Source organism: Urocampus carinirostris, chromosome 12 (genome assembly GCF_059441175.1).
Source record: "Urocampus carinirostris isolate Australia breed hairy pipefish chromosome 12, RoL_Ucar_1.0, whole genome shotgun sequence".
Lineage (NCBI taxonomy): Eukaryota > Metazoa > Chordata > Actinopteri > Syngnathiformes > Syngnathidae > Urocampus > Urocampus carinirostris.
Genome location: NC_142360.1, coordinates 21,352,636 through 21,418,864, shown reverse-complemented (window position 1 = coordinate 21,418,864; position 66,229 = coordinate 21,352,636). Strand labels below are relative to the sequence as shown.

The following is a 66,229-nucleotide window of genomic DNA, read 5'->3' as shown; positions in this document are numbered from 1 at the left end:
TTTTAGTTGGAGTGTTTGTGCTTATTATTCCTATCAATATTATTGTTGTTTTTAGTAAACTGTTTTTTTTTTTTATGACAAAGATGCGCTAAATAAACCAAAATTGTTAAGAAAGCAGTTAAAAGGGAAGTCATGACGCACTGATTTCTTTTTTTCTTTGCAGTTCTGGCATCACGAGTTCCTTGTTTGGGATCCTGACAAGTGCGATGGAGTCTCCAGAATTTCTCTCCCTGTGAACAAACTCTGGTCTCCAGATATCATCATTTATGAATTGTAGGTCTACTTTCGAACCTACAGTGCAGTGTTTCTCAAACAGTGTGCCGTGGCATAATAGTTTGTAGTGAAACATTGTCATCTGTGCCGCGGGAAATTGGCAAAAACAGATGACTTGAAATTAACTAAAGGATTAGTTGGTCACATCAATGTTGCTTACTTTATCTTTTGCATTATCAGTTTGCAAAATTATTTGCAGAACATAAGATAAGCAGTGTTTGGCACGTTACTTTAAATAAGGAATTCATTCCAGTTATTCACTTTTTCCAAAAAGTAACTGAGTTAGTAATTGAGTTACTCTGTAGTTAAAGTAACTAGTCTCCAGGGAAGGTAACTATTTCCGTAACTTAAAAAGAAAAGTTGTTGTATGTCAATGAATTTTAAATTGTATGAGCAGTATTCGAGTGAAATGAAACGATCTGCATTTATATAGCGCTTTTCAAGTCAATGACTTCCCAAAGGGCTTTAAATGTGCTTCACATTTCCCAATAGCGGCCGTGATCTGTTCAGCCATGTAATGCGCTAACCTGCTTATTGGGGGTATTGGGGGTTCAGTGTCTTACCCAAGGACACTTCGATATGTAACACGGACAAGCCGGGATTCGAACTGGGATCCCTTAATCCTAAGACGATCGCTCTACCTCCTGAGCTACTGCCGCCCCAGTCAGATAAAGATAGGAGAACAGGCCGCTAATTGTGTTTTAGAATTTTGGAATATTCATTGAATCTCACTAGCTACAGATTTATCCTACGCTTGAAGTGCAATAAACATACACAGTAAACATTATAATGAAATAACAAATCGGCAGTAAAAAATAATAACTAAATCTAATTCGAATGGTCTATTGTGGAGATGGTAATTCCGACTATTATTAAAGAACCAGATTTTTTGGCTTGGCTCACTAAAGAGGTGTTAAACGTTAACACTGAAAAATACAGGAAATACAAATTCAAATATTTACAAGTCGACAAAGAAAAAGTTCAATTTCAAAACAACTTTAACCTTTTTATACTCAACAAATTCAAAGTCAACAGCAGAAAATCCCTGAAAATATGCGTTTTGATCACAAGACAAAAATAGCGTCTCAAAGGGAACCGGCTCTCCATTGGTGGGCACTCCCACTTCCTAGAGCAGTTTCATTGGTGAACGACACGGGTCGGTGGCTACCGCAATCACCAATTCGCCTTTTCTTTCAGCGCATTAGTCAATAATACTATATTTGTTATCGCTATCAAACTATATGGTAGTCACTATTTTGAATGGTAACATGATCCGAAAAGACGTAAACAGCTCAGAAGAGAGCAAAAAAACATTTTATTCAAAGTAACACACTGCTTTTGACCATCAGTAACGATAACGGCGGAAAATAATAATTGGTTAGATTACCTTGTAGTTAAAAAAAGATAATGACATTATGTAACAGCATCACTGCTAATAAGTAAATCATTTTAGTAATCAATTTAAAGATGAAGTTTAAGCTTATGCTGCAAGTAAATTATATATATATATATATATATATATATATATATATATATATATATATATGAGAGAGAGAGAGAGAGAGAGATATCTCATTTTTATGCTTGTTTAGGTTAACCCAAGGTGGAGATATGCTATTTTTGTTATTATTTTGAATCACTTTATATTTTCATACTTCCCTGTCTACATTGCAGTTCATACATTATGAAAATTAAGGAATTTTCTGTTTGTCAAGTAATAATGCACCTAAACCAATTTTGAAAATCTGCAGGAGTACTGAAGGTTGCGTGTTCAAATCACGTCAGGTACACCATTTGAAGGAGAATAGACTTTTTCTTCGTCTTTGGGCCAAATCAACATTCGGGTCACGAGACGAGAGGGGTAACAATGAGTGCTGAAAAAGCAGTTCTGTGGAGGTTTTCATTAGTCAAGTCAAGTAATGTTTTTGTACAGCCCTTAATCACAAGGAGTCTCAGAAGGCTGCACAGACTATTGCAAACTACAGACTACAATTACACTATCCCCGGATCTAAAACTAACATGAGGGCAAGGAAAAACTCAAAAACCTCAACATGAGGAAAATAAAGAACCTTGAGATTTTGGGCTTGTTTCATAAATGCGCTGACTAGATGGCTGACAATCATGTATATACCACAGGGGCGGTCTCTGATGTACCGGTAAACAAAACTTAAGTCAATGGAAAATCCCCAAAATCCCAGCTTTACACCAGTCCTTTAGATTTAGATTTCATTTATTGATCCCCTAAGGGAAATTTTCTTCCACAGACTGTACGGGGGAAAAACAACAGATATTACATAACATTACACACACAAACAGCAGAAAGACAAACATGCATGACAGTGGGACAATGAGGACAGACTGATTCAATGGGTCAGCAGGGTCTGTTGCCTAGAAAGGTGATGGTAGGGTTAAAGTGTTTTCTTGTCCACTCACTCACTGTCGCCCTCTAGTGTGGACGACGACGTCTCCCAAGCATGCCCGTTTGTCTACGTCAACCACACGGGTCACATCCGCTGGGACAGGATGTTGCGTTTGGTGTCCGCCTGCAACCTGAAGATCTTCAGCTTTCCTTTTGATGTGCAAAACTGCACGTTCACCTTTGGCTCCTACATGCACACCAGTAAAATTAAACCCAAAAAATAAAAACAACACCACAATGCAGTCATAGCACAGTAAATCCTTCATATTTGTTCTATTCTCAGTACGTGACGTGAGGGTGAACCCAGCACTGACCTTTAAAGAGATGTCCAGGAACTCCAAGCGATACTTGGAGGCGAGTGGAGAGTGGGAACTGGTGGACATTCTCGGAGAGACTTCCATTTTGCAGTTTGGCATTGACGAATGGGACATCATTACTTTTTGGGTGAGGCATATTCAGACCCCCCCTTTAAATGGATTCAAAACAGTGCTGCAACTAACGACAATTTTGATCGCCGACTATTGAAACAATTGGTTGAATAATCAGATAGTCATCCATTTTTTCTTAAATTTAGCACAAAGTCGATTCAATCTTGTGGCAAATTAGAAAAGAAAAAGAAAAACACATCTTTTCTCGAACATACCGTGGATTCATACAAAATTCAGATAAAAATGCTCTATCTGAAACCGATTAGGCACAGTGCTTGCTCAGTAGAGGCAAAAATCCATAAATTAAAACCAAATATACATTTTTTATGCCTGTAGTGCAGTGCTTAGCTTAACACGCGAAAGGTCTCTGGTTCGAGACCAGTTGGAAACATGTTGAACTGTAAAAGGATGTGCAGCACCGGGCTCTATTTGCCCAAGACACACCACAGGAAATGATGCCCCTAACACCCTTGTGGTTAGGGGATCCAACCAACCAACAAAACCAAGCAACCAAAACAAGAACAAGCAAATTAGCAGCAGTAGAAGAGTAGATAAATGAATATATTGTGAAGTACATTCAGTGGTCAACTGCAAAGTAATGAATGAACAGTTAGAAATCAAACGGTTTTAACAACTGACGTCGGTTCTTCGGACTACATGCATTTAATTTCAAATCATTTTTTTCTGGGACAGTCTTGCTTGACGTATAAAATGTGCAATGCTTGTCATCAAAACCGTATTGGCTTGAATTTTACTTGATTCTTGCCAAGTCGAGTCCGACTCTGTTTCGTTCAACTGTGCGACGTGCTCTTTAAATGTTCGTGCATCACCGAGCTACTGCCATGATACACAAGGTCTTCTTTGAAAACTTTGCAAGTAGTCTTATTAGCTGTATCCAGGCTAAAATGCTTCCCAACTTTACCATGCCTGTCAACCTCCAGGGCTCCATGCCCTTACAAACTGTCGTATTTTCCCTTACAAAATACAAAATAATCTTACACCAAATTTTTTTTCAAACGTGTATATTTATGTAATTTAACATGTTATATTGTACATGTGTTTTGTTATATCATATATATTGTTAATTAACATTTTGTTGTGAGATACTGACTTGCTCGACATGAATGAGGTTTATTATAAAAAAAAATAAAGTGGCTTGGACGTTCACTGTAAAAGGAAAAAATACATGCAAATATAATTAAGTAGAATAATACATTTTCGTATTCAAATTATTAATCTATTTTCTGCATTAAATTATTGTTGGTAATATACTGATTAAAGGGATAACCACAAACCTGTCTTTTTTCATTTTCTCTTTTTATACTTCCTTTTTCTCTTAACTTTTTTATACAACATAATAATTCGTAATATAATGCATCAAAGCAAGTGAGCCGTTTGACAACCGTCTCTCTTTAATGAGTTGAGCCGAAAAAGCCAGTTCTCTAAAAAGAGACAGACTTCCTTTCACTACACAACTTCCACAGAATGATGCACGATGGGAAATCTCCAGGCAGCAAACGCATGCGCACAGTAGCATCAAACTGTTTGCAACGAAAAAAACGATACCGAGATAGAGGCTACCGCGGCAAACTCGTTTGACTTGATTGATTTGCCGTTTCGTGATAGTCGGTGTATATCGGATGGTACCCATAATTGACAAATTTGCGTTTTTCCGTACAGATTTTCTCGTACGTCGTACACGTCTTAAAATGCATAATAAACGTACTTTGTACGGCAAAAACGTACAGGTTGACAGGTATGCCGTCTGTATATGACTGCAAGTGACAAAGATGGCAATGCAAAGGAGAGACTTTCAGCAGAGATTATATTCATGTAAGATGCGTCACTCTGTTAGACAATGGAATTCATTGTCAACTATTATTATCATCAATTTTTGTCTCCAACGTTGTTGCAGCCTTAATTCCAAATGACCATTTATGGCGTTACATATATCTTGCCTGCTTTTTTCTCACCCAGGTGGTGATAAAGCGACGGCCGGTCCTTTATGTGGTCAACCTGCTCATCCCCAGCTCCTTCCTCATGCTCATTGACATCCTTTCATTCTACCTGCCCCCCCACAGCGTAGACCGGGCCTCCTTCAAGATGACCCTCATCCTGGGCTACACCGTCTTCCTGCTCATTATGAATGACTTACTGCCTAGCACCGCCAACGGAACACCTATTATAGGTCGGTCAAAAGTCTGAATCATTTATGAGTGTAGTGCAGGTGTGTCAAGATCTGGCTGTAAATTTCTCAGTATGTAAAAACAGAAAGTGAGTCTCTAGCTCATTTTTATCAAAAGTTATGATTTATTTTCAATAAATACAAACCAAATGGGGGCAGCACGGCGGGGCAGTGGTTAGCGCGAGTGCGGCACAGTTCTGAGGTCATGAGATCGATCCTCCTGTGTGGAGTTTGCATGTTCTCCCTGTGCTTGCGTGGGTTTCCCCCGGGCACTCCCGTTCCCTCCCACATTCCAAAAACATGCATGGCTAGTCCAACTTGTCCCTAGGTGTGAATGAATGAGCGAATCGTCTGTTCCTGTGTGCCCTGTGACTGGCTGGCAACCAGCTCAGGGTGTCCCCTGCCCACTGCCTGAAGATAGCTGGGATGGGCTCCAGCACCCCCGCGATCCTACTGAGGATAAGCGGTGCAGATAATGGATGGATGGATGGATGGATGGATGGACAAACCAAATGCTACTTCCTGCAGCTAGAGGGCAGTAAAGGTGTAAAACAGCTGACGTCAAGTAAGGTTTTGTTACGAACTATATTCTGCAGCTTAGTTGTTTGATCTGATGTTATTGCCCATACATTGATACAATTATTTTTCTGAAACAGCTAAAGACTACTGTATCTTCCAGACAATAATGCCCACGCAAAAAAACTAAATATGCCATGGATTCAAAAGTGTGCTTTATAATCCAGTGCTCCGTTATAGAGCCAGAAATAGAGTAACTCAATGTATTAATTATAATTAAACGCTTCTACATACAGAAATCATTTATAATTGAATCATTTTAGTCTGAAACCAGATTCCCTGATGTTTTTGTCCATTTACAGGGGGCTCAGGGTGCACCCCTAGGGACAGCTGTGGGGCCTGCAGACCTGATCTGATAATAGCTCACCAATGCTTGGTCATTGTGGTTATTTTTTGGGGGTAAAATGATTATTTTTAGTGGATTTGAGTCTATTTAGCCCCACTTCCAAAATTAACATGGTAATAAGATAACATAATGTGTTATTTAGAAATGCATATCAAACTGGGTACTCATGTGTCTTATATGGAATGTATTTTACAAGGGGGTATTTTTAAAGGTGCTTCTTATAATCAGGTGCGCCTCGTAGTCCGAAAAATATGGTACTTTTCACTGTACAATATTTTGAAAACAAAATCAGTAAGGCAAATAAAGTCAAAACACAATTGTATTGAATTTTAAAGTTATAATATAGCGATAGATAAAATGAGAAGGCAGTATTGAGTTTAAGTTTAGTATCAATCCAATCTGAGTACTCGCTAGGTATGGATAATATTGATATTTGGATCAATCTACCCTTAGCATTTAGCAAATTAGCCACCACATGAAATCCAGACTATGTTCTCAGATGGGTCGGATTAGTCTTGGGAGCGCACGGGCTTGCCTTTGTTTCTTTGGAAGGCCGAGACTCCGTGGGGCCCAGAACTGAAAGCAGTAGGTCAGGGTTTTCTGGACCTTCTCAACAAACATTTTCAACAAGATACCTTTGGGTTCCTGTGAGGTAAACCAAGAACATATTTCACAACAGACTGTTTTGGTGCAGGGGTAACTAATATTTTGTTACTGAATAAAAATAATTCCTGATCATTTAAATTAGTTTATGGATCAATAATTTCATGATTGCTACCGAATTTAATTCCCCGTTCCCATTTTCTAAAACTGGTAAGGCTTGTGTCAACAATGTCCTTTTCTTTTTTTGTGTGTGATTCTATTCTCATTTGTCAAGTACATAAATGTAGTTTGTTAGTATCAAACACATGCATTATTTGTGTGTCTGCTATTTTTCTTCTGGACTGATCAATCAGTATCCATATCAATGAACAGAAAAAACAATAATCTAAAGCTAAAATTCAAATATGGTAGAATATTGCTTCTTTTATGATAAATGCTAGAGACAATTCAGGTGGGAAACGGTGAGCAATGCTGGCCGGATCAATAACCACCAAATTAGATTCTGAATTCTATTCAATTTACTCTAGAGTATGGATAATATTGATATTTTCGATTGATCTGCCAACCCTTGCTCGGGATACATTAAATCTGCAATATATGAACCACATATTAGTGTTTTTCAAATGTATTACATTATATTTTCTCGTGTATTTTCTCTCCGCAGGTATCTACTTCTCAGTGTGTCTGGCCCTAATGGTGATCAGTTTGCTGGAGACGGTTGTCATCACGAACGTTCTCCACAACAACTCCATGAAATACCAACAAGTCCCACGATGGGTGAAGGTGCTGGTCCTCAGACACATCGCCAATCTCATCTGTTACCGCTGGCAAGATGAGCCACCGCCTCAATTCGTCATTTCCGAAAAACAGCCGGAAGCGCCTCGTGTGCTCACCCAATCCGAAAGCAGGACGACAGCTGAAAATCCAATAGGCAATGAAGGTAACGATTCTTAACCAGTGAGATGCAGTCAGGTTAGGCAAGTGAGGCAGCGCCTCACCTGTCATCATGGAAATACAACATTAAAACATATTAAGTGGATACATTTATTTAGTTTTAAAGTTCATTCAACAAAAACAACTGAAAAGTAAGTGTGGCAAAAATATTGGCCTCCTGTTCTCTAAGGTCAGGCAACTGACATTAGAAGTTCCCTGACTTCTGAGTGATCCGACGTCAACCTAAATGCCAATGACGAACAGTGTCATTCGGTATCAGTTCAAATGCATGTGCTATGTGATGGGCTCAGATTTCTGCAAAAAGAGTCACTGGAGAACAGACAGTATTATGAAGACTGAACACACTAGGCAGATCCGGGATAAGATAAGATTTGAAGCAGGAATGGGATAAAAGAAGATTTTGCAGCATTTAAACATCTCCCAGACGACTGAAGGAGCAATAATGTCAAAATGGAGATGCCATAAAACCACTCCAGACCTACCTAGACTAATCAGAGAAGCAACCAAGAGGAGGATGATCACATTAGATATACTGCGGGTATGCGTAGTTGAGGTGGAACAATATGTGCACAAGACAACTATAAGTTGTACTCAGCATTTCATGGAAGAGGGGCAAAAAGTAAGCCTTTTCTTAAGGAATAGGATAAAAAAGACCATTAGTGTTTTGCAAGAAGCAATACTTTTGCAAAGCACTGTATTTGTAAATCCGATTCTGCCTCACCATACAGGAACTTCTCCACACGTCACTGTAACAGATGCTAAATCCTATTTGTCAGCCAAATATTGACTTTCCAGGTACTGCAGGGATGTCCGAGCTCCAGCAGATTTGTCAGCACCTGAGTGATGTGCGTGCCCACCTGAGTTCCATGCAGAAAGAAAACCAGTTGCAAGAGCAATGGTGCCATGTAGGATATGTTCTGGACTTCTTGCTTTTTCGCATTTATCTCCTGCTGATCTCCTGCTACGCCCTGGTTATCATCTCCATGTGGTGCATCTGGATCAGCCCAATTTAGACAAAAAGAGATGCACAGAGCTTATTTGATGTAGAGAATAGTCTTTCAAATTTATCTTTTTTTAAATGCTTCATGCACAATCTGAGTTTACTTCCTCTTCTACACTTGTAAACATGCAATAAATAACACTCATAAACAAATTTGAGAAGGGAAAAAAGTATGCTTATATAATATAAATTATATAAGGTTTAGAATAAAAAATTTGAAAAGAATAAGCCAGAATCTAAATAAAAAAGTTTTGCATTGCTTTGTCAGAAGTCATGGGGTAGGGTCTTGGAGAGAGTTCAGAGTCCTAACAGCCTTATGGAAGAAGCAGTCCTTGAGCCTGCTGGTTCTGGCTCTGAGACTCCACAGTCTTACCCCAAATTCATTGTCCTTACCAAATTTTTGAGGATTGAAATGTTGTCTACACGTACAGAACACAAAAAAAAATTGAAAATAATAATTTAGAATGTGCAAAGGGAATTTTTAGATTATTTTTTTCCCACATAGTAGCATTTAAGAGCAACAATTATAAGTCAAAGGGGGTTCTCAGTCAAAAAGAAACAACAACAAACCTTGTGTTGCTTCAAGTGTCCGGGAAACGGCACTAATGTACCATATGTAATCAAGGAAAAATCAACATTGGCAATACACAAATGAGCATTGCTTCTTCGCTTATCATTTCTGAGAAAATTTTTATTTCGTAAACTGGCATAGTAAACAGGTTAAAGTATTTGATAGCATTGGTAAACTATTGAGTTACCAAACACATGTTTCTTATGTTTTTCAGTCTTTGTTGTTGCTTGGTTTCCTGGTGTACTTTCTTTTAGAAAATGTATCCATATGTCTTTGTCTTCTTGTCCTATGATGGCAGTTTCCTCTGTACTTTCAGTTTATGTCAAGAATTTCTAAAAAGGGATGTTCACTACCACATATACCCTTAGGTACTTATTGATACTGATACCACCTCCCCATATTGTTAGTACTGACCCAGGGTGACATGAGATTCCCTTCCCTCTGAAAAAAAATGACCAATATTTCCAACACCTTTCAGTTCTAATATTTTCTTTTCAATATCATATAATAGCAATTTACCACTCCTTTATTTTTGTTTGTTTTTTTCCATAGTGAATTAGCCACTGAAAAACAGACAATATTTAAATTAACTACCATCATAAAATTAAAAAAGTATCTGCAACGATACCTGGTATATGTACTTGGCCATCCCTACGAATGGTTATCAATTAAGTATTTCTTGTCGTCGCCACGTTTATATCAGTGTGCAGTTCATTTGCACTGAGCTTTTGAATAAACAACAGCTTGTCTATTAAATGTACTTTTACTCCAAATATGACATCTGATCAATCATGCAAAATGTGTTTGAGTCCTAAATCAAGAGCCTTCAGCTGGGACAAAATGCTGCAGGGAGGCTTTTAACTAAGACAAGAAAGTTTGATCACATTACCCCGATTTTAGCTAACCTGCATTGACTCCCTGTTAGCTTAAGATGTGATTTTAAGGTTCTGTTGGTAGTATACAAACTCATGCATGGACTTGCTTCCTCATCTCTTTCAGATTTAATTTCCCCCGTGTTCCGGTCCGGAGCCTTAGTTCTGAAAATGCTGGTCTACTAGTGATCCCAAGAGCCAAGAAGAGATCCACAGGTTCGAGACCGTTCTCCATTCGGGCCCCGGTGGTGTGGAATGCTCTGCACCCCGAGATTCGATCTGCAACCTCAGTGGAAATGTTTAAATCTAAGCTTAAAACACACTTCTATTCTATAACATACGAATAACCTGTATTTTATGTTGACAATATCTGTTTATTATTTGTTATAGCAACATCCATTGCAGCCTGGTCATCCCGGAAGGGGGATTAGCTCATGTGCACTCCCTTCTCAAAGTTTCTTCAGTTTCCTCATGTTTGAGGTTTTTGAGTTTTTCCTTGCCCTCATGTAGGTTTTATATCAGCGGATGGTGAAATAATAGTCTGTGGTTTGCAATAATCTGTGGTCTAAGAAGCCCTTTGAGACACTGTGATTAAGGGCGTTACAAAGAAACACGACTTGACGTGAGTGCAGCATACAAATGACAACCAGTATAAACAGTCAAGCCATTCTTTTAATGCCAATACAATTTCATAACAGTGATATAACAATCTTTTTTTTTTAATTCACACTTCAATATTAGAAAATAACTTCATGTTTAGTATCCGTTTTTAATCACGCATTAGAAATGATGAGTGCAGAACCTTTAACGTCGGCATGGTAAGGTAGTCAAAGATTTTATTAGCGATGATAGAACTTTGGACTGATAAACAAGTTGGTAAAATACCATTTGACCAGTAAGATAAAAGATGACTAACATTTCTCCCCAATTGCTGTCACCATCTGGATTTATGAGAACAAATGTTGATTTTTGAAGAAATGAATGGGGGGAAAAAAGTTGGTCATTCATATAACATCAAAAATTAAGTCCAAAAAAGAAATATCTACTCCTCCCTCTAAAAAAAATCAGTGCAATAAACTGCAAATTCTCCAAAATCTGGAGAAAAATTAAGTGCTGATCAGTCTTCTACAAAACTTGGTGCGTAAAGTACAGCAACTAGACATACAATGCAGAATCATATCAATCTAATGACAGAATACCTCATAGAGAGTAGGTGGGGGGACATTTTCATCACTGTGAAATCTCACTGGACCAATGCAAGGTGATTAACTGCAACACTGTGCTCATTTTCATGCTAAGGTAGCATTTTGTTAAGGTCTGCCAATTGTTTATTACATAGTAGAAGAGGGGTGTCAAACTCATTTTAGCTTGGGGGCCATATAGTAGAGTAAGAAAGCAAGAAAGAAAGTGAGAAAGGGCCAGAACAAGAGAGAATGAAAGGTGGAAAGGGAGAAAGACAAAAAGAGAACAAGAAGGAAGTAACAACAGAGAAAGAGAATGAGGAAGGAATATATAAATGCAGACCTAGATTCAAGAATATAGGAAAAAAAGAGAGAAAAAGAAAAGAGAGAAAAGAGAAATGGACTAAAAGAAAGAGTAAGAAATAGGGGGTGAGAAAGAAAATGAAAGGCAGGGCTAAAGAAAAAAATAAAAAGAGATTTATGGTGCATAAAAAAGATAGTGACACAGAAAAAATAAAAAGAGAGAATGAGGAAGACGGAAGACAAAAAGAGAGGAAGAGAAGAGAGAGCAAAAGAAAGAAAAAGAGAGAAAGAGGACGAGTGAGGGGAAGAAGGGGGCGAGAAAAATACAGCATTGGGACTGGCGCCTGCCTCTGGCGACATCCAAAGGACACATTTCAAACTTTTCTCTTTTGCTTCTCTCAGTGTTTTCTTGCCGGCCTAATCCAGCCCATGGGCCGCATGTTTGACAAGACCTATCCTATAAGAAACCTTGAGATCACCTCATCTGTGCTTTTATAAATCGTTGCTAGCTTTAGCATCACTGCTAGCAATCATTGGGCTCATATTGCTATCACTAAAACATTGAAGTAGTAAATAACAGACGACATTTTCAAAACTATTTATAGAAAGGGGGCAAAATAAATTAAATTAAAAAAGAAATTATCTGACAACTGGACTTCAGAATTTTAATTTTAAACATACCTTCCATTTTAAAGGGCTTACTTAGGCAACCATGTGTGTTTTCTGTGTTGAGTATTGCACATTTCTGGGTTCGTACACCTTTTTTCATGTGCAAATTCAAGCGCTTTTTAAGGACTTTGAAAGTCTGTTCTCTAATTTCTCCACAGTATTTTGCAGAGTCACAAATAAATCTGCGATTTACATATGCTATTTTAAATCTTGCGTGTGCATTTATAAAGACATATGAATTTTGGATCATGAGTAAATCCCAAATTTTTGGTTTTGAGACATAATTTCTCCCCATATGGGTGTTGGGTAAAAAATACAGTCAAATGTAGCTTACATTTTCAGTTGCATGAGGTTCTTCCTGCTACAATTTACCACTTTTTAAGGACTTTGAAAGTCTGTTCTCTAATTTCTCCACAGTATTTTGCAGAGTCACAAATAAATCTGCGATTTACATATGCTATTTTAAATCTTGCGTGTGCATTTATAAAGACATATGAATTTTGGATCATGAGTAAATCCCAAATTTTTGGTTTTGAGACATAATTTCTCCCCATATGGGTGTTGGGTAAAAAATACAGTCAAATGTAGCTTACATTTTCAGTTGCATGAGGTTCTTCCTGCTACAATTTACCACTTGCATTTGCAGCAAGACTTTTAACTAAGATAACAAAGTTTGACCACATCACTCCAATATTAACTAGCAATATTAATATTACCTTAAATTGGTTCCCGGCACACTTAAGCGAGTTTAAGGTTCTCTTCCTAAAATACCAATTTTTGCATGGACTTGCCCCCTCTAATATATCCTGCTGATTTGATTTCCCTCTATGTTCCTGCACGGAGCTTCCGATCAGAATACCTGGTCTAATTGCGACTCTAAGAACCAAGAAGAAATCTGCAGGCTCGAGAGCGTTCTCTATCCGGAACCCAGTACTGTGGAATGCTCTGTTGCCGGAGATGAGATCTGCAACCTGAGTGAAGTTTTTTTTTTTTTTAATCTAGAATTAAAACACACTTCTATACCATAGCGCAGGGGTCGGGAACCTATAACTTGCGAGATAAAATGATACTTATACAAATCTCATCTGAAGCGTTCAAATTCTGATAAGCGCCGAGTCGAGTCTACTGTGCGCATAGCTGACATAGCGCTATTAAAGTAAAGGGTCTGGTCCAGTATATAAAGAACGTACCGTATCTTCCGCACTATAAGGCGCACATAAAATCTGATTTTTATTTTAAAACGCTGACTATGCGCCTTATAATCCGGTGCGCCTTATATATGGATCAATATTGAATTGCAAGGTCTCGCAACTAGGAGAAGCAGCCACCGACTCCATTTTTCGCGTAGAAGAAGAAGTGCGCTGTGCATACTGGGAAATATTAAACAACGATTCTCTTTTATTTGTGCATTTGTATAAAGAAATGGCTCCTATTAAGAGACACGCGAACAACGGAGAGTTTAAACTCAAGGCGATCAGTCACGCAGCACAACACGGAAAGAGTTCAACATGAATGAATCGATGGTAAGGAAGTGGAGGAAGGATGAGGATAAGCTGCGCCAAGTAAGGAAGACTCAACAAAGTTTCCGTGGCAATAAAGCGAGATGGCCACAGTTAGAGGACACACTTGAACAGTGGGTTGTTCAAGAAAGAGCAGCAAGTAGAAGTGTCAGTACGATAACTATTCGTATGAAGACAACAGCGCTAGCACGGAAACTTAATATTAGAGAATTCAGAGGTGGTCCTACTTGGTGCTTTCGGTTTATGAAAAGATGTAATCTCCCCATCCGTACAAGAACTACTGTTTCACAGCAACTGCCAGCTGACTTCGAGGAAAATCTGGCCACTTTCCGCACATACTGCAAAAACAAGATTACTGAAGAAAAGATCCGGCCAGAGCATATCATTAATATGGACGAGGTTCCACTCACCTTCGATATTCCTGTGAACCGCACAGTGGATAAAACGGGAGCACGTACAGTGAATGTACGCACCACAGGGAATGAGAAATCCTCCTTCACTGTAGTTCTCGCCTGCCAGGCTAATGGCCAGAAACTTCCACCCATGGTTATTTTCAAGAGGAAAACTTTGCCAAAAGAAAACTTTCCGGCCGGCATAGTCATCTAGGCTAACTCGAAGGGATGGATGGATGAAGAAAAGATGATTGAATGGTTGAGAGAAATTTATGCGAAGAGACCGGGTGGCTTTTTTCACACAGCTCCGTCCCTATTGATCTACGACTCCATGCGCTCACATATCACCGATAGTGTCAAAAAACAAGTGAAGCACACTAATTCAGTGCTAGCCGTCATTCCGGGTGGATTGACAAAAGAACTCCAGCGGCTAGATGTTGGTGTCAACAGAGCATTCAAAGCCAGACTGCGTACTGCGTGGGAGCAGTGGATGACAGAAGGCGAACACACGTTCACCAAGACGGGGAGACAGTGCCGGGCGACATACGCCACCATCTGTCAGTGGCTCCTAAATGCCTGGGCTTATATATCGGTCTCAACTGTGGTCCAAGCTTTCAAGAAGACGGGAATTGTCCCCGAACAGCCAGACAACAACAGCGACACTGACTCGATTAATGACGACCTTGATGAAACGGAGTCGGACGTGTTGGATGGCCCATTCACTGAGATGGTCAATTCGAACACTGCAGAAGAAGAATTCGAGGGATTCGCCGATGAGGAGCTTATAGTGATCTTTGTTTTTCTTTTGTGTGTTTACGTTTTACATTTTACAGTTATTATGTTATTGCTTTATTGTTGTTTTGTTTAGCGCGGCACCATCTAGAGGTTGCATAACGTAACTACATCCTCTACTGTAGCCAAGTCAAGTCACATTTATTTAAATAGACCTTAATCACAAAAATGTCTCGAAGGACTGCACAGGATTACAATTACAAAATTACACAATTACCTGATCTTAAACCAGCATGCACTTATAGCGCCTTATAATGCGGTGCGCCTTATGTATGGCAAAAGTTTTAAAATATATCATTCATTGAAGGTGCGCCTTATAACACGGTGTGCCTTATAGTGCGGAAAATACGGTACTCCCAACTACAGCTTATAGTTGAGGTGTCACACTAACGGACCACGTTTTGGCTGTACATCCCTAAGAATACCATTATATTGAAAAATATTAAACATCTTCACTGTTGAGCCAATGATAAAGAAACGCCACCCAAGCACCCAGAGCAATTTGATCGGGTGAGCGGTAGGGGTGGCCAAAGTTATGCACACAGGGCACTTTTTTATGCCCAGCGCCGTCTGCACCGGAGTTAAATACCTCAGTATCCTCGTTTGCAATATTTTGTGACATTTTTATCAAGGAACTCTGCTTTCAGCTTGTTTTGAAACCATTGAGGGGGAAAATGGAGGCAAAAACAAGCCTGAACTGTCTTAAGGGAGGGAGAAAGGTTTAAAGAGGACTATTTCTTGATATGGGACACAGGACCTGGCATTTTTCTTATTTCAAAAATGTCAACAAATCATCTGACTTCACACAGTGAAATAAAATGTGATTATGGCTCTTTGAGTCAAAAAGGTTCCCAACCCCTGCTATAGCTTATGATTGATGCCAACCTCATACTTTTCCTTTCCTGTTCTTTATCGGCTGCCTGGCTGGTGATGAAATTTGGGAGAAAGAAGTATTGGGATGAGTCATGTCAACATCTGCATCGACCATCTGGCTGAGATGGGAAGCCGCGTCATTGATGTCGGACTTTTTAGACAATTTTACATATTAACAATGCTTTTTTTTTTTAATTTATGTTGACTGTTTTGTGTATTGTTACCCAATGCAACATCAATTGCAGCCTGGTCATTCCGGAAAGGGGATTCTTATTTATTTTTAGGTTTTGAGTTTTTCCTTGCCCGCATGTCGGTTTCAGATCGGGGACCGGCGTAATTGGGGCCTGCTCAGTCCTTTGAGACATTTTGTGATTAACGGCTATACAAATAAATGTGTATTGACTTAATAAATGTCTATAATTGATACTCCTTGCCAAAATCCATTGAGGGCGACGACGCTTCAAAGGTGAATGGCGTACAAACTAATGGAAACTGTAGTTAATCCCCAGGGAAGAAATCCATGGGAAAGCAAAGCCACCAGAAACCAGTTTCGTGGCAAGAAACATGGAAATAGTTTCAAGCATTTACAAGCACTTCACGCAAATTCAAGCACTTTTCAATCCTTAAAAACACAACATTAAAAGTCAACCATTTTCAATGATTTCAAGAACCAGTACGAACCCTGTTACCAGCAAAATATGCTGGGGTTGGACCTTCCCAGCTAAAAGATGCAGTTAGCCTGGCAAGCAAACCAAATTTGTTTGGTCTCGAGGCACAAGTGTGTCTATGGCTTAAAAATAACACCAGAAAATGACATAAAAGACAACAACAGGAGGAATGTACATTATAATTCACCGGTTAGCCATTTTATGAACTTATTAAACAATATTAACTGAAAACCTCTTGGACTAAGATGAAAAAGAACCCTGGGTTATCAGTATGCATGTTTTACTGCAAAAAAAGTAAGAAAAAAACAATCAAGTGCCAATGACAACCGATATTTGGCTCTGTGCTGTAGTATTGCACCTTAGCTTGCGCTCGAATTGCAACGTTTCACCTGCAGGCATGAAAATCCCTCAACTTTAGGGCAAAATTCACCAGTGTGATGTCAAGAAGGATGACCTACATGAATTGTATAGATCTTTAAGGTGGGGGGTGCTGGATGTTGTGAGATTTCCCAGGGTGAATTAGGGTGGTGCGTTAGAATTAAAATCGGTGTAGCTCTTAGGGCAGGAGTACTGTATTTATTCATGTGCAACGCGCACTAGATTTATCTCGTTCTCACACTATTTTTAGTCATGGTACCAGAGACAAATGTTAGAGAATGGAGAAAACAGAAAGTCGACCAGAAAGAAAAAAATCAGGACAAGGGAAAAACTCTGGTGTATCTGATAAATCGGAATTTGAAGGACATCAAACAAATATATTGTAAATTTGATGTTGGTATTGTGTTCCTAGTTCACGTTGTCAATAAAGAATTTAAATCATGGCCGCACATATTCAACAACATTGTCACTTTACAATGCCTACTTTATATAATTTCCCTGCTTTTCTTTTTAAATGAGAAATCTTATCTGATGAGGATTTTACCCATGATAAGAATTATTGTTTTAGTAAAAAGAGAAATTGACTATAAAAGGTTTCCAGGGAAATAAACTGCCTAAAATAATGGAAAATCAGACAATATTTCTCGTATAAGAATTTGTTTTCTTATTTTGAAAATATAGTACAATAACACCACCTAAAATGAACAAAATTACTCGAGTTAGTCATGTATAATGCACTTCTTTTTTTTCTACATGAAAAAAGAACTGAATTTGGGTGCGAATTATCCACGAGGTTTTACGAAAGTATATTACTGTATTTGCGCAATGATTGATCAGTCACTAGCCACTATCACAAATCATTGGATGCAAAGGAAAACAAACCTGGGCCCCGGGGTCAGAGCGTCAAATCTAAATCGAAAATTGTTCTTGTTAACACACTATTTTTACTAACGGTACCAGAGACGAACGTTAGGGAATGGAGAAAACAAAGTCCTCTTAAAGGATACAAACTCAAAAAAAAGCACAACGGAGTAAAAAAAATCTTTGGTGTATCTGATGATAAATCGGACTTTGAAGGAAATGAAATGAACGCATTGTAAATTTTATGGTGTTATTGTGCTTATAGTGGTTAATGAATGATTTCAAACATGGCCGCATGTATTCAATAGCGTATGTCACTTTGAATATTTTATTTGAGCTAAGAAAATGTCAAACCAAATTTTATACCGATTTTTATTAGAGAATTTAAGAATGACAGGGGTGCGCGTTACACACAAAGAAATAAGGCGTTTCCCTCACACCATTCTCACGTTTTAAAGCCCTGACCCATTTTCATGCCTGCACATGCCCTGGCAGCACACCGCTCATAAAAGCTGCACAAAACTCTTTTTTTTACGATATCGGACGCAATCAAGTGCTAGAGTCAAAGGTGCTTGCGACAATAAACAGTTGAGCACGTGGCCCGATGGGACGGAAGCGTTACAATCACAGTTGCCGTGTGTGTTATCCTGCCGATTTATCACCCTCCACCTTCGTCTTGTTGCTCCATGTTCCTTCGCGCCATTCTCTCCCGGCGCTCTGCTAGCCTCAGACAACGGGGGCAGTCCTTGGTCGCCTTGAAGCAGGCCCGGTGGTAACAAGCATGACAATCTGTAGAAAAACAAACAAAAAAAAGGTCATAAAGAGTTAAAACACCTTTTTGATGGTCAAATTCAAGCACTTGTTAATTTTAAGACTCTTAGATGTTAGAAAAAAAAACTAAGATGAATACGCTAGGTTGCTATGAATTTTCCTTGCTTGGCGTTTTAATATCGAAAAGTACTCTTGCACTTATTATCCAGTTTGAAACAGTTAAGACTGGATAATGTCTCACGTAGGCACATTGAAGAGGCTGTGTCGCAACACCACCTCCCACCCCGGGTGGGCGGCCAAGACCGTATACGTTTAGGTACTATCTAAGAGAAGATAGACTACACAGCTGTGTATTTAACCTTTCTAGCATCCAGTAAATAGGTAGTTAAAGGAGAATATGCCGTCTCCTGGTTCTTATTATTTATATAGCGAGCACTTAAGGTAGGGTGAACCTTAAAGACCTTTAAAGGCAAATTTTCAATTCCTCCAGTACCATTAAACGAAAAATTTCAGTGTGGATCATGTATTTTGCACAGCCACAAATATTTCTGCGGTTTAAATATGTGATTTTTAATCTTGCGTGTGCATTTATCATGACATATTATTTTCAGTTCTTGAGTAAATCGTGAATATATTTGTTTTTGAGACAAATCTCTCCCCGTATTGGTGATAGATAAAAATGAGAGTAATATGTGGCTTATGTTTTCAGTTGCAGGAGGTTCTTCACATTACAATGTACCACTGGGAAACGCTACCTTCATTTTTTTCCATGGCCCATCATAAATTTCATTGATTGATACCTTGCACTAATACACATTTCAGAGTGCCCTGTTAAGATGTAGCATGCACCTGTCCTTTTGGGCGTGACCCATAGGGCGCAATGACACTTCATAGGACAATTCCATCCAAACTAATGCAACCTGCAGTTAATCAAGAGGGATGAGGAAATGCAATGGTAAAGCAAAGCCACCAGAAAGCAGTGTCTGCATCTATTTTAAGCAGACCTATTGAGAACAATGGCAATACTTGCAAGCATTTACGAGCACTTCACCCAAAATCAAGCTCTTTTTAATCCTTGAAAATGAAGCATTATAAGAGATTTCAAGCACACGCGCGAGCCCTGTAAGTTGCAATGACGCTGAAGAACAAACCAGGGCGTCAGAATGCAAACATGTCTCGGAAAGATAACCAGTCTGACCAGTTTTGCTTTCAGGAAACAATGCCAACCAATCAGAACCCATGGCGGTTTATAAAAAGGTGGCGAGTTGAGAAGCAAGAGGTTGACAGTGCCGACTGTGCTTTTAAACAACTCAGACATGTCCAGTCTCCTAGCAACTTCCACACACTGACAAAACAAACAAACAAAATGTTTTTATTTCATAATCACCCGGAATGAAGCTTAAATCACATGGGGATGTTCGAAAGAAAACACATTAAAACAAAAAAATGGCAATACAATGGCCCCTCTACATAAGCGACTAATTAGTTCCGGGATCAAGCTCTTATCTCGAACAAATTTTCCCCATATGAAATGACTAAGAAATAAATAATCTGTTCCCAGCCTCCCCAAATCATCCATATTAACCCTAATAACTTTAAAACAAATCATACTGATCATTAAAAACCTATTAAATTAGGGCTGCAACAACTTATTCATAAAATTGGTTTATTAAAGCATTGGCAACAAATTTCATTATCATTTCTGTGTCGAGCGCGCCACTTAGCATGTTCATTCTATGCAAATAAGAGTGGAGTTGCAGGGACATGCTTGCTGGAGAACCTTGATCCGGCAGAGGGTGCCTCGAGACCATTATCTTACATATTTGCAATTGTAGGGCACACATTAGTTGTATTTTTGTTTATTGCTAAGCAATTTGAAAAACACTTTTACTCTTTTATATTAGAAAATATTCTCTTGTTTTGTGCACCATTTTCCGTCAGTCCAAAACTTCAATATGAGAATATAAGAAGAAATCACAAAATCTGTTGTTTTAAAAAAATAAATAAGATTATTTATTCAATCCCACAACGTATGAATATGTTAGCTAAAGCATTGTCCCTAGTGCAAAAACGAAAAAGTAGTCATTATAATTTTGTTTAAAAAAAAGATCATACGGGGTTTGCCACTGCTGCTCAGTAAGTATCAAGCCTCAGGAAATGCTTTCAGTATGATAAATCACTGTTAGTTGGCAGAACTGGCTCTGATCGAATCTTTGTCCATACATCGAGGAGGCCATTTGGCTTACTTCTTATATCCGGAGAATGAGTGTGTGTAGGCGGCCCTGTATGGCAAGTAGGCGTAGTGAAAATCGCAAGGCATAGACAATAAATACCAGTAATTAACTCTTAAAATAAATGTTAGTTGCAGCCCTACATTCAAATAGTAATTGAACACAAAAATAAAGTAATAAGTTACAAATGAAATGAAATGCGAGTGTATGAGCACTTTAAATGGAGAAGGTGGGCAGTATTTGTGTGGTGTGGAGTGAGGGAAGATGAGATGATAAATTCGATAAAATTAAAAAAAAGTGCACAGAAACATGGTCTGTATGTCGGAAAGAAACGTGCTAACTGGGAAAAGCTGATCTGTGTGTAGCGTGTGAAATTATCGGGACTTTTCCTATGTCGGGCAACTTTTCACTTGAAAGACATCTCGTATCTCAAATTCCTTGCAACTAAAGTATCGGATATATAGAGGGGACCACTGTAATTGCGATTTGCAGGACCACAAAACAATTCCAGCAAATTAAAAGTGCAACATGCCATGAAATGTCAAGAGTAAACGTTTAAGACAGCGACACACGCTGCCATTTTTTTTTTCACCTTGTGTGCATCATTAGTGTGGTCTGACACATCTTACTCACTCTAGCTTTAAAGATAATTGCCACAACATGACAATGTTGACACACACAAACACCATTCAGTTCATTCCGAGAAGTTCAAATTAAAATAACGTGCCATCCGAGCTACAACCGTTCAAAAAAGTAATCGCGTGATTGCACATGCGTGCTCAAGGTTTTCTTTTATACTAGGATGAAAATGGTGAAAGTAAGAAAAGTTCTGCTTCAAATGCAGTCCAAATGCCAACATAAACCCCCAAAAGATGAAAAAGGAAGAGTTCTTTTAAGTGTTTCAAAAAATTTTACATACTTGCATGTACAACAAAAGGAGCTTGACAGCAGCTGCAATGATGATTTCAGCCAGAAGGTGTCATCAGCAAGTAAAATATTTTGAAGTTACAGACACCACCTTAATCATTTTTTTCCAGTAAAATAGGAAGATAAATAATTTTCCAATAAAATAAACTATCCAACATAATAGAAAATCAGACAATTTCCATCATACAATGATTTGATTTTTTTTTTTTTATTTTGCTGGAAAAAAGGATGATCATAATATTCATACCAAAACTGAACAAAATTATCTGCCAAATGGACCAAGATAGTTCTGCTATTGGAGGCGGAACATTAGGTTCAAGGAATGGGGTTGGGGAGAAATACGTCATGGTGAAGGTAAGAAAAGACCTGCATCAAGCAGAGCCCAAACGCCAACCCAAACGCCAAGAAAGATGAAAACAGAGGATTTAAGTCGAGCTAAGAAATGCATGTACTTGCAAATGCATTATGAACCGGCTGACAGAGGCTGCAAAGATGACACAAGACAAGAGAAGCGGCAGAAAGTAGTAAAGTTCCAAATTCCTTACAGCTTTTTAAAGTCACTAACCACCAAATATAAGATGTCAAACACTGTGCATCACAAGCCAAGTAACCGAAAGTTCCCAAAAAATCTCAGAAAATTCCCAAAAGCACCACAAAAAGTTCAGTTTCCTCCACACAGCTGATTAAATCAGGAAAGCTCAAAGGAAAGTGACAAACACCGAATAAGCATGCAAACCACTGTGACCAGAAAATGTTCCATTTCACACCATTTTGTCTGTGTCTGAATGTGGATTTACTCAAAATCTAATAAAATGACAAAAATAGACCGTGATAAAGTCAAGTCAATTTCTCTATTAGAGAATAGTTGAAAAATCTTGACAACAAAGAAGAGAAGCCTTAAGTGAAAATGTACTACCACTGAAAAGAAACAGTTTAACATAATACACACAAAAAACACAACCAGTCACCCAGTTTTGGGCAGGCCAATCCTCATCCCTCAATGTTGCCTTCATTGCCTCCCCTCTCCTCACAAGTCTGTCTGCCTCGAGTGACTCTACGGGCCCTGCGAGTCTTCCGAGCCCGCCAGTTGGTTTGGACCGGAGACGGATCCTCATTTCCGTCGTCCGAGCAACTGCTGTCCTCTTCTTTCGCGCTCCGCTCTTTAGAGAAACCAACTGACTGTTTCAGTATTTCTGCGTCAGCAAGTTTCTCCACATTTCCCTCAACAATTCGGCCTGAAGGCTGAGATGATAGCACCTCAGACTTTTGTTGTTTTTCTTCCTCAATCACGTCTATTATTCCATCATCTCCTTTCGAGAAAGTCTTCCCCAACCGTTTGAACCATCTGTCCTTGGTCCCTTGAGCTTTTCCTAGTTCTTCTAAACTTTCTTGACTGCTGCACGTCTCACTGTCACTACTCTTCATGGCAATTTTGGAGAGGGTCTGCTTCAGTCGCTCTAAGTTGGGAATTTTAAATAAGCTAATCCTTTTTGCATGACCACCTTCTCCTTCACCTTTAGACCCTTCATCGCTTTCTTTACACCCCTCTTCCCTCTCAGAGTCGCTCCCTTCCGTCCCCTCCTGCTCCTCCGCTGTTTCGGGGTGCCAGGTTAAAGCTTTCACCAATTTCCCTGTGGAAAGCCTGCCAAAGAGTCCAACTTTTTTCATTGTGGCTTCTTTATTATTTTCGATGTCTCGGCAGCCCGCCAAATCGGCCGACTCCGGATCCTCCTCCCCACCCTCCCCTTCCCTGCGGTCCTTGGAGAGGGCCCTTGCCAGCCTACGAGGTTTGGAGATCTTCCAGTCTCGCCAGATAAGGGGAGCCGAGCTCCGACGAGGGGACACCTGTAGGCCGCTGAGGCCTGCCACCAGCAGAGAGGGCTCACCTTCGCAGCGCTGACACTTGCTCAGTTGAAAGGGGAAGATGATGTCTTTGTCGTTGCCGCAAAACTCGCACACGAAGCCCTTTGCCTGACACAACTGCGGATGATAAAAAAAATGATGAGCAAGAGCATATTAGGAAAAAAAGCATCCAAATTAAGCACTTTAAGGCAGGGCTCATCGTAGCATACAAGAGGTTCTCAACAAAAGATGCTACTTGATAAAGTTAAAACTTATACCAACTCGATGTTGGCAGAATTAAACAAATAAAAACAAGCATTAAGGTAAGTAAAATTTATTAGCATTGGTAATGGCCCAAACACCACTCGCCCCGGCTGGGCTCCCGGCCACACTGTGCGCCCCCTTGTGTCTAGTTAACTTTAGTCACATAGGAAACAGATAAATACACCGGAAATGCAACATCAAAATAAAAGAGTACAAAACTGATAAACGTACAAGAGATGCAATTAGACCGATTATTGAACCGTTACTTCATGTGTGTGTGTGAAAGATTGTTTTTATATTTGGGAATATAAAAACAAGTTATATTCACACAGTGAATTCTGAGAAATGTTACAACCAAAACGACCAACCTATCACTACTAAAATACAAGGGTAGATTTGCAGGACCAAATTGCTTTAGCTAAGGTTTCTCGGACGTGGTGCACGCGGAAATGTTCTGAAAATACCTTACCGGTGCTGGGTCATTATGCTTTTTAGTAAAATTAATTTTTGTGCTTGACTGGGTTTATTTAACCCTATTCCCAATAATTAACTTGGTAAAAACATAGTAACAACATAGTAAGAAGTTGATAAGTTGTTATTTTAGAAATGCATAACAAACTCGGCACAAATAAGTAACAAAAAGCAAGTCTCAGCTAGAAAAAGGTTGGAGACTCCTGCTTTAGATGTTAAATTGGCCAGGTCTGAGTGAAGAATTCAAGTGATCAGATTAAACTACTCAAGAGATATAAATATAACACAACAACAATACTGGTGGATAATTTTGTTCATTTTTAAGTTGGGGTGCGTTGTCTGAGGTCTCCTTAAAAAGTTGAACGTTAAATGTTTTCTTAATTACGTATGTGTTACCAATGCCCAACTAAATTCAAAGAGCCCTAATGCTTCATTTCCCACTTGCGCCTATCAGCGTTTATCTTACTTTTATCAGAACCTTTCGGGACCGAATACATTCGGTCTGATGAATGGGAGATTGGGGGAGTGCTGTAGTGCGAGTTCATGCTCGTCCCCGCAGTTTTTAGGAAACTAAGAAAATAGTAAATGCACGTACTTGCACGCGCAACATGAACTAGCTGACTAAAGCTGCAATGATGACAGTAAACAGGAGATTCCGGCAGAGAGTAACAAGACCCGAATACCATACAGCTCTTTTAAGGATTCTTTTTTTCTTAGTTTACAATATTTTTGTTATGTTTTAATCCTTAAAAAACACCTGTTATAGTTGGCAGATGAGAAAAGCGGGAAATAATACTGAAAACGATCTAAATTGTGTGTTAGCAGAGACCATTTTTTAAAGCTTTATTTCTTTTACTTTAATAAACAAAAGTTAATTGTTTATTATAAATGGTTATAGAAAAAAAAACTTGATATATTGTAGTCCTTATTTTGTAGTACGTATGAAACTAATCTGCCAATTTAATATTCTTAATCTAGTTTTGGTATTCTGAACCTAACATGTAGTAAAATAAGAAAAAATAATCCTTAAAATGAACCAAATTGTGCACCAATAATTTTGCAGTATAATAGCTTGGCTTGGATATCATCCTGGATTTTGATTGTTTGATTTAAGTTAGGCTTGATCAAGAAGTGACAACAAACATTTTTCAACATTATTTGTGCTACTTTAGGTTATTTTGCAAAGATATGTATATTTAAAACAAGGGTATCCCTTTGACACACACTGACAAGATTCATCAAAACAATTTCAAAAGTGTGATGATCCCATGACATTATGTAAAGGATCCTGTTTGACTGGAAGACTAGAATTAACAATGCGCTAATGTTTGATATTTGGCTTTGTGCGCTGTATTTGCAGTAATAATTTGGAAGCAAACAAGAGTTGAGGAGGCCATGAGAAAACTGGATGTTGTATGGCGCATCACACTTTTGTTTTTGGTCTGATTATTGTACTGCTAATTATTGGGAATCTTTCTTTTGTTTTGTTTTTAGTATTTGTGTGGGAATTAGCCTGATTGGAATTGATAAAGTAAAATCTTACATTCAATAAAAGTATGACTGGTGATACAAATAAAATATAAATCTATCTATCTACCCTTGTCATATCCCTCGAGAGGGGTGACCAACAGCAAGACAAACACATACACAAAAACAAAGAAAATAAAAAAAGGAAAAAGTAGCAAAAAACACACACAAATTTTTGGGGACCATGGCCAACCCAAATGCCCAAACACCCAAACAAGTTAAGCACCTCGGCACCCAAGTTGGTCATGCATTTTCCCTCCAGATGAAAAGGGAGACAAGAAAGCGGCCGTGTCACTCGGTTCAGGGTGACACAACACACTCTTCTGTTCAACAGCAGGGCCCGACAGCTTTCACTGGTTTAACCCTGCCGCATCATTCAGGTCTCCTGCCCATCCCTTAGAACACGCCCAAACATCCCACTATCCTTTCACAAGACCACTCCACTCATTGTTATCATTTTTTAGTCCTGTGGTGAGGGGCCCTCTCACTCTGGGTGGTATGAGAATCCTCCCACCGTGGTCTGCTGCGTGCCGTAAAGGGCGACTAAAGTGGAGGGAGCGAGGGGACTGGGGATCCTCTCCTCTCTATCTCTACTCCCTAAGAGAAAGCAAGGCAAAGAAAGGGGGGCGGGAGACCGAAAGGTCTCGCAAACCCTAGTTATAGCAGTGTCTGAAACTCATCACAAAAAGTTACAGGACACCAGGGCAGACAACTCTGTAAAGTTGCCTGCACAGCCATAAAGTTGCCTGCCCCATTTTTCCCAACTTGAAACAAAATAAGACAACTACTTGCAAGAAAAAAAGTATTAAGGATTTATAAAAAGAATATATAACAGAACAACACTTTAAAATTAGATTTATTATAAATCTACCTATAACATTCATTGCATGTATATAACATCGCTGTTTTCCATCTGCCATCAGTATGTTTGCGTCGCGTCGTCTGCTACAAGCCATGTGAACTCCTCTTTCCACGATGCTTTTAATGTACATTTACGTTTTGTAGTGTCATACATTTTGTTAGCTTCTTTTGAATCCTTCTTCTTGGGCAGTGGTTTTGGTTTGATTCCTAACCATTTCTTATTTTTACTTGTGTTCTCTGTGCGTCTACTTTGGAAAATGATACGCAAATGCACGACCTTATAACGCTCGGGAGGGTCCAGATGCACAAAGTTATTCGATGCAGGCTTCTGATTGGCTGCAGAGTATGCAAATTGCCAAACGAACAGAAATTTCCAAACCGAACTAAGATTTCGAAATCGGAATAAAGCAAACGTTTGATTTGAAAAAAAAAAAAAAAAATGTTGTCGGCCACCCGGGCGGGGACGTTTTGTAAGTTGTACGCCCAACGTAAAAGATGCATGCCCCGGGCGTCCGGGCAGACGTTATTTCAGTCACTGGTTATAGGGTCACTAAATGTGAGAGGATGTGGAAGCAAAGCGACTGAGTGGAAAAAAAGAGGACATCGGAAGGATGAAGACTTAAAGTAATTTTGATGTGTTTGCCTTGAGTGAAACAAATAAACTTTTAAAGAAATATTTTTACTGAAAATCCAAATCGGGAGTTACAAATTGAAACTCAAAGTGCTGCTACAATCAAATACTTATAAATAGGCAGTTCTTTATAGCTAGCCACTCCTTGCACATCTGTTTCTCTGCACTATTGTACTTACAGTGTTATTGTTACAGTGTTATTGTTACTGTTTACCTGACTTGTTTTCCTGACTGCCCATTTTGCACATCTGGTTAGCTGCTCCTCTTGCACTATTTGCACTACTGTAAAATACTATACATAGCCATAATTATTTAGTATATTATTAGTACTCAATACTCCAACTCAATACAACATTTTATTTATATCTGTACATTCAAGGAAACTGTGCGGGTCAGATGTATCGACATTTCGTTCTGTATACACGTGTACTAGAATGACAATAAAGTAGATCTGAATCTGAATCTGAATATAAAATGGAAAACTAAACAAAACAATAAAAGAACAGTATATTTTTTTCAAAGGACATATTCTCTTACCACGCAGCCTGCTACGTGTACAGTCCCGAGTTTAAGCAGCTCCTTCATTCGGGGGGCCAATTCGCCGTTGCGCACCGACACAAGGTCATTAAGGGAAAAAAGGTGCAGGTCCTCGGTCAGGTGACCAGGGAGGATATCAAATTGCTCGAGAACCCTGAGCAATAACAAGCATACACAAATGATTATTGTTCTAATCCACAAAAGGACAAGTTCATGTAAATGAAAAGAAAACAAAATGCTTACTCTTTGGAAAAGCGACACGTCCTGAAGAGATTTTTCATGTGGAAAAGCTGCATTCTCAATACCTAAAAATGAAGCACAATTGAAAATACAACCACCATATTTTCCGGATAATAAGTCGTAGTTTTTTTTTTTCTTTCATAGTTTGGCCTGGGCAGCGACTTATACTCCGGGTACAACTGATACGTGAACTTATTAACATATTCTATATATATAATGTCACATGTTATTTTCACACTAAACTCCAAGAGGGCGCCTAGGCCTGTGTTGATAATCTCAACCTGGCCGTGTCAAGACAAAAAATGTCCCACCGCATGAAAATTGCCCCCTAGCAAACGCTATTCGCACAAACGTCACTAAAATGTCTCATGTTGCATTTTTGGGGGATATGTAAAAGAACTCTAAATCACAAAGCATTTGTACATTGTATAAAAATCACTTTTGAGCAATTTGAAGATATTTACAGTACTTTGGCAAAGTGACACCCACTTTACTTACCAATTGGGACACAAACGTTCAGAAGATAATGCATCATTTGGCCAAAGTAAATATTTTCAACTTGCTCAAAAGGGAATTCTGTGCAAGGTGCAAATGCTCGGTGCTTTACTGTTACCCCCATTATGTTCCCCAACAAATGAGATACAAAGTTGTTTTAGTGATGTTTTCACGGGTTACAGATGCGCACTCCAGTTAGGAGGACATTTCATGCGGGGGACATTTTCAGCACGAAATCGGTAACTTATAAAAACAACTGAACAAAAATGGCACCAAAAAAAATCACATTTTGCAGATCACAAGATGCAAATAGTGAAGTATGAAAAGCAGAAAGACTTTTAAGGGACTGGCGAAAAGCGGAAGTGACGATGAGTTTGGCATTAGCTACGTAAAAGCAGAAAGAGGAAGCGGTGGATCGTCTACCGTGACAGAGGATGAAACTTTCATCGGATTTAGTGATATGGAGTGGAACTGAAAGTTTCATAAGCATTTTCTTTATGGTAGAGTTATCTGAATAACTTAATATGTTCTACCATTACTGAAATTAACGGGCATGTCAATTATGTAATGTTTGTATACCGTGTGAACTTATTCAGCCTGTTGTTCTCTTTTATTTTTTAAATTGCCTTTCAAGTTTACATGTATGTTTTCGATGTTGGATTTTATCAAATACATTTCTTTCAAAAATGCGAAATACACTCTGATATGTTTTTCCCTTTTTTTTGGCTGCTGCGCTTGATACTCAGGAGGAACTTTACGTCTGAAAAATACGAAAATTACGCCCATAGGTTTTTGTTTTTCTTTTGGGGAAAAATATCGAGACTGCAATACTATGCACATTTCCATTGTTCGCTACTCGAAAACAACACCTCCTTTGTGACGTGTAACAGCTACTCAGCTGTGAATTGAACGGTTTCATTCACTACAAAACTCCTAATCCCCAGCCATGCACCAATCATTAAAAAATTACTCCCAACAGTAATACTTTCTCTTCTTATGATGCGTTCTAATGGCTCGCTTACCCGAACAGACTCCATAGCTTTCACTTTCTTATAGAGGCTGCTGTTGATGTCATTTGGGTTAAACAGTGGGTCTCCGGCAATCTTGCTCAGCAAGTCGCGGGCAAAGTTGCTCACGTAGTATTTGCCGAAGTCCCACTTTGTCAAAATTCGAGCTGGAACCACCGCTTGGGCATTTTCATGGCAGCACTGGCAGAAGTAGCGACCAAGATACTCGCAGTAACGCAGTCTTCTAATATAGTCTGTGTCACAAAGGATGGTGTAAGAAGGGCACTGACAAAAGGTGTCAGAGTATAATTAATGTTGAAAGAACTGGAGAAGCGAATTGTACCTGGATCCACGCGAGTACCGCATCCGGCACAGCGGTAATTCTGTTTGGCCACAACTATCTTCCTCCTGAAAAACCATTTAACAGCTTTTGTTAAGTCCATCACCTTACATCTCTGAATGACACACAATTAGGAACCAAGACAAGAAGTTCAGCTCATGAAAATAAGCGATCAGCTCAAGTTCTGATCCTCGTCGGACCCGGACCTCGACAGCTCCCCAGCTTTATTGCAAACAGTTCAGTCACAGAATTGGGGACACAATCGTAAAAAGAGGAACATCAAACAGACTCCAACATCCACCAATAAAGCTTGTCTCTACAGGCAAATGGTTGATGGGCTTGAGTAGTTCACAAGATAATAAGACTCTTTTAAGTAGGGAAAATACTCAACAGTAAGGGCTCTGTAATGTTCAATATTTGTAGCAAATGCATTTGCAAAAATCCTATCAACTTTTTTGCTCATAAAAAATAAAAAAAATAATGTGTTTGGTTTGGCATTCAAGCAGTCTCAAATAAAACAAAACTCCTATGTACTTAGGTGTAGACTTACAACATTCAGTCGACGTTTCGAACAAAAAACAATTATAGAAATTGTAGACAATAATTTCCATTGTCGACCTTTGTCGCCAGACATTTTTCCAAGAGAGGGAAGCCTTCTACATGAATATAATCTCTGCAAAGTGTCACACATGCGCAATAACTATCTGTCTCAAGCAGTAACAAACATACAGAAATGGCAGCATCAACATCAAGTACACAAACCAAAAATTCTAACGTTTGGGAGCATTTTAGCCTGGTCAGAAACCTGTTTGGTGTGGTGTGCCACTTTCAAATTTTCTTGTTAATCAGTGTGCCACACCAAGATCAATGGCCCGCACATATTTTTTATATCCAACAGAGCTGTAATTTAACACCAGTCGGGATATACATCTTGGATATACATAGAAATTGTATAACTGACCAATTTATCTTCCACTATCCTCGTTCATCAATAAACTAAAAAATGGATGTGAGCAACATGTGGAAAGGTCTGTACCCAACCATGACTTCAACTTTTACCCTCAAGAATTAACTAGAATCAACCATTCTTTAATACCAATGAACTACAATCAAAAACAAGTGATATGGACAGCTACCATACCGTTCATCAATGAAATCTTATTGCAGAGAATATCAAAACTTAAAAAAATAACAGCAGCAAAGCAGAAGGCTACTTGAAAATAGGTGCAACAGAAATAACAGCTGATTTGGTCGTAGATATTAAATGGTTTTCAGTGCTTTGCTAGGCAGTAAGTAATGTGATAACTTGTTTCAGTTGTGGTGATTTTAGCAGTGAGAAAGGTTTTCAGAGTCTGTATTTGTTGGCCATACCTCGAAACACCGTGTTTTAATGTATCCGCCTTGTCAGACTTGTCTTTGAATTCATGTTCATGTTTTGTCTCGTAATGACGTTTAACACTTGATGTGCGAGGTGCAATGCTCTCGAGGCATAGTGCACAAACAGCACGGTCATTTTTTGTGCACAAAGCCCCAGTCATTTGTCCACGCTGACTGAAAAGAACGAGGTTTTTTTCGCTGGCGGAGCCGTCAAGATGCATTCATTTATCGCGCGCCGGAGTTTCTGTGGCTGCGTTAAAACACGGATCTTTCCTCCTCTGCGAGCCGCGGCGCAGACACGCACTCACCAAGCAAAGAGGGAGGGGCGCTACCGTAAACACGGCGTGCAACTGAGGATGTCTAAATTTCAGATGAAAATGCACTTTAAATAAACAAACATTATTTGTATTATTTTGCTGTGCGCTCGCGTGCAACTGGTTGACCCACCGCGTGCCAGCAGTGGCACGCGTGTCATAGGTTGCCGACCCCTGGTCTACAGGAATAAAAACGTGCACTTGATTTTAATTAATTCTTTATTTGCATGTCCCTAAAAAAAGGACAGTAGTTTATTTATGGATTTATGTCCGAACTGATTGAGCACTGCCCCCAATTAGTTTGAGATTGCATTTTCATTTAATTGTGTACGATTCTGCAATACTTTTGATAAAATATGAATTTTTCCTTGTTCCTATTTTCTCAAGTTCATCAGCGTTTTCCACAAACGGTAATTACATTAACTTCATGTTAAAAAAAAAGAAAATTCCAATTACTTGACTAATCGTTTCAACAATCGGTGACTCGACGACCATAAAAAGTCATCAGTTTCAACCTTACTTGGGTGGTGGATGAATGTTGAAGATGATTTGCGGTCGAGGCGGAGCCCACTCCAAGTTTCCTCGTACTCGAATCCTGAGTTTATAGATGTCTGCGTGCTCGCCATCATCGGGAGAAATAGGAAGAGAGTCTGGGATGGGCAGTAGCTGCGAAACAGCCAACAGACGGATTTAAACTTAAGTTGTACCATCACAACTGATGTTGTGACCTCCATGTGCCCATGCTGACGTACCTTTTGTGGAGCATCATGTTCTGGAACCAGCCAGTCAAGCTCAGAGGCGGCAGGAAGCTGCATGCCCTCAAACTGTCTGAGCAGACCCATAGCTACTGACTCAGCAGAGTTGGAATGAAGGAAGGAGGTGGACCTGAAGGGGATTAAAGAATATATAAGACAACAATTTGATGGGAATAACAGAAGGGGAGCCCATACACTTCGTAACTTCTCAATTAGTTTATTACCGAGCTAAAACAAGTTTGACAACAATTTTATTAAACCTGGCAGAAAATATGAAATCGTCAATCTCAAAGGATGTTGACGAACCCAATATTGGCACTGATATTTGGGAATTTGACGGGCATCTGTGGCGGCATTTTTATTTGAAAGGGAGAATGTTTATTATTTATAATCAGACTCAGCAGAGCCTCTCTCTCCCTCCCTTCCCTCCATCTGTCTTGGACATTATCCACCCCGCGCCTTCTGATTGGATAAGCGACTGGGAGCAGAGCCACTAAGGCAGGAAGAATAATGTTAAAGCGGAGCAAACAGCGGCAGCTCTGCTCCCTCCCGATGATGCCTGTGAAGCAAGACTGCTGATAACTATGATATTTGAAAAATTATGTGGCAGGAAAAGAGAAGAACAGGTAACGTAAAAAGTGTAGTTAACTTGTTTTAGGGTAGCGCATTCAGGATCGGACTGATGTATTAGCTCCTATCATAACATAAACTTGTCAATCAAGCATGTGTATTCATGATTGAAAGAGTGCATAAAAAGAATGCTAAAGTGTAGCTGTTACCATAAGATTAGTTTGTCAATCTGGCTTTAAGACAGGAGTACCCACACTTTTCAATTTGCGAGATCCGTTAAAATTTTGATGCACTTTTCAGTGAATTTCAGTCAAGTTGGTTGTTTTTGTCTATTTATTGTAAGAAAAAATAATAATCTGGAAGTTTTTAAGTACCTTTACAAGAGTTGCTGCTAAGTCCAATTGTATTTACTGCACTGTTAGTTTTTGGTTTAGGTGAAAGGTTAGGCTTGTTAGTTGTGTTTAAATTTTAACTTATTTACTGGAAAAGATTTAAGAGGGATAATAAAGTTTTATTTGAATTCATAACAAATAGTCTTTGTTTCTTTTTGCATTTTAAAAAATGTCTAACGCCAATTTTTAAACTTTTACAGCAAATGACTAATGGCTCCACATATCGATTGGCCTCCTCTTGATACTAATACTAATGGTCACCCTTGAAAAACCCAAATCGGTCGATCCTTAGAAAAACTGCATAAAAATTATAAAACAAATTGAAAAAGATAATGTTTTATCCATCTGTGCAATGGCAACTCATAACAAGCGAAGAGGTGAGCAAACGTTGAGTGAGGGCCGCATTGGGTTAAAACATTTGGCCAGGGTGGAAAAAAAGAATGATTGGATTATTTGATCTGCCAATATATAGTCTCAAATACGTTATCTCAGCAGTACATGATGAAAAAAGATAATGTAGGCTTATTTCATTATTTTCTCATATGCGTTTAAGAATAAATATACATGCACAAATCTACAAAGCAAAGTCATTAAATATGTCCCCTTTAAAGCTCTAAATTTGATTACCCGGTACATGCATTAAAAAGTAATTGTAATGGGGATAGCTCTGAGGGATTTTTTTGGCATAAAATTACATCAATATCTTAATGGACAAAATGTATATACAATAAAATACCAAGTGCAGAAAAGTATAGTAAGCTATTTACACATTGACCTGAAGCGCAGTATTCAGGAAGTGATCTGGGGATAATAGTGGCACCAAAACAACAGTTAATTCAGTAGTCCTTTTTAGTCGTTGTATAAATGATCATGATATAAAATTTTAGTTTGGCAGCATGATTAAAAGGCAGTTGTGGCTCGCGGGTGAAAGTGTGACCACTCCTAATCTAGTGTGTTACACAAAAAGTCCCACACCAAAACATTTTTTCACTTACATGGACTCTGAGCTCAAAAACGACTTGTTGCTGGAGCTTACACTGCGCTTTATGTCCGCTTCTGGAATATAAAAGTTAAAAATTAAAAGCTGGAGCATTTGGGGCTAATCATGTTAGGAAGCGAACACTTGCTATATATACACTACAAAATATCCAAACAGTAGTCGAAGATGGCTCACGACAGATACCAATCATTAAATACTGTACTTTTTAAAGTTACGCCATTTTAACTCCATTTTTGACACAAAAATAATGAGCAGTCAACAGTCCAATTTGTCAAAGCAAAACATCATTCAATAAAATATTAATATTAGATTTACTCTTTACACTAACACAATTTAGAAAATTAGATATAAACATAAGAGTGCTCAGTTTGCTAGGAGAGAAAAAACAAGGAAAGCTCAGTTCCAGCTGTAAGTAAATATGTTTGTATTTTTCAAGTTTTCAAACTAATACTCACTGTAAAACTTTAGACTGCACAACTGTGTTATTGTTGTTTAAAGACTAACAAAGCAAACCTATCAGCATTTAAACTTTGCCAATACAATGAAAAAAATACTTTGAAGTGACACAATGAATTTGATCAATACTTACATTATGGGTACCCGAAATGGAAGTTAAGTAGATCAGATGTATAGTCTACTTAAAAATATATACCTGGATATAAATAAATTGACTTTGTGCAAATTAAGTTTTATCAATTCAAAACCATTGTTTACAATGGAGGAGCGGCATAACAGACACAAAAAGGCACACTGGCTATGGCTCAAATGACAAAGCAACTGGAACTGAGCTAGATAGGAGGACGTAGTGATGATGGGGGTGCTTAAAAGAATGAAAGCAAAGACACACAAGAAGATGAATAGCAGCTATACAGATGCTATAACTAATCACCAAGCACCATCAAAACACACCAGAGCCACAAGCATCTGCACACAACCTTGACACCCTGACTCCAAATTGAAAAAAAAATGTACAAAAATAAAAGCCAAATGAAGAAGTAGGTAATTTCTCTTTCGTGATCAGCATTATTTTAGTGTGAAGACTAAATTTGTCAGTTCGGAGTCAAAATGTCAATTTTCACCCAGAGGACACCCTGAGCCTCGGAAACAGCCAGCGGATACCTGAGAAGAGCGAGGCAAGTGACAAGGAGAGGCCGTTTTGAGACACCGCCAGTAGGGACTGACCCTCACAGCCATCTGAGAAACAAAAACTAACACTGAACACAACCGTCACCCAACCAACACCAACATTTTTGGTGCAAACCAATGTTGGCCAAGCTGCATGCAAACACAGGACTCAAAGACATGAACACAAAGTCACCCGTGATTGGCATTTACAATATCAACAGAGCAAGCCCATACATAGTCATTTATTAACACTACCCACAGCACATTTAATCAAATGACTTTTCCCCCCAAAAGGCAACTAAACCACCTTGTATGCATCAGGGTCCGTATACCTTTTTCACAGCCAAATTAAAGCACTTTTAAAGGAGTTTTAAAGCCAATTTTTAGATTTCGCCAGTACCATTAAAGGGGAACAAAAATACAGATACAAAGTAAATGAATTCATAGCTCTGTTCTTTGAGGTCACCGAGTGCTGCCTGTGGGAAAATAAATAGAAAATGTGATATATCCTCAGTCAAAAATTAAAGCAGTAGCTGTCATTAACATAATGAGGCCTTAAAAATGAAACCGATTGTATAGCCCACACCATTAGTGTCTACTGCCGTTTCTGCCTGGTCTGTGTTGTATCATAGTGTCTTGTTCTTTTTCTCCCAGATAGCACTCAAACTGTAGAGAAGGGAAATACAATTCATCTAAAGTTTAACTAATGTGTGAAATAAGGAGTGCTGGTGTCATTCATAAACAGACTCCTTTTATTTTTCTTTATTAAATGTGTGGTCTACTGAGTCAAACTGCCGGGAAACACATCCACAAATTAAAGCATTTACAAGCACTTTTTAAACCTCGAAATTACAACATTAAAATTTAAAAATTTTCAAGGATTTCAAGAACCCTAACGAACCCGGATGCATGATTGTCCTGGCCCAATAATTTAAAAATGAACAAAATTGGACATAAACCCTTCAAACTGGCTATCCTGCAAACTCAACATTTATGCATGGTGAATGATTAAATGAGGGGTTAAACGTTTAGTTAGTGCTATAATGAATATGATGATGTGGGTTAATATGAGCAAGGACCCTTGGCTTCCTTGTCCATCTTTGTACCTCGAAGCTCACACTCCTCCACTTCCTCTGCGGAGTCGGAATCAGACAAGCCGTGGTGGGAATCCTGGGAGCTCCGCCTCGAACCGCTGCTGTCAGTTGAATGCAACACTACAAGCCAGAAGTTGTATATTAAAACAATGTATAAATAAACTTGTTAGTACCATTGCATGCAGGCTTATTCATTGACCCCTAAAAAATGTTTGTTGGAGCCAAACCACATTTTTCATAATACCAAATTATTGGAAGAAGATTTTAGGGGTTTAAAGGTCATCAGGAAACTATAATCATTGTAAATCATTTACAGATGTTCCCCTTTCCGTCCTTCAATATAATCTAAAAATAGTGTTGTTTTTTATAATATCACTTAACTGACAGAGTTCATCAAACACAGGGGTCTTTGCTCACAAATCTGGGATTTCTCTAAAACCAACCCATTTTCTACAGCAGAAGACAGAAAAAACTAATATGATAAAAACAAACGTATTTTCTCCGGTGAAAGATGAGGGTCTAATCTCTGTATATCATTAACACACATTTCTCTAGGCCTTTGTTAGATCAGTCAAAAATGATAAAAATTGGTTGGCACTGTAAGATCCTCTTTCAGAAGAGTGTGAATGATCCAACACGGAATTCGTACACCTTTTTTACAATTAAAGCACTTTTTGAGGACTTTCAAAAGACAATATTCTAATTTCTCCAGTACCATTAAAAGAAGAAATCCGTTGTGAATCATGTATTTTGCAGAGCCACAAATATATCTGTGAATACCATATGCTATTTTTAATCGTGGATGTGCAATTATAAAGACATATAATTTTTATATCTTGAGTAAATTGCAAATATGTTTGTGGATCTGAAGAAAAGGGTGTGTAAATATATTTGTGACGAATCCCTCCCCATATACCGTAGGTGTTGGGTTAAAATGACAGTCATATGCAGCTTACAGTTTCAGTTGCAGTTCTTCCCATTAGAATTTACCACTGGGAAACACTGCCTTAATTATTTGCGTGGCCCATAGTTAATTTCGTAATCCTTGCACTTATACAAAATTCATAGTGCCATACAAGTGTAACACGCATCTGTCCTCTCGCAACCCATAGGACGCTTCATAGGATAATGCCGTACAAACTAATGCCAGCTGCAATTAATCACAAAGATAGAAGAAAAGCAATGGAAGAAGGCCACCAGAGAGCAGTGTTGGCATCACCTTTAAGCAGTCTTGCTGAGAATCACTGCAACAATTTCAATCATTTACCAGCACTTCACCCAAAATTCAAAGACTTTATAATCCTTAGAAACACAACATTAAAATTCAAGCACTTTCAAGGATTTCAATCACCAGTACAAACCGTAGGAACATGGTTTGTGTTCATGTAATTATGAAAGCACATAGGATGACACACCAAAGGGAGAAGCAACTACAGATGAAACATTAGTTGTGAATTTCTTAGAAAATCACAACAAAAGGATGTCTAATCTGCTTTGTCATTTCAGGTCACTGTGCATATAAAAATAATATTTCTTTTATACTTCTGGATAGTTCAACATCTTACTGTGCTGGGAAGTTGCACAGGGCGTCAGACGGCTGTGACGGATCTGCTGCCTTCGCAAGCGGATCTTCTGCTTGAGCTGCTGAATCTCAGAGTCACTGTCTCCTTCCTCCTCGCCCTCCTCTTGCTGTCGTCGCAAGTTGTACTTCATTAGCTCAATAGCCGCAATTAGGGACTCAGAGATGCTGAAGTGAGCGTTCTCCTGAACCATGAAAAATAAATGAATAACATTCATTTTTGTAATTGGCTGTGTCAACTTCATTAAGGACATTATCGTACCTTTTCAAGGTCAGCACAGCTGCCAAAGTCCTGCTCTGACAGGTAGCTGATGAGGCTCTGGCCTTCTGATGGCTTCCTAAACAAACCATCTGCTGTCCTGCTGTCCTGAGACCCATCTGACGGAACCAAATAGAAATACACATTCAAAAACAGAATTCCATCAGGTAAAAAGCAAGGCAAAACAAATAATGAAGCAATCCTACAAAACATTTTCACAACATTTTTTTTTACTGTATTTTACACATTATAAAGGGTCACGGGACTATAAGGCACACCCCAATAAGATCTTTTGTCATATATTTTTCATACATGAGGCGCATGGAATCGATACATGCGATACGGGTACATATTAATGCAATGCATTAATTATTATATGTGCTGCAAACTCAAATCACATAACCTTGCATGCAATGGGAATAGAACCCTAGCAGCGGCAATGAGAGCGCAGACACATTACCAGTGGTACAAATGTAAACTAAAGAGGCACTAGATCTTATCTCATTATCACACTATTTTTACTCCAGGTACCAAAACACTGATTTTCATTGTTTATTCTGATAGGTTAAACAGTTTCCCCACTTTGTCACCTGTGCGTCAATAATGTTGCGGTTTAGTATGTATACGTATGTAAAAGAGCTTGTATAGAATTTTGTTGAAATACTTTGTTTTCTCCTAACATTCAGTGGTGAAGCAGTGGACTATTTTACCTATCACTACCTACCTGTCACTGTCTTGTACCACGGACAGACTGAAGAGATCTTTTCTTCCTCATGCCATGAGGCTCTTTAACTCCACCCGGCGGAGTAAAGGCCAACATTAAACCACACCCCCTACTTTGCATATTACCGTTCTTTTATTGCAGTGTGTATTTTATGTAGCACTATTTAAATACTCTATACAACACGCTGCAGTGGGTATTAACACGTCACATTGGGTATTTGTATATTGTATTCCTTTTGCTTTATTATTGTATTGTTCTCAGCGAAGGGATGCTGCTGGAAATGTGAATTTCCCTGCGGGGATGAATAAAGAATCTATCTATCTATCTATCTAGAATGCACTTTGCAACAATGAATGATAAAGAATGGAAAAAACAAAAAGTCTATCAACAAAAAGTTATTTCACGTACGCATACATATTAAACAGAGAATATTGACGCACAGGTAAAGAAATGGAAAGACTGTTATACTGGTTTATCAGAAAGCAATATTAACATGAGGAAAAATCATCAGAAAATAAAGAAAATGAATGTGCCTTTGTATGATTTTATCCTCAAAAGTACCTTAACTAAGCCAAAGATTTGGTATTCTTACAACAATTGTATCATCTTGCAGCCCACTAACTATTAATCAAGATGTCCTTCACTTTAGTGCCGGGAAGTCTGGTCACAAGCTTGCCTCCCCCTGCTATACTCCCTTGATTTTACAGTAACTCATTTATCTTTTATGTTACAAAAGTTTCACTTTTCTTACTGTTCTTTTATTGTGCTTGCACGCCATCTAGCGACCAGCATTATATCGCTTCATTTCATCATGTGATTTTGTTTAAGCCAATGAGATCTCTAGTTTTACACCTGTGTTTTGAATAAATATGCTAGTACTTATCAGTTGGAAGTATTTTCTCTCTGAACCGATCTTGGAAGCAGATGTAGGTAAAATCTCCGGTGGGGTGCGCCTCCGATGAAAAGGCTACCCAAAATTAATCTCCGACTCAGAGCGTGTTTCTTTCTTTACTTTAATGAAATCTCAAGTTTTAACTTTGACAGAGTTCCAACATTGTTTGTAGCTTTGTTATAGTTTTCTGTGACATCCTAATTTTAAAATCAAGCTGAGAAAGATGTGATTTCCAGGATGTCAATACTTACGAGACTCTAAGTAGAGGGAAGTGGGTGCACTGTTATCACTGCGCTGAGATGTGAAAGGGTTGTACTCCTTGACACAACAGTCCTGGCTCCCTGTTTCTGAGGGACAAAGCATCCATATTTAGAGCTGCAGATTTTCAACAATATGTCACACACTTTATGTAGATGGAAAACTAAAATGGATTTTTATTGTTCTTTTCGAGGAATGATTTTTTTTTTGCATGCAGAAAAAAATGGTTGTTGAATTTTTGACCATTTAATCATTATACATATTATACAGGGCCCCGATGAGCACAATGATCACAGATGGCACAACAGCAAAACAAATAGAACTTTCTCTATTTTGGAATGAGACATTTTCATCCACATGCAGTTGGGGGCTGGGGGAACAATGCTTTAGGTGAAGGAGTACATTAGAGTTGCACGGACAACCTGCTACCGGATCCTCGATTATTATGGTGATTTTCCGGTGGGCCTCTGCTTCCCGCAAACAGTAGAAAAAAAAAGTAAGCAGAAAGAGAGTGTGTTACCTCAACCAAGAGGGGAAACAAGTAAAGGTGAAGAGAAGACTTACAGTTTTAAATTTGGAAAGAAGTTTAGTAATACACAGATTCTAATATCTTACTAATTGGCACACTAACAGAGTATTTATTTTTCTCACGTTTAATCAATGTTTGCATGTTTTGGAGATGTGAAACATCAGGTCAACAGCAGCTCATCTCCACTACAAAAGGTTGATAGTACAGTAATGTCCCCTTTTGCCTGCTCAGACCCATTAAAGGGGTGTTTCTCAACTGGAAGGTCAGGACAAAAAAAATGGTTGCAGACCTGTTTTCATGGGTTGAGGGCCTTTACTTTGGCAAAGTAATGCTAAGAAGAAGAAAAAAAACGGAGGGTTAATTACACTCCTTAAAACTAGATGGCAATAATGCCCTGCTCTATCTCTCCATCCTATTTTATTGGGATTTTGATGTTGTTGGGTTTTTTTGCCCATTATAATGGGTCACAAGAACGTTGGGAATATAGGGAAAAAAAGTGAAAAACAGTGAAAACAGCGACCGTGTCGAAGAAGGAAACGATTGCGAAATACGAAAATGGTGTATAAATGTCTGCCTTCGAAGCACTGCTGCAAGGATCAGTAAATGGTTTAAAAATGTATTTTTAACTTTTTAACCAGAATATTAATCTTTATTAACTACGTAATAAATAATTATTGTTGTTTAGGTAGACGCTCTTTTCATATTTTGAGTTTCCTTGAGTATGTGGCTATTTCAAAGAGCTTTAGGGGCTTTCTTTGAGGGGTCGAATAAGAAAAGGTAAACATATTCCCACTATCTCAGCTTTTAACCGCACAACTTCATTTTTACCAGACGTGTTGAGAAAATGGCAACAATTTTAAGCCTCTACAAGAGCTTCACCCAAAATTCAAGCACTTTTCAATCCATGGAAACACAACATTAAACTTCAAGCATTTTCATGGATACCAAACCTGTTGGGAAGACAATTACTTTACAACGTATTTCTAGCTTGACATTTCTAAGTACACTTTGGAATTACATCGTTCATCTACCACTAGTCAAAATGTCCTTACCTTTCCTGAGTTTTTGGGTTATCCCTGTGTCAGAAAACGAGCGTGTGTGTCCCCGCATTCCTCGTCCAAGCTCTCTTTGGCCCTCCGAAAAAGACGAGCGCCTGAGTGGCGGCAGGGCCAGAGAATTAGACCGCGCCGGTTGGTCTTTGCTGTGGCTGTGCTCACTGCTCTGCGTGGAGCTTTGGGTGCTCCGACGACTGCGTTGACCCAGGTTACCGATGGCCAGGTACTCTGGGCCATCATCGTATTCGCCGTCACCAGAGTCTCCTGTGTCAGGCTGTGGGGAGGAGGGCGAGGGTGACTCTGAAAGAGAGATGGAGGGTACAAGAGGGGGCGTCGTGCCCAGTTCGTTCTCTTCCGGCCTGGTCAAAGCCACCCAGGGGGGACCTAGACTGCCCTTTCGTGAGGTAACATCTGCAACAGAATACAGCAGATGAAGATAGGAAGTCATGAGCAAGTAAATGTGACCACATTTATAAATACTAGGAAGAGAAAGCAGTACAGTCCCATAACTGTCAACCTTAGCCGATTGCTCCCCTTTTTAGTGAATGTAATTCCTCCTTTTTAGGCGATAATACCCCTAACAAAATCAACACGGCAGCTATGGACTCACAGAGAGACAGACTATGTAGAATCCGGCATGAAGATGGGTCAGGGCTTAAAAAGCTGAGAAGGGTGAGGCGGAAATAAAGTACCGTATTTTCGGGATATGCAGACCCTTAAGTTTTTATTTGTTTAACTTTTTCTCAGCTCAACTTAGCATAGAAAGTAACAAATGTTCAGTACATGCTTCTATTTCAAATCATTTATTGACAACTATGAACACAATACCAAAATAAAACTTACAGTGCACTTATTGCATGACGTTTTAGTTCAATTCATCATCAGATACACCCAAGAGTTGATTCCCTCATCATCTTTTTGTGTTAAGTTTTCCTGAAAGATATAAACTGTTTTCTCCATTCGCTAACATTGGTCTCTGGTACCATGAATAAGAATAGTGTGACAATGAGATACATCGAATACCTGTTACACATGAATAAATACAATACTATATCCCGCTCATATTACATTTGATTATAATTTAAACGACCACCTCAAACGCCCATTCATTCTGGGAAATCTCACAATACGCCACTACTAAGTTTAAAACATTTTCTCCTCCGATCTATACAATCTACAAAGGTCACCAATTTTTAATTCACAACAGTAAATTTCTCCTAAAAGTGAGAGATGTTCATGCTGGTAGAATAAAAACAAAAGTGTGTTTTGTTTACCAAATAAACAACGCAAACAAATGTTTCTGCATCATTTTTAGTTCGTTCCTCACTGATACCAAGACGATACTGATTAGATTGTAAATGAGCAAGACAATCGGTCTGAGAAAACATTTTTTGGGGGGTTTTAAAGTTCTTTTTCCCCCTGTAAGACAATAGTTACACTGCGTACACAACTCAAAGTGTTAAAAAAAAATATATATATATATATATATATATATATATATATATATTATATGTGTGTGTGAAACGTATAAGTTATGAAGTCCTTTCCTTCACTTTAAAGGCCGAGTACTCAATTTGGAGCGTAGTTTGTGTCAGTCAGAAGAAAATTGTTGTTTTTGTACACACCTCAGTCTTTTACAGAAATGAATTTACATAATAGTATATTAAAGTTCCTATATTGGAAGGAAAAATCATTTTTACACCCGCCTGATATTCCCAGTGCATTAAAATTGGTGTCCAGGTAATACGTTTATTCTGTTTTAATATTGGATATAGGATGCGAGTTTGTTATTTTGACTATTATACCAGACTGTTGTTCGTTGTTTTGATTATTATGAAGCTGTTTACATCATTGTCACCATCGGCCAATCATGTTGCCATTCTTTGATCACCACGTCCTTTAGGGCATATCTGCTTTTAAAACCTAGCAGATTTGATTATATGAAAGGGCTCAGGGGAGGGCTTTTAGAACGTGTTGGAATTTCTTTTCGGACGTTAGAGTCCTCTCCTGCTCTCTATGCAAGTTCAAAATCCATGGATGTCTTCTCTCCCTATATTGAGTGTCTAATGAAACTATTCGCATATCACCAGCGGACACACATTTTGTCCTATAGTATACTGTACACAGTGAAATATTTCAAAAGTTAATTTATGCAAACATTTGATTGGAATACATTGTGAGAATTAGAACTACTTCCTCACTTGAGCTATTGCTGACTCCAATTACATTGCCAGTGGTGTCGTTGGCAGCCACTTCTCTTAGCGAGTAGTTCGATGTGGTCAGCCTTCGGTTTAAAGACTCTCTTGTAGTTGCAGAGTCTCCGCTTTTCCAAGGACCGCCAGCACCGGGCAACACACACAGGCTCTGGGACTTCAACAGTCCGAGGCACAAAGGATTCTTTAGAGGGGAAAGCTTCAGGTTGGAAACATCAAGTTAATGCAAGGGCATTCAATGTATTGTGTTATTAAAATATTAAACCAAAGCAAAACAAGACCCACCCCCACTGTGTCTATCTGGGCCAACAGCTTAGGGTTATTCTGTTCCACGGCTTCAAGACACTGGAACATGGCTGTGACATGAGGCTCACTGAGGACAAATGCATCTTCTAGAATGAAACAAATAAAACCAGGTAAGATGTGTCAATAGAAATACATAATGAAAGACTATTAGATAAATGTCTTACCACTGTAGTATTTTCTTGTGTGTCCCTGATGCCTGAGTAAAGGTTTTAGCTGAACTGACAGCATATGGACCTGTAAACTGTACAGCAACCAGCGCTCAGCTTTGTAGCTTTCACCAGCATTCTGCAACCTGTTGCTCAGTACTGGCTCCAGCTGACTGAACTGTGAAGGGACAGTAGAACAATTGATAAATACAATTTCCTTTACAGTTGTTAAATATTAAAAACAGAAATGAATAAACGTAATAATAGTCAAATTAACCCCATTGCTTTATCATTGGTTTAATCTCCTGACGAAAACAAGGTCTTATAGAATATACCTTCCTTGTAAAAAGGTTAAGTATGTGTTTGAAGTAAATTGGCGAGCAAGAAACAGACAATATTTAGGCAGTATTTCGAAGTCAATTAAGGTTTGTGAATTTGCCTCACTTGTAATTAAAAGATTAAGGGGGCAACAACTCTGACCTACAAGACACACTATTAAAACAATGAGGTCATAAGTAACCCAGATTGAGTCAAAAATTAAACAATCTAATACTTTCTGAAATGTCCTGGGTGGTTAATCTGGGTTTGTTTGTTTTTTAACAAACAACCAAATATTTTGAGTTGTTTTGAAAAATAAGTAAAGTACATAATTCAAGAATCTTTGGCATGTGAAATGACCTAATTTGTTTGGGTTGTTACAAAAAAAAACAATATAGGATGGTTAAAAAAAATGACTCAATGTTTTGGCCTTTGGAGTTTTAAATAAAATGACACAAATTTTTATTGTAATTTTGAAAGAAAATTCTCTTGCTAGAAATTACAGGGTTTGTACACCTTGTTCATAGCCGAATTTAAGCACCTTTTTAAAGGATTTTCATTGCCAATTTTCCAATTTCTTGAGTACCATTAAAAAAAAAAGTGCAATTTTTCAATCTTGCGTGTGCATTTATCAGGACAAATAATTTTAATTGTTAAGTATTTTCATCCATCCATCCATTATCTACAGCACTTATCCTCAGTAGGGTCGCAGGGGTGCTGAAGCCCATCCCAGTTATCTTTGGGCAGTGGGCAGGGGACACCCTGAACTGGTTGCCAGCCAGTCGCAGGCCACCATCCACACACATTATATATACACAGTATATATATATATATATATATATATATATACAGTATATATATAATTTATTTTATTTTTGGGGGGGGATATACGTATGGGCGGCACCGCGGCCGAGTAGGCGCAGTTCTGAGGTCATGGGATCAAATCCAGCAACCAGATTTTCTGTGCGGAGTTTGCATGTTCTCCCTGCGCTTACGTGGGTTTTCCCAGGGCACTCCAGTTTCCTCCCACATTCCAAAAAATGCATGTCAGGTAAATTGGCCGGTCTAAATTGTCCCTAGGTGTGAATGAGCGGGCGAATTGTAAGTCCCTGTGTGCCCTGTATGTATGTATATAAATAAATATATATATATATATATATATATATATACATACATACATATGGTTGGTTCCCTTAACCCATAGTGTCATAGGGGCTGCTGTGGTGTGTCTTGGGCAAGTAAAACCTGGTGGCGCCCATCCCTCGCCAGGCCAACCTATGTTTCCACACGGTCTATATATTTAATTTTAATTCCTGTTCTGAATTTCCTCTTTAAATTTGAACTTCCTATGTAAATTTGAACTCCCTTTGTAAACACTGCACACCGAGGCTGCAAAAACAATTTTATTGGCATTTTATGTTCAAGACAGTCTTGATTGACTTTTGAATATAATATAAAACATGTATGAAAACCAAAGGGCGTATGTATCATTTTGTACCTGTTCTACATGTGTGGCAAGGTGAGGGCTTATGTGGCGAACACACCAGACAAATGGCCAGTAGTCTCTCTGCTTGTAATACACCTAAAAAAACAATAAACAGTAAAGAATGCATGCATGAATCAAACCAGAAAAAAAATGTAAGCAAAATGTACCTCATAATGGTTTCCAAAATGTGTGTGACTGACCTGCTCATTTTTTAGTCCATGACTGAGAATGTTGTTCATGTCTTTGTGCAGACGCTGGAGGCCGCCGTAGCGTGACCAAACATTGGGGTTGTTGGTGGAGAGGAGGCCTTCAACTGTTGTCTTAAGGCTGGACAACAACTTCCAGAGTTCCCGCCTGGAAGAAAAGGTCAAGCAGAGCACAGCAGCAACAGGAGGTAAGGAGGTTTAGGAATGAGGAAGGAGGGAGAGAAGTAATGCTGACGCTTGCACCATTGTGACTGAATTCATTAGTCAAGTCCCTAAAATATACTCCAGGCAATACATCGCTGACGTTCCAGTAAGAGTACTTCAGCAACTGACAGCAAGTTTAGTGTGTCACATTGATTAAAATGGTTTTTAAAAGTTATGTTCATTCAAATGCCACAAATGCTATAAAGCCATGTTTCTCAACTGGTGGGTAAAAACCCAAAAGGGGGTTACGGACTAGTTTTCAGGTGATTGCAGGCTTTTCCCTTAGCAAAATAATTCTAAAAAGAAGAAAAAACGGAAGGTCAATTACACTCTTGACAGTAGACGGTGATAATGCCATACTTGATCTCTTCTTCCAGTTCAGTCAATCGGCACGTCCCAATTGTGTTTGAGAGGGACCACATTTCTTTTTATTGTGATTCTGTAGGTCTTATTTCTCTTTTCTAAACATATTGATGGGTCACAAGAAAGTCAATGATAAGGGGAGGTAAAAGTTGGAAACAGCGACAACAATCAGTCGAAAAAGGAAATTATTGTGAAAATGGTGTACTGGTCTCTGTCATTAAAGTGTTGCTGGAAGTTGGAGTATGTGGTTTAAAAATGTTATATTTGAATTTATCAATTGTATACTAAGCTTTATTATCAACATAATCCAATAATTATTGTTTTTTCGATACAAACTTTACTAAAACTTTGAAGTTTTTTTCAAATTAGTATGTGGATAAGCAATGTAGGCTTACATGAGAGTATATAGTCATAATGGTTTTCCTGGTCATTTTGTTGTTTGAAATAAAGTCAATATATCTTACTATCGCTGCTTTAAACTACACAATCCTTTCATTTGATGAATTTGAGTTTCTTCTTGATTTGGGTCATGGTCTGTAATTAGGGTGCTCAGGCAAGTCGTGAAGTCAGACCAGTTGAGAACTACCCCAATAAAGCAAAGAAAATCATAATTGTGTTCTACTCTTATCTTAGTTCTGTTGACAGGTGTGAGATTAAAAAATGTAAACCTATTGTATACAATGTTTGAAGTTATTGCAATTATAAAATCTGCTGTGTCTCAGAAAATAGCAGAGAAAAACAAATGACTTCATGCCAAAGCATGGCCTCATGTTGCATGAATCATTATTTGTCCTTGCCACATGCTCAGAGTAACACTCGGGAAAATATGAGCACATTATCCTGAGAATGATATGTGGCAGTCACAGCTGTGGAACGCTGAAGAACGCTAAATTATGAAATTTTTCTTTCTTAGAAAAAGTGCTGCCTCAAATCTACAAAAGGACATCTTCTCTTTTGCCCCGAGTCAGCACAGGAAGGCTGTTGAAAAATTGCCACTGAATCATAGAAACAATAAAACATTATCAGTGTGGAGTCGGTACATGCCACCCATAGGAAATTCATTAAAGTCGGGTTATAACTGCTGATCATGTGGTTTGGGCCGACATGTGATGTTTTCATTGAAAGTTGGTCATGAAATATGCTACAGGGAGGGAAGGATTAAATATAGACTAAACGAATAACTCTTTTGCTGTGCGTCTCCCCTGAACACATTTAAAATAAATTTAAACACATCTATTTAACAAGGGATTGTATCATACATCTCCGCACACTGACTACAGTGTATGAGCTGGCACATGATACATGAGCGGCTAAGTTCCAGGACCAACTGTAAAGGTTAAGAAGTTAAGAAACACCCGTATATCTTAAATGAGTGAATGAGTGTGTTATTTGCATCCAACATTGCCTATGGTCCAGCCAGGTCCTAATAAATCCCATTCAAAACAATGTTTTGTTTTGGTCGCGTGACATGAAAAAAGATGTTCTTAATAGGTAGCATATTACCCAGGGACTTAATCTTCACAATATTGTTTAACACTCCAAAAAAAAGGGTAAACATTTCTTGGTTTGAAATGTGATAATGATGAAAAAAAATTAGTCTTTTGCTATCTTCTCAGAAGCCGACTGTATATCGCCAATGTCTTGATAAATTATTGTGGGAAAGATACGATTTCAACACTGTACAGATTAAAGGGACAAGATTATTTGACCACTAGATGCTGCTGTATTATATAGTACAACCGAAAATGAGTCCTACAAAGCATGGGGAAGATTAGAAACTACGGAGACACAAAATGACCAAATGGCAACATTTAAATCGTGTTTTTTTTTTTTTGCGCAGCTTTTCACAAGGTTTTTGTTTTTGGGGGGTACCATTAGCAAAAATATGGCCAACAATGATTTTAGCTCCATCTAGGTCAAAGGTGTTAAACAGGCGGCCCGCGGGCCGGATCAGGCCCGCCAATGGTTTAAATCCGGCCCGCAAGACAACAGTGAGAGAAGCGCAAGAGGAAAATGAGCTGGAATTTTAAATATTTCCACTGGATGTCACCAAAGCCAGATAACACTTGCAAAACAATTGTGGTAGTATTTCTCCATTTCTCTCTGACTCACTTTTTAAAAATTTATTTCTCCCTCTTTTTCTTTCTCCTGTTCACTCTCTCTTTCTCTTTTCTCTATTTCTCTCTCACTCTCTAACTCTTTCTTTTTCTCTGTCTTGCTCTCTTTTTATTTTCTCTCTTTAATTCTCTTTCTATTTTTCTCTTTCTTTCTCACCCTTTCTTTCTTTTGTCCTTTTTTACCTCTCTCTCTCTCTCCCTCTCTCACCTCACTTTGTCTTTTTCTCTTGCTGACTCTTTGTCGTTTCACTTCTCTTATTCTTTTTATCTTTCTCTTTTTTTCACTTTATTTTTCTCTATATATTCACTTACACCTTCTTCTCCATTCATATCTCTATTCTGCTCTCTCTTTTTCTCTCACTGTTATTCTGTCTCCCTTGTTCTCCCTATCTGTTTATTGCTCTCTCTTTCCCTCTCTCTCTTTTTCTCCCTCTCTCTTTCTCTTAAACTTACTAGTCCGGCCCCCTTGAGATTTTTTCATAGCATTTGTGGCCCCTAGCTAAAACGGGTTTGACACGCCTGATCTAGGTGAACCTCAACAAGGAAAATAAATACACATTTTCTGATCTACGATTGTTTTAGAAAATGCAGATTTATATGAAAATTCATGTGTTTTTCTTATTATTTAAATCAATATAGTTCTTTAAGGAATGAAGTCTGTGTTTTATAAACACAAATATTTACTAAATATTACACAATGTCCCTTTAAGGCAGCCCATAATGCACACAAAAAATATTGACTTTCCCTGAAAATCCCTGAAAAACATAAGAAAAATATTTAAATATATACAGATGTACAAAAAAGTTAAATCTGAAAAAAATGGAATCCCTGAAAAAAATGCCTATTGACCAAACACAAAAAGAAAAGTGTCTCGAAGTGAACAGGCTCTCTATTGGCAGCGAGCCAGCTCCGGTCGTACGCTGATGACATCTCTTAAGACTATCACAGAAGGCCTAGGTGTGAAATGCACAGCCCATCACTGAAATCTAGCATAAGATATTTAAGCAATCTGTTTGGTTGTCAAAATTCATTTGAGTGAATGAATAGCAAGACATTTGTATTTAAAAGCAACAAAAAATGCTATTCATTTATTTCATATCTAAAGCCCCGGTGTGTAATATTCCAACACTAGATGGCACTGTTGTCTAATGCGAAGGAAAACCAGTGTCACAGAGCACAGCGTGGCAGCAAGTTCCAGGGCAAACATGGCGGCAACATCTGGGTTGGGATTCCATTATGTAAAAGAAATACACATTTCTCACTATGATTTTTTTAACAAAAATTAACATTGGTATGAGCGGCACGGCGGCTGAATGGTTTGAGCGTCCGCGGCACAGTTCTGAAGTCAAGCGATCAAATCCAGCTACCGGCCTCCCTGTGTGGAGTTTGCATGTTCTCCTCGTGCTTGCCTGGGTTTCCTCCCACATAAAAAAAAAGCATGTCAGTTTAATTGACCGGTTCAAAGTGTGAATGAGTGAGTGAGTTGTCTGTCTCAGTGTGCCCTGCGACTAGCTGGCAACCGGTTCAGGGTGTCCCCTGCTCACTGCCCGAAGACAGCTGAGATAGGCTCAAGCACCTCCGGGACCCTCCTGAGGATAATAAGTGCAGATAATGGATGGATGGAACATTGGTATAATAGTTTGTGTATTTTTGCTTAGTTATCAAATCAGTGTTTTTTTGACTGAACTTTGTACAACTAGGATGCAATAAATATTACACACTGTCCCTTTAAAAAATATGTCGGTGTAAAAATAGTTATTTTTGCTTAGGTTGGAAACTTCATGTAATAGAGTATTCTTTTTGTGAATTGAATGTTTTATACAGCACTTTGAGTTGCATTTTAATGCTAAATAAATACATTTGGATTAACGCGTGCGTTTATGCGCTGTGCACTTATTAACATACGGAAATGTTTCAGACCAAAGCAACAGCACCAGAAAGCGCTGACTAGCCCAAACAGACAGGCCTAACTAGTTAAATTCCAATACTGTAATAACAAGAACAATATTTTCTCATTGAATTATAATTTCAACTTTCTCACTTCCGTTGCACACACGAGGCAACGAACAATGCATATTTTGTATTTAAAATGGAATATTATTAATGAATGTCCACTTGAGATTTGTCAAATAACTGACAGCTAGTTAGCCTAGCTTCTTAGCTAGGCGATAACTTAAAACAATTTAAACGGCGGTGTCGTGTATACTGTAAATGCATACTTTTGAGAGAGTTGTGTTCACATTTAATACGTTCTTCGTGGACACCATTCATTGGGTTTGCGTTCGGTAAGGCAGCTCGTCCAGAGTCCGGCAAATTCCCAGCTGTTACTCACCTTCGCTCCGCTGCTTCACCGTCAGACGATGTCTCCATGTCTTGACAGAAACAGAGTGCACTAAAAAGACTGGAATTTATGAAGATTACATCAGTGGTACGTATGTATCTCTGAGAATAACATTGCTTCGCAACTGTCGGCCATCTCGACCCCGCCTGCCTGAGCCATGAATCCAAACAGTGCAGGAAGCCATATGACCAGCTAGCTTTTGCCAGTGGGCGGAGGTTTCTGTGAGTTCATAACAATGTATCCGGAAACAATTATGTTTAGATTTTCTTTATTGCAAATATAATTAATCATTAAGACTTGTGCCAGTCGTGTTTCTGATAAACTACATGCAAAAATGTTTCCATTTATCAATGGGTTTATTTTTCATTATTCAACGGTGCCCCCTAGCGTTTGTCTCCGATAGCGGACGTAAAAATTGGATCCAATGGCGGCTGAATACGCATGCGCAGTAACGTAATGTTATATGTAACACGGTTACAACCCCTTCCCAAAAAGCCTGCCCTACTTTAACCACACGATGGCGATATTTACGGTTAAACTATCCCGTTCAGTTTAATTCAACAGAAATGTGTTCTATGCATGAATGCATTTCCTGTATTGGAAATATTTTGGCTTTTAGATGTGTATTGTTATTTGTAATCCATTTGGATGTAATGTAATGTATATTGTAGCTCTGCCTTATCATGCAATTAAAAGTTTGTTTTTTTAAGTGATAAATGTGTTGTTTTTCATGCGCTTATTAATGTAGGCTTAGATTTTTTGTGGATATTGAACATTTTGATACATTGATATTGATATTGGATACATTGGGTATTTTCTTTCGCGTTACTCGTAGTTAAACCATATTGTACAACCGTAAAAATTAGGGGACAGCGCGCATGCTCTGTAACAGCAAGGCATCTTGGGTAATGTAGTACTTATGTTATTTGGCACAAAACATCACAATATTTAATTCGCTTATTTGTATATTCCGGTATTGACTCCTTAAACAAGTGTTTCTAAACCTTTTTATTGTATTATAACTTTGACTTTTTCTCAAGTTTTACTCTACATTTATTCGTTTTTCTAGAAAGAATAACAAAATATAATACTTAAAATGAGCAAAAATGATCTATTATAGGAACAAAAATATGTTGCTAAAATATTAATTGTAAATAAGAAAATAATATATATTATCTGTAAAATGATGTGCAAGGTTTTTGCTTCATTTGAATTGTTTTATTATGTTTTAAATTTCAATCTTAGACAACTTAATTCAAATAATATATATTATTTTTATTATAATATTATTTTATTCAAAAAATTAATGTAATGTACTGATGTAGATCAACGTTACAGTTACCTGGCTGATTGGTTTTTTTTTTTTTATCCCTTAAGCACACGGGTCATTGGGGCTCCATTTCCTGTGGTGTTACTTGGGCAAGTACAGCCTGGTCGCTCCCATCCCTAACCGGGCCAAAAAATGATTCCACTGGGTCTTGAACCGGGGACCTTTCGCGTGTTAGGCGAATGTGCTAACCACTGAAAAACATTGCTTAAATGATGAATCACTCGAGAGACAGATGCGGCGCATGTTGTAGTAATGTCCTTATCGGTTGCGCAAATTGTACAGACGATTCACACACTGTGTTGCGGGTAAAGGCGCTTCTCTTTATGTCTGTATTGTATTTCTCCTTCAATGTAGCACTCAGTTTGTTGAATTTGAGTGGGCCTGCAGTTATGTGAGGGCGTGCTAGTGATGCGACTTGGGACATTTAGTAAATATGATGAATGCCTTATTTTTGTATTTTGCACATGGGCTTAGCTAGCCTATTTCTGGGGGTGCTTAAGGCCCCCAAATCCAATCCAAGCACCCACATTTTGTTGGTTGGTCCATGGGTTGGTAGGTTGGTTGGTTGGTTGGTTGGTCGGTCGGTCAGTTGGTCGGTCGGTCGGTCGGTTGGTTGGTCAGTTAGTTGGTAGGTCGGTTGGTTGGTTGGTTGGTTGGTTGGTTGGTTGGTTGGTTGGTTGGTTGGTTGGTTGGATCCTTTACCAGAATGGTTGTAGGGGCACCATTTCCTGTGGTCTGTCTTGGGCAAGTACAGAAATGTTATGATTTGTTACAGAATTTTCTGATAATGAATTCTTATCTTTTTGGTAATAAAACAGCTTGTGTTTAAGAACACAAAGGTAGATTATTTCTTTGTTATTTTATTTTCTGTTTAAATTTTAACCAGCCAGACACTGCTAAGCACACCCGGAGCTCTGAACCTCAAACCGTCCCTGATTTTTCAGTTAAGTCGTGTTCAAATCACTATACAATCACCATATTGTTATATTGTGAGAACAAATTTTCAAGAGGTTTGGCATCCCCACTTCAAACAAGTACAACTTGATCTTGGACAAGAATTTGTCAAAAATTTTGAAAGTGAACACTTGGAGTGTTAAAAACAATATTTGGTTCTTAATTTGTGCTAAATGTGAACTAAAACAGACCATAACTTATCTGGATTGTGAAAGAGAAAGTTTTATTTTTGCTTAATAAGTTGTACTACGGCACGGCAGCACAGTGGTTAGCGCATGTGCGGCACAGTTCTGAGGTCATGAGATCAAACCTCCTGTGTGGAGTTTGCATGTTCTCCCCATGCTTGCGTGGGTTTCCTCCGGGCACTCCGGTTTCCTCCCACATTCCAAAAACATGCATGTCAGGTAAATTGGGTCCCTAGGTGTGAATGAGCGAGCGAATTGTCTGTCCCTGTGTGCCCTGTGATTGGCTGGCAACCAGTTCAGGGTGTCCCCTGCCCACTGCCTGAAGATAGCTGGGACAGGCTCCAGCACCCCCCGCGACCCTAGTGATAATAAGCGGTGCAGATAATGATTGGATGGATGGAGTTATACTACGTTGATTACAGGCCACCACCTGACCTTGGTTTCCTCTAATTCTTTATCAAGGTTACATTGTTCATTTATCTTGAACACAATTTAGTAATATTTAAACCATACTGGGGATAAGATGTGCAAATAATGGGTGGATGGATTTATGAGCTTGTTAATTGCGACCAATGGAGACCTAGCTTGCATGACATTTGAGAATTAGCACTTGTCTAACACTTATTCAAAACTGCTAATGTACTAATTTGTCATGAATTTGTAGGTTCACTGGCCATTTTTCATTTTCTTCCGTCTTTTCATTTTTAAAGAAAAGTTTAAATGCTGTTTGTAAATACATATGTTGTGTTTAGAAAATATCCTTTTGTCACGGTTGCCATGGCACCCAATTGGCGCCAGCATTGGCTCGTTGACAGATTGGCTTCCCTTCTATTTAAGCTCAGTACTCTCACTCACCTCTTGTCGGTCCGTCAACGAACCTCCGCCCCGCAAGACGTGGGTTTTGACTCTGTCCGGTTTCCTGCCTGCGTTTCCTGTCCGGTATTGTTCCCATCTATGTTTGTCCTGTTTATTATTATCTCCAGTTTTTGTTCCCGTCTAGTTTGTCCTGTTTAATTTCGATATCCAGTTTTGATATCATTCCTGTCCGTCCCATCCTGTCTGGTATCGACCACATCTGTCCAATATCTGCTTGGGCAATTGGTGTGATCTCGTCGGCCTCTTACTTCCTGTCATTCCACGCCAGACTGCTGCCTAAGGTGACTCCCCATTTCCAGTAAAATAAAAGGCTTGTGTGAGAAACGTAGCACAATTGGGTCCTGATCCTGTTCCGGTTCATGACACCCTTGTCAGCCAATATCACAATATATAGGATAGATTACTGTATAATGAGGCACAATACTGAAAAAAGCTAAAAAGAAAAATAGAATTGACTTTCTTTTACTGATTTGGACCGCCATCGAACAGAATGTCAAGATCCAGCCCCAACGCCAAACTGAGTTTGACATCCCTGTAATATTTATTGAGAAAAACTAGATTTTTTGTTCAGAAACATAATCAATAATCAAGCAATACAGACTCAATTAGAATATAACATGCAAATGTTGTGTATAAATGAGAGCATTGGAGGTAATATTCAATTGCAGTAATCGTATAGTTGCATATGATAAAAACTTCCTCGGTGCAAGATGTTCCAGTGACAAGAGGTTTCATCAAGTCATCAAGTTTAGGGACTGTACAGTAAACTCCCCCATACGTGATCGTAGCACCACATGCCCTCTGACAGTCTTCTTCACTGTCATTCTGAGGTGTGGTTTCCCCTTGACTGAACAGTGACTAATTATTTCATAACCTGCAAGCAGCCATTTTAAAAAGTACTGGAGGAACAACATAGATTGCGCAATATCCCACCATACCCAGTGGCGTACCAAACATTCCGAGTCGTTTCAATATGATTGTGATTTTCCGATCTGCAGACGGAAGCAAAAGGGAAATTCGATTATATTCGTGTAGAGTCTTAAAATCACCCAAACAGTTTGCTTTCAGACACCAGCTGGCTGGATTCATCAAGTTTCATCTGATAAGTTAAGATTCATCTTACAATCCATTTCCCTAACCGCTTATCTTCACAGTTTTATGACAACCAATGATTTGCTTGAGAAACCCCGACAACAATTTCTTGATTGTGTCATATTTGTTGAATACAAACTGTTTTTTCTCTCAGTAGTGTGTATGCATGAGGGAAAATGTATGCTCCATTCCTGTTTGAAATGAAAATATTGCAATTTCAATTAGTTTCTAGTATTTTTTTCATGGTTTACATGAAACAGATTTCCATGGTTTCCAGTGGCAGGAAAAGCCTCCTGATCTTACTCAGATACAGCACGTTCATCTTCTGGTCGCCATTATTACGCCTACAAAAAAGCAGCATTTGTTCCACCGCTAACGTTTCACCGGATGCTAACGTTAGCATAGCGCCAAATCTCCTGCCCGCTGCTATCAATAAACAGCAGCTTGCACACCCCAACGGAGCTTTTATCGTCGCCGGCGACTTTAATCGGGCATGTTTAAGGACTGTACTTCCCTAATCCATTCAATACGTGGACTGAGTAATTCGGGAAAAAACACTGGACTGTGTGTACTGTAAGATCAAACATCCAGTTGGATCCACCATATCTGTTTGTCCCTCACCCCCCCTCATCACCCCCCTCCGGAGGAAGCAGAGCCTATTTACAACAAAGACAGTTAAAACATGTTCTTTCTTCCTTCATCTCTTTGTTTCCTTATCCTCACTGTTAACGTGGAACTGGAGTTGTCCAATTTCGTTGTTACAATACATCCCATGTTGTAACAATGACAATAAAGGCATATTCTCTTCTATTCTATTCTATTCTATTCTATTCTATTCTATTCTATTCTATTCTATTCTATTCTATTCTATTCTATTCTATTCTATTCTATTCTATTCCCTTTATCTTCAGAAATGCAATCATTGGTCTGTTCAAGTTTTCCCCAACCTTTTCTGAGGCCAAAGCACACTTTTTTTACTAAAAAGTTTTGAAGCACACTGACCGGCAGAAATATTTAAAGAATAAAGTGGTACCTCTACTTACGAATGTCTCTACAAATGAAAGTTTCAGGTTACAAAGTACCTGAACGGGAAAACATTGCCTCTAGTTACGAATATTACCTCTTGTTACCAAGTCAAAAATACAGTACATGCTGCTATTGGCCGCTCCGAAAATTTCCCAAACGTAAACAAACTGGCTATCGCTTCAAATCTGCCTGGAAACCCGATGCGCATGCATGTACCCCAGCATGCTCTTTGTGTCACCGCCACAGTTAAGAGTTCAGAGACAAGGAGGGGAGTTTCCGGCAAGATAGCGGGAAGGAGGACACAGCCATCATTCAATCAGCCCAAATGACATTTTAGCAAGATTCCAAGAAGTCTCGGAATTTGCGGTAAAGAATTACTTGGAAAAAGTTTTGACAAGTCCGGCTATCGCTATATCTACCTCGCACATTTCCGACGGATTGGCAAAAGCAGGCGTCATTGGATCAGTTTTTCAATAAACGCGAGGCAAAAAAGGTAAATGGACATTTTTATGATTTCCTTTATTCTCTGTTTTTTTACATCGTGTGCCTCTTATTTTATGTTTATTTTGTGGTAGTATAATTTGAACATATATTTGTTTCATGTTCTGATGTTGTTTTATGAATCATTGAAAAAATATAATTCTGTACTTTTCAGAACCAGAACAGGAGGAGGACCCAGATGCGTAACGTTTCTCACACAAGCTTTATTTTACCGGAAATGGGGCAGTCATGCACGTTAACACATAGGCCAGTGATTAGGCGATCGCTGGGCGGAAGAAGTCTGGCGTGGAACAACAGGAAGCCAGAGGCCGACTTGATCGATACCAGTTACACGAGCAGATACCGGACAGATGGGGTCAATACCGGACAGGACGGACAGACAGGATTGATATCAGATTCAGGAGACAGATATCGGACAGGACGAGACTGACGGGGACGATACCGATACTGTAGATTATAGCAAGGTAACAGACAGGGAGAGACAGACGGGATCGATACCAGACATTAGAGACTGGAGTCCAATAACAAGCAGGATGAGATAGACGGGATCGATACCAGACACTGGAGACTGGAGTCCGATAACAAGCAGGACGAGCTAGCCGGGAACAATACCGGACAGGATACACAAGCAGGAAACCGGACAGAGTCAGAACACACATCTTGCGGGTGCAGACGTTCGTTGACGGACTGACAAAGGGAGAGTGAAAGCACTGAGCTTAAATAGAAGGGGGTACCAATCAAGTAACCAGCAGCAGCTGGCGCCAAATGAGCGGGCACACGTGAATGTAATGAGTAATCATGACAGTGCTTTTGCGGGGCTTGGAACGGATTAGCGTATACACATACAAAATGCGGCTCTACTTACAAATTTTTTAGGTTACAGGTTAAATTTGTAAGTAGCGGTACAACTGGTACTAGTTCCAATTTTAAAAATTATTCAGACTCAGATTTATTATTCATTGGCTGATTTGATGTTCTGATTGAATTGTATGAAAAAATCAATAAATAAGACAGTTGCTACAGTTACTAACTACGCTTTTACTTTTACCCGAGTAATTATTTGAATCACTACTTTCTACTTCTGCTTGAGTCATATTATTCTGAACAGTACCTTTACTGTGGTAAACATTTGGCGTTTTTACCTACCTCTGCGATTTATACATTACGTACTCTTGTGTGAAATGTTGTTAGCATGTCTTAGCTTAAATCACAATGTATTTGTACATTAAGTAGGCTAACAGTACTTTTTGGTCTGTTTTTAGTTTCATCACAACCTTATAAGGGTTGAGGCCATTGTCCAAGTAAACCGCAATTAAAGAGAAGTCTGGATATTTGGGACCTCATTCACTAGCTGTTGCGCTGGCAAAAAAGGGCAAACTTCAGAGTGAGGACAGCGCAGTAACTATTTACACATGAATTAATTCATTATAGGGGTGAAACCAGGTGTCATGATGTTAATTTATGTTCTATGAAAGAAATTATTTTATTTTAAATATGCTTTAATTCCATGAGCCTGTCATGATTACCGATATGCTTCAACTGTGTCAGCTCCTTTGGCGCCAACTGCCTCGGACTCTGATTGGCTCTCTGTCCCTACTCAACCCACTCATATCTGGCATTATTGTCAGTCCGTCTGCGAACCTCAGTTTACTCTAGGCAAGCTTTTCGACCCTGACTCACTCCTGTTTTTGCTTCCGATTGTTTCCCAGCTTCGACCCATTTTTTTTATCTTGACCACGTTTTTTGCTCTCCTGTCCCGGCTACTGACCCGTTTTTTTCCGTTCCCGACACCGCCATCGCTCGCCACGGAAGTGCTACTTCTGCGTTCAGAGCGACCTGCTTCCCGCGACCAGCGATCACCGGGTCATGTGTGCAATCCTTTCCTGTCTTCCCAATAAAACTGAGAGAAACGAAACGCTAGTGGGTCCTGTCTCCGTTCTGGTCCTGACAGAGCCTTATAGTCCAGTGTGCCTTATATATGAAAAATATATCACGGAAGACTATTTTTTGGGAGTGCTACTTATAATCCGGTGCGCCTTATAGTGGGGAAATACAGTATGTCTGCACAAATTCTTGAACAAAAACTCTGGCATATACTGTACGCCACTTAGGAAAATAGTTGCTTGAAATTTTTGTTTTTCCACTATGCACTTGCTACGTGACAAGGCAAGCATATGGAAACATGGCAGACGATCAAAGCAGGGTAACCTCCACCTCTCGCCCCAAGTCAGCTGGGATGAAATCCAGCTCACCAACAACCCAACAATGACGATCGCTTTAGAAAATCATTGGATGGAGCGTTGATTTTTCTGCCTCGAGCGACTTCCTTTTTTTGTTCCTCACAAGAAGTTTAGTAAGTCTCAAATACGTGTTTTGGAGTAGGGACAAGTTTGAGCAAGTTGATGACAAAGATCCTTGGGAGGCAGATGTTGCATCAATGTTGGTGTGACTCATAATTCTAAGTAGTGGAGCCATTTCTGAGCGCAGGAAAGTAATTGCCTTTTGAAGTCTCAGTAATAAATAAAAGTCACTGCCTTCTGTCCAAATTGTGAACATTTGACTCACTGTTATGTTTAGGGTGTGGTGAATTTACACTAAAAACACTTTTCTATGCCCCAGCTCATCTTTGTCTGGTCCAAGACTATCCAGTAATACCTTGGTTATGAATTATCAGTTGATGGAGATCAGAACCCCACGCAAAAAGTGAAAATTCGCGAAGGAGCGACGCCCATGAGCGTAGCCAGACTATTTTTAGAGGTGCTCAATCACCCCTACATTCAACTCAAGCACCCCCCAAAATTATACCATTCGTAAAATTCTCTGTGCCATATTAAAGGACAGGATAGGCATAACGAAAATACATTACAACAGAGTTTTTTTTTAAGTAAAACAAAACAAAATATGAACAATGCAACCTTGGAAATCGTTCAGTCCATTTGATTCCTAGCACCGCTTTTGATAATTAGTTTTGTAATCCAGACGCTCTCCTACTTACAACCATTCGACTCAGTAAATACTGTATACTGTAATACTACAGTGCTTCTTTCCACCACTACCAGCATGTGGTGGCACTGTGAGAGCTCACTCAGCATCCACCCGAAGAATAAATCCAGCATCTACTTCCTAGTTCGTGTGTAAATATATCTCCAGAACGTTGATATTTTTATTGTTGAATATCTTGTGCATCCGTTCAATATGGTTGGTGTAAAGAAGAAGCAAGCTGTTTCTTTTAAAATGAAAGTGGAATAAGAAAGCTTGATGCGGTTGAGAAAATGGTCGGAACACTTTTTTTCGGCTACTTTTTACCACGGAGGAGGACCCATCTTCCAAAAGTAAGTTAAACTCAACTTTATTTATCTTTATAGAGCATATTATTTTGTCAAATGTTTATTTCTTAGTACAAAACAATACAGGTTATTTATACAAGCCTTAAACATACTTATATAAACCTTAAACATACAAAATATACCACAGAAGCAACTTACCAACAAATTTAACTGTCATGATTACTAACTCTGATCACCCGGAGCAATCATGTGGGCGCCTTCTGATTGGCTGGCACTTCGCTCTCAAGCACGCTGCGCCCAGACCTCCTCGGCAGAGTGTACAATCTGTATCTCTGTGTGACTCTCCTGATATCCCGTGTATTTAAAACTCTGCTTACCTGTTTCTGCCTGCCTCCGACCTGACCTGTTTTCCGTCCCACGCTTCGATCTCCTCTCCAGCCCCGGTAAACTCGACCTGCCTGACTTCCGCACTTCGATTGGCCACTTGATCCGAAGCTATCTCTCCGGCTCCGCTGATGACGTCTGACGGCCATCACGTCTCCCGCAAGCCCTGTGCACTTCCTAAAACAAAGCACTGAAACGAATGCTCTGGGGTTTCCTGGTCTGTTCTGGTCTCCTGATATTAACTTACGAACAATCGTCCGGACCCTATCTTGTTCGTAATTAGGGCAGCGTCTTTATTACTGCAGTTCTATTATTTTTAAACAATAATTTCTGCAGTCACATTTTTGTAGTATTTCTGTGTTTTTGTAGTATTAATGTAGTTATATTTTTATAGTGTTTCTGAAATAGTATTTTTGAATTGTTGTGTGAACGCTCAGACCCGTGGAAAATTAGAGGGAACATAGATTTCCAGTTATTTCCTTTCATGATTATATCAGCACTTTAATCTTGTTAATCGTGAATTGGTAATTAACATTATGATTATCCATATATTTGACTGCAGGGCCTAAAAAAATCCAGGCAAACCGAAACCGGCCCGCGGGTATGAAAGCCCGAACCAGCCCAAGGCCGACCAATTTACTGGATTTGAGGGAGCAAGCCCGGAGCAAACCCATATTTCGGGCCGGACTCAGGCTTTGGCCTAAGATCTTAGCTGTAATGGTGACAGACGTACAGCTATCTATTTTCTCATTCACACCAAAGGACAATTTGGACCTTCCAAATGACCTGCCATGTATGTCTTTGGAATAGGGCGGATGAGTGGTTAGCACATCAGCGCAGTGGTGTAGAGGTCCGGGGTTCGATTCCAGCTACAGGCCTCCCCATGCAGAGTTTGCATGTTCTCCCCTTCTCTGCGTGGGTTTGCATGGCAGGTCAATTGACAGTTCCAAAATTGGAGTGAGAGAGCATGTGAATGGTTGTTTGTGTCCATGTACCCTGTGACTGGCTGGTACCCAGTTCAAGGTTCCCCTGCCCACTGCCCAAAGAAGTCTGCGATGGGCTCCGGCACCCCCAAATACTTATGAGGATAAGAAGTGAGGAAAATGGATGGAAAATACAGTGGAACCTCGGTTTTCGAACGCCTCTCAGTTCGAACAAATCGGAGTTCGACCAAAAATTTCGAGAAATTCTTGCTTCGCTGTTAGGTCAAAAATTCGGAGTTCGAATGCCGGTAATGCGTGAGTGCATACGCTAGAGTGCGATGCTGAGCGGCGTACGAGTGTAGATCGTGTAGATCGCCCCCACCCCTCGTGACCAACTGTTATCACATGCGCACTTGCCTCTTTTTGCCTTCGCTTTTAATATCCGTGAACGGAGTGTTTTAGCCCCTATCTATGCCTCCGAAGAAGGTGCAAGCAGGACAGGTGAAAGAAGAAAAGTTGTTCGTACAACTATTGCCTTTAAGAAAGACATAATAGCTAAATATGAAAGAGGTGTGCGAGTTTCTGATCTTGCTAGGGAATACAGCATGCAAAGGTAAGAAATCCTATTCATAATTCTTTTCTTTATCTTTTTTTTTTACTCGTTCGTGTTAGCGTAATCTTTTGTACGGAAGATTACGATAATGCAAACGTACGATTAGCCTGGGTTAGCTTTATGATTCGAGGTAAACATTCAGGGTGTTGGAACTGAGCCCAGAATTCAGGGTGTTAGAACGGAGCCCCCTTTCCAATGAAGCACTAGCCACTTGTGGTGCTAAATGACTTGTAAACGACCTGATTTTATTTTATTTTTACATGTTCATGTTAGCGTAATCTTTCGTACGGAAGATTACGATAACGCGAGCGTACGATTAGCCTGGGTTAGCTTCACGTTTACGTTAAACATTCATGGTAAACATTCAGGGTGTTGGAACGGATTAATACGGTTTACATTATTTTTAATGGGAAAAATGATTTCGGTGATTGAACAAATCGGTTCTCGAACAGGGTTCTGGAACGGATTATGGTCGAGAACCGAGGTTCCACTGTAAACCATTAAGTGAACTGCTTCACTTCAGCGTTTGTTACCCTCCTGGTGTTTAATGCACACTTTTGATTTTACAGACATTGATGTGTCCATGGGCAGCGCGACGGCGCAGTGGTTAGCACGTGTGCTGCACAGTTCTGAGGTCATGAGATCGAACCTTCCTGTGTGGCGTTTGCATGTTCTCCCTGTGCTTGCGTGGGTTTCCTGCCGGCATTCTGGTTTCCTCCCACATTCCAAAAACATGCATGTCAGGTTAATTGACCGGTCCAAATTGTCCCTAGGTGTGAATGAGCGAGTGAATTGTCTGTCCCTGTGTGCCCTTGACTGGCTGGCAACCAGTTCAGGATGTTCCCTGTCCACTGCTTGAAAATGGCTGAGATGGGCTCCAGCGCCCCCGCGACCCTACTGAGATTAAGTGGTGCAGATAATGGATGGATGATCTGTAAATAATTTGTGAATATACTGTAATGAAACTTCCACGAACCTCCTCATCTCGAGCGCTTGTTTTACCCACTTCGCAAATACGTGGAGGTAGAAAAAGCTGTTCTCCAACAAGTTTCAGTAGTAGCAAAAGTCAGGTTTGATCTTAGGTCAACATCGTCTTTAAAGGATCAGGAGTTTTCTGCCTATACTACATTATGCAACGTTGTTGTGTTCTGTGGCAGAAAAACAACATTTATGAGGTAACTTAACACATCAATTTGATTAAAAAGAAATAACCAGTCATTCAAATCTCATGACAGAATCCTTTGGTACTAACTGGTCTGATTACGTTAACTTCATTCTTCGAGACATCAATAACGCAAAGCGGATTCACATGGCGTCGATGAATGACAGATTCTCTGAAACTTCTGTTTAGTCGGAACACTCGGACCTGTTTGGAAAGTTGACTTAAGGGAAAGGAACCATAAAACGAGGACACAGTCTTACATCAGGTTGCAAATTGAATTTTAGACAAGGCCTCCAAATATGTAATCCAAATGCTCAGAATCAGCCACTATATACAGATCATACAAAGAGATTGTTTTTTGTGTGAGGGCATGTGTATAAACCAGTGTCGGATACATTACAGAGAAACTAGTAATTAGTTACGGTCACTAGTTACTGTCTCCCCAGATAGCCAAAAGTATCGTGTTACTCTGAAATAAAGTTTGTAGTTACAATTACCGTATATGCTCACATTGAAGCGGACCTCTGAAAACTGGTTAAAAAGCCACATAAAATATATATGAGAAAACATGTACACAAACCTGTGGAAAGCAATGAACGCTTTTCATATTTCTTGTCAGGATGGAGAGAGGACAGGACCCACTTGCGTGCGTTTCTCTCAGTTTTATTGGTAAGAAGGGAAAGGAGTGTACACATGATCCAGAGATCGCTGGTTGCGGGGAGCAGGTTGCTCAGAAACGGAAGTGGTATTTCCGTGGCGAGCGATGGCGGTGTCGAGAGCGGAAAAAACAGGTCAGTAGCCGCAAGCAAAAATCGTGGTCGAAATCAGAAAACCGTGAAACAGACGGGAGCCAGAACAGGAGGGAGTCAGGGTCGAAAAGCTTGCCTAGCGTAAGCTGAGTTTCGCAGACGGACTGATGACAGGTGACAGAGAGACGGTGTCATATCTGGCGCGGTTGCCATGGCGCCCAGCTGGTTCCAGCCGGGTGGCGCCGGATTCAGGCGCGGTTGCCGCGACGTCCAGTTGGCCCCGCCCATGGACACTGGCTGAGTCGCATTGACTGATTGCTTTTTGACAGTATTCAAACGTGTTCCTTTGAAGGGTGCGTTGCTGGAGCGTTTGTTTGTTTATACTTGTTAAACCTGGTTAAACTCTGTGAGACTTATGTGAGACTTCTGTTAAATCCTGTTAAATGCCTAGCTCTGTGAATCTGCCCGCATGTGATCCCGCTTTGTTTTTGGTCTCATCCGTTTGTTTGTTTTTTGAAAACTTTTCTTTTGTTTGGATTTCTAATCCACTCAGCGACCATCGACCCCCGGATCGTGTGTGCGCACCCTACTCATCCTCCCCCAATAAATTGTGAGTACGTCTACGCAAATGGGTCCTTATTTCCTGTTTCCTGCTCCGCTTCGTTACAGACGGGGGTTTAAATCAACCAATCAGCGTCCAAGGCAGTTGACACAGGTGCCTCGCATCAGTAATTGTGACATTTCTTGGTTTGTGCAATCTAACACATTTAAGACACTCCATATCCATTTTGTCCTTCGTCTTCAAACCACAAAAAGATTCTGGGTAATGTCAAGGAAGTTTTCTTTATTTCTCCGAGAAAAATATATTGCGAAAATAATTTTCCAACTAAAAAGAACAAAATCCAGTACTCATGCTTGCCCCATTGAGTTTGTTGTTCCTGTATAAGCCACACCCCTCCCCACTCACTAGCTACCATTTGCTACTGGTGACCGCTACATACATCTAATATGGGCATATATGCTGACCTCCATTTACTATTTTATTTTATATTCCTCGTTCTGTGTACTGTATTCCATTTTTCGGGGTGTATATAAACACGTCCACCCGTGTAAATAAAATATTGTTTTTAACGGTGTGTTGCCGGCAGATAGAGGGTTGTTGGTTACCAGGGTTGGGTAGGGTTACTTTAACTGGATTACTTTCAATTACTTTTGGATTACTCCAATACCAAATATGCTAATAAAAGACAAAAGAAACTAAATATGAATAAAATGATGACTCACAACACGTGGTAAGCTTTCTCTCCTGGCTTTGATCTCTTTGATCTCCGGCAAAAGTAACATAAAATGCGACAGAAACAAAATGAAAAAAAATCCAAACAGCTTGCCAACATCATTTTTGCCGTTCCATGTATTCCAAGCCTGCACAAAATTTAGTAATTTTATTCATATTTAGTTTCTTTTGTCTTTTATAAGCATGTTTGGTATTGGAGTAATCCAAAAGTAATTAAAAG

At 39.2% G+C, this 66,229-nt stretch overlaps 2 protein-coding genes across 6 annotated transcripts; one reads left to right on the top strand and one right to left on the bottom strand.

Annotated features, from left to right (window-relative positions):
- Positions 1 to 2,791: 2,791 nt before the first annotated feature.
- On the top strand, positions 2,792 to 8,886 carry LOC148355240 (5-hydroxytryptamine receptor 3A-like). The gene is made up of 5 exons (XM_088350160.1): positions 2,792 to 2,894; positions 2,977 to 3,137; positions 5,099 to 5,309; positions 7,496 to 7,771; positions 8,581 to 8,886. The coding sequence occupies exons 1-5, from the start codon at positions 2,798 to 2,800 to the stop codon at positions 8,796 to 8,798; spliced, it is 963 nt and encodes a 320-aa protein (XP_088206286.1). The 5' UTR covers positions 2,792 to 2,797; the 3' UTR covers positions 8,799 to 8,886.
- A 4,963-nt stretch (positions 8,887 to 13,849) lies between these two features.
- On the bottom strand, positions 13,850 to 51,830 carry rubcn (rubicon autophagy regulator). 5 transcript variants are annotated; one of them, XR_015852187.1, is made up of 23 exons: positions 51,625 to 51,830; positions 46,602 to 46,755; positions 46,414 to 46,497; positions 44,616 to 44,775; positions 44,431 to 44,537; positions 44,134 to 44,344; positions 41,930 to 42,343; positions 40,771 to 40,815; positions 40,342 to 40,437; positions 38,478 to 38,593; positions 38,202 to 38,400; positions 36,649 to 36,756; positions 35,537 to 35,611; positions 34,413 to 34,473; positions 32,453 to 32,585; positions 32,221 to 32,366; positions 30,013 to 30,077; positions 29,685 to 29,923; positions 28,171 to 28,232; positions 27,928 to 28,081; positions 23,681 to 23,774; positions 14,312 to 18,654; positions 13,850 to 14,239 (listed from the first exon to the last, which is right to left on the bottom strand). XR_015852187.1 is itself a non-coding variant. In XM_088349056.1 (22 exons), the coding sequence occupies exons 1-22, from the start codon at positions 51,660 to 51,662 to the stop codon at positions 18,524 to 18,526; spliced, it is 2,892 nt and encodes a 963-aa protein (XP_088205182.1). In that variant the 5' UTR covers positions 51,663 to 51,830; the 3' UTR covers positions 13,850 to 18,523. The 5 variants fall into 5 exon arrangements, 4 of the variants coding, with proteins under 4 accessions (XP_088205182.1, XP_088205183.1, XP_088205185.1 ...); XM_088349056.1 differs by having other exon boundaries at positions 13,850 to 18,654; XM_088349057.1 differs by having other exon boundaries at positions 13,850 to 18,654; positions 44,134 to 44,329.
- Positions 51,831 to 66,229: the final 14,399 nt, after the last annotated feature.

Excerpts from the sequence above, each read along its gene's own strand:
- LOC148355240 (XM_088350160.1), top strand. The coding sequence starts at position 2,798 with ATGTTGCGTTTGGTGTCCGCCTGCAACCTGAAGATCTTCAGCTTTCCT. Across the intron at positions 3,138-5,098 it reads GGGACATCATTACTTTTTGG|GTGGTGATAAAGCGACGGCC; the intron begins GTGAGGCATATT and ends TTTCTCACCCAG. Across the intron at positions 7,772-8,580 it reads AAATCCAATAGGCAATGAAG|GTACTGCAGGGATGTCCGAG; the intron begins GTAACGATTCTT and ends TTGACTTTCCAG.
- rubcn (XM_088349056.1), bottom strand. The coding sequence starts at position 51,662 with ATGGAGACATCGTCTGACGGTGAAGCAGCGGAGCGAAG. Across the intron at positions 44,776-46,413 it reads TTGCCACACATGTAGAACAG|TTCAGTCAGCTGGAGCCAGT; the intron begins GTACAAAATGAT and ends GTCCCTTCACAG. Across the intron at positions 35,612-36,648 it reads GGAGGAGTGTGAGCTTCGAG|ATGGCTGTGAGGGTCAGTCC; the intron begins GTACAAAGATGG and ends TTTGTTTCTCAG.